The sequence below is a fragment of the Capricornis sumatraensis genome, chromosome 4 (genome assembly GCF_032405125.1).
Source record: "Capricornis sumatraensis isolate serow.1 chromosome 4, serow.2, whole genome shotgun sequence".
Taxonomy (NCBI): Eukaryota; Metazoa; Chordata; class Mammalia; order Artiodactyla; family Bovidae; genus Capricornis; species Capricornis sumatraensis.
The window spans coordinates 59479016-59539963 of record NC_091072.1 but is presented as its reverse complement, the minus strand read 5'-3'; the positions used below and the strand labels follow the sequence as shown (position 1 = coordinate 59539963).

The window sequence follows — 60948 nt, the reverse complement described above, 5'->3', positions numbered from 1 at the left end:
CGCGGGGCCCCCCTTCGCCCTCAAGGCTGGCCTTGGCGGAGAGGGGCCCGGCTCCACTTGCGCTCCCGCAGTTTTGCGGCACCTCCCGCTCCATCAACCCGGGTCTTGAGGGGTGCTCGCTCACCCAGCAGCGGCTGAATCCCCCAGCAAGGTTGGAAAACAGTGCCCGCCTTCCAAACAAAGAGTAACCACGGCAACCGCCAATCCCAAGGAAGACGGGCTTTACAGGTGCCCCAGCAGGACAAACTATCTCTATTCCAAACGAAAACGAACGCTTCATCTCAGGAGCTCGGTGAGGAACTTACACTTTATTCCAGGTAGATTTTAATATTTAATTAATTTTGGAAAGTATTAATAAAGAAACGACACTTTGTTACAGCTACCCAATTAGAGGTAGCCTGACTTTTAAATTGTCTCTTACCTATCTGTTTTTATTATGTGCATCTAGTGAATGTTGAGTTGCTCGTGTATAAACTGTACATTCCACAAAATCTTAGTCCAGAATAGTGATTTGTGGGGCCCGGAAGTATGGAAGAAAAGCCAATAAATTGTTTGCCTTGCGTGACACCAGTTTCTTTTAAAATAGAAAATCAATCAGGAATGACTATCAAAATTTTTTAAGTGAATGGATGTGTGGGGTGAGAAATTAAAAAATTATATTCTGGAATATGTTTTACTGTAAAACATTTACAGTGACACACATTGTTTTAATATGAAATTTGAATTTTAAGTTTATATCATAACATTTAATTTTAACTTAAAAATTCATTAAGTTCCTATTATTGGTGAAGAAAATATATTGTATACAACTGATTTTCCTTTTTTTTGAAGTTTGCAAATGAAGCATTAAATTCCAAGAGGAAGTAGTTAAGCGTAGTGGCAGAAGCTGTCTGATATACCCTAAGCTAAAAACAAACAATATCTTTGAGCCTTTGAAAGAAAATAGACCATGTTTCCTGGTAACAATTGAATAATAAAATACATTGTGTCAACTTAAGAATTAATAATACAGAGTGAGAAATAAGTAGATTTTTAATATTTAAAAAACACATTATCTCTTCATTCAAGAAAGAAAATGATTTTCAAAATAAACTACTCCTGGTTTTAGAATTGAATTTTGGATATTTTCATTATTAAAGACCATACTCAAGTAACAGTTTTCCTTTTTTTTTAGTTTAGTTTTGTTGCTGATTTACAAACTTTTAAACTCTTTATTTAAAATGTTTGAACTAACATATTTTGTTGCAATTCACATTAAACTTAAAATTTTATTTATAATTATGAAACTATTCATGCTTTTCCTAAAGAATATAAAATCCATTAGTAATCAATTTAAACTAATTTGAAGATGTTGTTTAAATTTCTTTCCGTATTAATGCTTACCTTGTCAAACAAATTAATCGCAAAAAAGAATAATCCTAGAAGTTCTTCTGAAGATTAATTTGTGGTGCGTGTTTCTACAACTCATACTTTCAAGTTACTTATAAAAACCAAACAAACCACACACACACACAAACCTACTCAGGTTAAGGATTATGGAAAAAAATAATATAATCCACTTAGGGTATAATTTCTAGAAAGAGTGCAATTAAATAGATTTTTGCTAAATGCTGCATAGTTAAACAATAGTTTCAAGTTGAATTGATTCATAGTCTATGACTGTTTGCAAATTGTTAGCAAAGCACTCAGGATCCCTCACAATCCTTACTGGGTCTACTTCTCCAGCCTTATCTGTCATCTCTTGCCACTCTACTCAAGCCCTGATGCACTTCACTCCAAAGCCTGGGAACAGTGTTCCATCTCTATTGAAAACTTCCTCTTCTAACCTGTTTTTATCTATGTGTCTTTGTGCTCAATGGTATACGACTCTTTGTGACTCTATAGACTGTAGCCTGCCAGGTTCCTCTGCCCTTGGGATTTTCCCAGCAATAAGTGATATGTAGTTAGTTAGGAAGTTGTTGTTTAGTCACTAAGTCTTGTCCAGACTCTATTGCAATCCCATGGACTGAGCCTACCAGGCTCCTCTGTCCCTGGGATTCTCCAGGCAAGAATACTGGAACGGGTTGCCATTCTTTTTTCCAGGGGACCTTCCTGACCCAGGGATTGAACCTGCATCTCATATGTCTCCTATGTTGCAACCAGATTCTTTCCTACTGAGCCACTGGGGAAGCCCCTTTAGTCTGACTGGAATGCTCTTAATTATTCTTCAAGGATTACCTCAAATTCACCTCCTTGCTGAAACTTCCCAGTTCTATTTATTCCCAGACTCTGAACCCCCAACACACAATTCAAAGTTGGCCACAGATTTGGTTCCCTAATGGTTTGTCTTATTTATTCATTTGTGTGTGTGTGTGCATGTGTGTGTGTGTGTTCCCATCTTCTGGCACTTAGAAGGAACTTAAAAACAGTTATTACAGTATTATTTAACTAATGAAAAATGACACTTATGAATAGGTGAGTTACTGTAAATTGTCCTTCCCTATAGCGTTTGTACTCTTAAAAATATCTCTGCTGTTGGACCATTTATTAATGAATCAGGAAATAAACCAAAGAAATACCATACCAGGACTTTATTTAAGTTAAAAACAAATTCTTTGCCTAAAGCAAAATAAAATATGTCTACCACATTACAAATATTTACATAGGAACTGCACTAACCTGTGTAACTTTGTGTAAGCAAATCATTTTCACTGACAACCTTTTTAGTATGTGAGGCTTATAACAGAAAAGATCAGCACATAACCTTCTCTTACCATTCTGTGCAAACATGGCTTAGGGCTTCCTCGCTTGTCGCTAAGACACCTGGTTTGATGTGTTCTCTTTAACCTGAACTGTTTGCTGTGGTCTGAATGTTTGTGTCCCCTCAAAACTCACATGTTGAAATCCTTTCACGCAATGTGATGGTGTTGGAAGATGGGATCTTTAAGAGGAGGTGATTAGTTCATGAGGGTGGGGGCCTCATGAATGGGATTAGTGATCTTATGGAAGAGATCCCAAAGAGGTCCCTATGCCATATGAGGATAAAAGAAGTCTGAAACTTTGCACCTTTATCTCAGACTTCCAGCTTCCACAATTGTGAGAAATAAATTTCTGTTGACTACTTAATCTTTGGTATTTTGTTATAGCAGCCCAACTGGACTAAAGTAAAGTGAAGTCACTCAGTTGTGTCCTACTTTTAGCGAACCCACTGACAGTAGCCTGCCAGGCTCCCATGTCCACGGGGTTTTCCCAGGCAAAAATACTGGAGTGGGTTGCCACTTCCCTCTGCAGGGGATCTTCCAGACCTAGGGATCAAACTCGAGTCTCCCACACTGCAGGCAGACCCTTTACCATCTGTAAAAGCAAAACTAAAAAACAACAAAAAAATCTCTACCACACTAAAACAAAACCACCAACTTATTTATGTTATGTAAAGCAAAGGACTGGCATTAAGATACGTGACAATGCACACAGGCAGCGTGTCCTCTGTGGGTGATTTCAGCAGCAATGGGAAATATGGCACAATTCAGTTCCAGCTTTTAAAACACAAGAGCAAAAAACTGCCTGCCTCCCTACAAGATGCAGGGCCAGGAGATAGTTCTGGGTTGCTACCGGTGAAGCATTCAGTTTGCTACTTCGCCTCACACTTCTCATTCTTTTTTTCATAATTAATTACTATCTGCATATAATGTAAGTCTGCTAGACCATAAATTAGCAGCTTTCAGGAGAGATACCTTGAACAGTTCTTAGGGAGGTTAAACAAATATTGTAGCCTAACACCCTGCTCTCTAACAAACATGCACACAGCAGAAGTGAAGTCTCAAGTGATGGATGGCACAGGCAGGGAGAGGGGCTTAGTCTCAATCGTAAAAGCAAAAAAATCTAAAGGATAACTTAGTGTGATCATGGGCTTTTGTCCATTCTGGAAACAAAGAAAAAAATAACTATCAAATGCCATAATCTCTTTTCTCACTTTTCAAATATCAACAGGATTTACGATCTTACCACAATTGTTTCTCTATCTTCATGTGGTATCTACACAATTTTTTTTCCCTAAAATGAAGAAAGCAAAGAACAGGCTGGTCTGAGTAATTAATCATCTTCCTCTCTATACTATCAAACCTCTGTGAACAAAAGCTTTCCAAACTTTGTGATTACTTTTAGAAGTGGTTCATTTATTATTGAGAAAGAACTACCAAAAGAAAAAAATCTAAATTTTTATCACATCCCCAAACCAATATTTTATTTTTCTAATGTAGAATTGAACAAAAAAAATTATTCTGCAAAGAGAACTTTCAAACCTTCATCAGTCAATAGTATAACTCTGCAACTGATCAGATTGACTCACTGTCTAAAAAGGGGGAATTTTTTAAAATTTCTGATCCAATTTTGTGATTTACCATCACTCCCTACCACATTCTTTTCTATCTATTCTCTTTAAAGAGAGACAAAACTTTCAGAGTCCAGTTATTCAACGAGATTTTTACTTCAGCATAAGGGAAGGGAAAAAAAATAGTTTGACTGACATAGGTGGTGAAACATACACAATTAATAGAAAATAGTCTAAGTGGACTAAAGCTCTACTGTTTTGAATTACTTCAAAACATGACCATCCTCCTAAACAAGTCAGCTGACTTTGAGAGTTCAGAATTCTCTCCCTCTTTGACATCTGTCTCAAGTAACACTATTTTGGAAATGATTGTTTTCTCATTTCATAAAGTCTGATTTTTTAAAAATCTAGGTATTTCCCTGGCTGTCCAGTGGTTGAAACTGTATACTTCCAATGTGTGGAGCATGGGTTTGATCCCTGGGTGGGGAAATAAGAGCCCACATGCTATACAGGCATGGCCAAAAAACAAAACTAAATAAGAAAATACGTACATACATAAAAATATAAACTCCAAATTCCTAATTATGTCATTTTCTATCATCAAACCTCTGCTTATTGTAAGCTATAGTTAGTCCCTCATCTCCTTCATTTAGTCCCAAGATATCAGCTCCCTATGGATGACCCCAATTCTATATTGTCTATGCTCTCCACATGCCTGCCCTAAATTTCCAGTGCTTAACCACCAGGTTTTCTTTTATCAATTCAACCTGAATTTTTAAATATTAATAGAATTTATGAATTTTTTCAAACAATTCCAGTGATTATCATTATTCTTTTTTTTCCCCATTGTAAAAAATCTTTCTGATCATCTTTGATTCTTTTCTTATTCATAGTAAAGCACACTGAAATATGTCAAAGCCATCTTTTTCTCTCTCTGATTATCTTTCATATCACAGTTTCCTGTTGGGCATTTTGTTTGGCTTTTCCCACCCTAATTCACTTCTTTCCTTCATCGTAGGCATATAAGTACCTCCACTTCCAGCTGAGAATTGCCATGTGACTAACTGCTGTGTGTCAAAGGAAGATAAGCAGAAGAGAAGTATGCAACTTCTACCTTACGTGTTTAAAAGATGCTCACCTAAGTTTACTCATCCTCTTCCTTTCTGCTGACTGTAGAGGACTGCACCTCCAGTAAATTTCAGTTCAGTTCAGTTCAGTCGCTCAGTCGTGTCTGACTCTTTGCAAGCCCATGAACCGCAGCATGCCAGGCCTCACTGTCCATCACCAACTCCCAGAGTCCACCCAAACCCATGTCCATCGAGTCAATGATGCTATCCAACCATTTCATCCTCTGTCGTCCCCTTCTCCTCCTGCCCTCAATCTTTCCTAGCATCAGTGTCTTTTCCAATGGGTCAGCTCTTCACATCAGGTGGCCAAGTATTGGAGTTTCAGCCTCAACACCAGTCCTTCCGATGAACACCCAGGACTGATCTCCTTTAGGATGGACTGGTTGGATCTCCTTGCAGTCCAAGGGACTCTCAAGAGTCTTCTCCAACACCACAGTTCAAAAGCATCAATTATTTGGTGCTAAGCTTTCTTTATAGTCCAACTCTCACATCCATACATGACCACTGAAAAAACCATAGCCTTGACTAGACGAACCTTTGTTAGCAAAGTAATGTCTCTGCTTTTTATTAAGTTGGTCATAACTTTCCTTCCATAGAGTAAGCGTCTTTTAATTTCTTGGCTGCAATCACCATCTGCAGTGATTTTGGAGCCCAGGAAAATAAAGTCAGCCACTGTTTCCACTGGGAGCCATATATTTTAACAGGCTGGAGCAAAACCCCACATTTCTAGGATGATTTCCCAGTAGAGAACCAATTACATACCATGGACTGAGAGAGAATAAACTTCAGTTTATTTTTGTATTTGGGTCCTTTGAAACATTTTATCCTTGACTCTAACCTGCTAACTACTATCAAATCAATAGTCAAGCCTCTTGTTCAACATTCCACACCAGAGTCTCTGTAGAGAGTTCTCACTTATTAGTCTTCTTTCTCTTTCTCATGTGTAGAGAAACAGAAGCCAGGACTTAGGGCTTAAGTAGCTTCCCTCATAGCTCAGTTGGTAAAGAATCCGCCTGCAATGCAGGAGACTCTGGTTCGATTCCTCAGTCTGGAAGATCCACTGGAGAAGGGATAGGCTACCCACTACCCACTCCAGTATTCTTGTGCTTCCCTTGTGGCTCAGCCAGTAAAGAATCCGCCTGCAATGTGGGAGACCTGGGTTTTGATCCCTGGGTTGGGAAGATCCCCTGGAGAAGGGAAAGGCTACCCACTCCAGTATTCTGGCTTGGAGAATTCCATGGACTAAGTGGATGGGGTCGCAAAGTCAGACGCGACAGCAACTTTCACTTTCTTGTTCAGAAGAGGATCACAGCTTTCTCATGTACTGTGGTAAATAAAACTGAAGCCAAAATGTAGATCTAAAGCATCTTGGAAATAACAAACAAAAAACAGGCTGTCTTTCCCACTGAGTGTCCCACCCAGAAAGTCCAGGCACTGGAGGAATCCATGAATAAGCCTAGAGGACAGAAAGTGGAGAAGCCAAGCAGCAGCAGAGTTTGAGGCAGAGGGTGGAGGATAAAGCCTGGAGACACTCCTGAAGTTGGGGAGAAATACCTTGGGGTTTTTTTAGGAGGAATATGGCCTTAGAATGAAGTAAAGAGGAAAGTGCATGGGTGCTGTCCTACACGTGTCTTACTTACTGCTTTCTAAGGCATCTTTCAGTTCAACAAATGAATTGGTTTCTTCCTAACTAGGGACAGACAGCTTCAAAGTAGTCTTACTAAACCTGCTTTTGTTACTGAATCAAACTTGGGTCCACTCGCTCACATGCAGTAGAGCCAATCCACTGACACTGGGTTGTGCTAGAGGAAAGCGCAATGTTTATTGCAGGGCATCAAGCAAGGAGAACAGGCCACTCATGCTTGAAAGATCCAAGCTCCCAGGTGGCTTTCAGGGAAGGGTTTAAAGGCAGCGTGAGGGAGGCGGTTTCGGGGGTATGTGATCAGCTCATACACAGTTCTTGGATTGGTTGGCATCAAGGTGAAGTCTTCAGCATCATCAGTCCTTGGGTTTCAACCACTCTAGGGTCTGTGTTCTTATGGTCAGCAGTTTTCATCTGGTGGGGGTCTGTTTCTTATAAAAATAACTTAGGAATGTGTCAGGCCTTTATTTGTATCTTTCAGGGAACTGTGAGTTCAGTGGTTCTGCTGTATGGCAGATTTCTAATCTAAATTGTTACCAGTTCCCTAGCCCAACAGCTATTCTTTGTTTCTATATCTTCACATTTCCTAATCATTACCTCTTGAGTCAGGCTTTTGAGAGTCAAAGGAAGCCTGGGAGACTAAAGCAAAAGCCTTTTCCTTCAAAGGACAGGGCCTTATATTGCTGTTTCACTTTGAAGGTGTCACTGTGTCAATTATCAACTGCATGTGTTGAAACATTGTAAACCACAGTACTTTTTAAAATATGGAGCTAGCTAGAATTGAAAAAGTGAAATAAAAAAGAAAACCCAGGAACATACCCAAGAAAAGGTAAAACCTACATATCTAATAAACCAAGCACTCAAAACCAGTAGGATAAGTGTTGACTTTTCCATACATATTTTAGGAAAATAGGGTATCTGGAAAACAATTTTTTTAAAAAAAAAACCACATTAAGTTCTTTCCCCTGTACTGTATAACAAAGTAAATTGTAAACTAGTTAAATAATATAATTCACCTTTTGATTGATTGATTCAACAAATCTGTGTTTGTAACACATGGTTCCCACTATATGTTAGACTTGGGGTTAGTATATATAAGATCTAGTCTCTGCGTAAAGGCCCTAAAATCTACATGGGAAGAGAGACAAGTAAAGATGAACCCAGGCAACAAACTGAGATTAGGGAAAGGCTTCTGAGATAACATTATTCTGGGAAAGAGGAAGGCAGTCAGATGTAAAGGAAAGATTTCTGGCAAGGAGAACAAGGTGTGTTATGACTGGAAACAAAATAAAATATTTGCTTTCTGAAAACTGCAGGAAATTCAGTACGACAGCTCTTGACATGTTATACAAATGCCCTTTGATCTCAAATTCCTGGACAAAATATGCAGATAAAGACAGACACAGTTTCAAGACACTCTTCAATATTTTCTTATATTCGGGAGAACAAAGAGGAATGTTATACTGACTGCTGGTGTGAGGAAAAAATATGCAAATAAAAGATATGAGTAGGCAGAATTATTTCAAGTTATTACTGTGATGTTTATAGTAAAAAGTGTGCTTATCTTTTCAGAATCATCAGTATATGCGAAGGAAAAAATGTTAAGGAAAAACAAAGGGTTGATTTTTAAATACTTTCTTAATCTCATTAATGGAGCTTTCTTGGTAAGTTTCTTCATAATTATTTAGTAAAGAAAATGAACATTTTTATTAGCAGTTAGTTAAAAAATAAGTATTGGCTATTTTTTGTAGGTTCTGGGACTTTTACTCATGGGATTTGGTACCTGGCTTTTATTAGATGGAAATAATTTTTTCACAGCTTTGGGTATGTATCTATTTTGCTTTCTCTAAATCAAATTAGGCATTCAATATTAAGCAACTGAGTACAGTGACTTAATCAGCAGGTGGCAGTGTTTCCCTAAAATTCATAAAGTACTGTTCAATTTTTCCTCAGAAGGTCTTCGTCAGTTGGTTCTAGAAACACCTTATTAAATAATAAGACTTAAATCCAAGACCATAAAGGAGAGAGAATTTTGAGAGAAAAGGCTAGAAATTCTGGGCAAGAGAGATGAGAGAAATAGAGGATTGCGGTTCTGCTAACTCTAGACTTTTTTACAGATTTATAAATGTTAAAAGATAATGGAGATCAATATAGTTTCACTGCCCAAGTTAAATAATCTCTCTTAAAACTCAGTTACCAGACTTCCCTTGCGGTGCAGTGGATAAGAATCTGCCTGCCAATGCAGGAGACTCAGGTTTGATCCCTGATCCGGGAAGATCCCACATACTGCAGGGGAACTAATCGCATTCACCACAACTACTGAGCCTGTACTCTAGATCCTGGAACCACAGCCGGCGAGCCCATGGGTCCTAGAGTCAGGGAGTTGCAACTGCTGTAGCCCCAGCTTCAAGCCTGTGCTATGCAACAAGGGAAGTCATCACAGCAAGAGGCCCGCACGCTGCAGCGGGGAGTGGTCCCCACTCTCCACAGCTAGAGAAAGCTCGAGCAGAGTGGCAAAGACCCAGCACAGCCAAAAAAAGAAAAAAAAAAAAAAACTCAATTACCATATCGTATCACCATCACATGGTTAGAAATATAATATTCCCTATGTGGAAATAACTGAATATGAGTGCATGAATGGATCAAGAAGGATATGTATATATACATATATATATATAATGGATATATATATATCATTAGGCACTATCCCATGAGCTAAGGATACAGTAGTGTACAAGAAAGATAAAGGGCATGTCCTCATGGAGCTTAATTCCAGTGAGGAAGACTCAAAAGCACATAATTTCACTCCTGCAAACCTTCCCAGTCTCACCTGCCTGAAACTGGTAATTGCCAGCAAGGCTAAGTTTCCTATACACATTGCAATGTTCCGTGCCTCAGAATGTTTCCACCATTCCAACGCAGAGATTTTCAATTATAATTCAGAGCCTAAACTCAAGTGTTACCTTCTCCAGTAATCTTGCCTACTTTCACCTTCTCCTCCTACTGGATTAGCGGTTTTTCTACCCAGTGCTGTGCCAGTAAGTATTCTGCAATGGAGTATTGTTTGTTTGTTGGGTTTTTATGTGCTGATTTCTGTGGTTTAAAGAATCCCAGGATGGCCAGTTTTAAGGTGCCAGTGTGGACTGAGTTAGCTTACAGATTTTGTGAAATTTTAACCCTTGGCTTTATGTGTCAGAACAATCTTGTTCCAGCACACCACTGCCCACTGCCTCTACTCTTCTCCCATAAAGCCTAGGGCATATTTAATGTATTCATTCACCCTTTAAAAATGTATTTGTTAAGCACTACGTCTGTGCCATAGCACTAAGCATTTAACAGTAACTCTATTGACTATAGAAATATATATAGAGTCTCTAGCCCAGAGAGCTCAGTCTAGATGGGGAGAGAATAAAATATACTTTTAATGGGGCCATATTAGCAATAAACTCAGGGTCTCATACAAGGGAAACTTAACCCACATGTTAGGCTGTTGGTTAGTTGCTAATTCATATCCGACTTTTTTGTGACCTCCATGGACTGTAGCCTGCCAGCCTCTTTCTGTCCATAGGATTTCCCAGGCAAGAACACTGAGGTGGGTTGCCATTTTCTTCTCCAGGGGATCTTCCCGATCCAGGGATTCAACCCACATCTCCTGCATTGGCAGGCAGATTCTTTATCACTGTGCCACCAAGGAAGCCCACATATGTTAGGTACTCAAACTATTTTTGATGAATGAATGAATGAATACATAAATGTTTGGACATATGTTATACATAGAAGAATTCACTCAAGAAAAAGTTGTCTTCTTTCATAGAAGACATTAAAGACAAGGTTAACTTAAAGAGATCTTCCAAGATTGAAGAAATTCTCTATCATGTCATTAAAGGAAGAAAACTCCTTAAGAATAAGTAAGAGGTGCTAGAATGAGATTTAAAAGAGAGAAAGAGAATCCTAGTGATTGGAAGCAACTTAGCAGCAGCAGCAGCAGCTTAGGGAAACCTTGGGTTGCTGCATTTATTATTAAATAGAAAACACATATCACTTAATAATAGCTATTTTGTGGTTCCCACAGATGAAAATAATCACTTGACAGTGTATATTTTTCGAATTTTGATTGGAACTGGATCTGCTATTCTTCTTCTTTGTCTCTTGGGTTATTTGGGAATTCACAATGAGATCAGGTGGCTCCTAATTCTGGTACGTATTTCATTTCAATAGTCTGAATTTGTAGCTTTGATTTTCAGAGTTCAAATTACCCAAGTGGGAAAAAAGGATTTATGTCACTGGAACACAGCCGTATAATGGGCTCTTGGGAGCAAGGCAATGAAGTGCCCCCTCCCAAGAATCTTTGCTTAGACAAAACTTTCTTGCTGAGTTTTCAGTGGACCAAATCTGAACCTCAACACTTAACACATTGATATTAATTTTGAAGACAGGGTCAGTATGTATCCATTGCCTAAGGTGAACTACAGCTAACTAGACTTAAACATGAAGACTAAAATCAGAATAAAATGTGTTAAAGTCAATGAACATTGAAGCTTAGGGGGGAAAAGGAAACAATGGCCTGTAGTTGGCACATTTTCTCCCTGTGGGTGTACCATGTGAGATGCTAACTTATAATTGAGATCACAATATATAATTTAACAAAGAGAAACATAACTGCTGGGGGGGCCAGACTCTGGCATCTGGTTAGCACACTCTCTCCCCCCAGGCATATACATGAAAAGATAACTCATGATAAGGAAGACAAATCTGAACTTGAGCCATTTACCATACAGGAGAACGTTATGGATCACATGCCAATCCACAGATTCAGGTGAATTATGTTGTTGTTCAGTCACTCGGTCGTGTCCAACTCTTCTCGACCCCAGGCACTGCAGCACACCAGGCTTCCCTGTCCTTCACCATCTCCTGGAGTTCACTCAAACTCATGTCCATTGAGTCAGTGATGCCATCCAACCATCTCATCCTCTGTCATCCCCTTCTCCTCCTGCCCTCAATCTTTCCCAGCATCACGGTCTTTGCTAATGAGTAGGCTCTCTTCTCATCAGGTGACTAAAGTATTGGAGTTTCAGCTTCAGCATCATTCCTTCCAATGAATATTCAAGACTGATTTGATTAACTGGTTTGATCTTGCAATCCAAGGGACTCTCAAGAGCCTTCTCCAACACCACAGCTCAAAAGCATCAATTCTTTGGCATTCAGCCTTCTTTATGGTCCAATTTCCACATTCATACATGACTACTGGAAAAATCATAGCTTTGACTAGATGCACCTTTGTTGGCAAAGTAATGTCTTTGCTTTTTAATATGCTGTCTAGGTTGGTTATAAAGTTTCTTCCAAGGAGCAAGTGCCTTTTAATTTCATGGCTGCAGTCACCATGTTCAGTGATTCTGGAGCCCCAAAAAAGTAGTCTGTCACTGTTTCCACTGTTTCCCCATCTATTTGGCATGAGTGATGGGACTGGATGCCATGATCTTAGTTTTCTGAATGTTGAGTTTTAAACCAGCCTTTTCACTCTCCTCTTTCACCTTCCTCAAGGGGCTCTTTAGTTCCTTTTCACTTTCTGCCATAAGGGTGGTGCCATCTACATATCTGAGGTTACTAATATTTCTCCTGGAAATCTTGATTCTGGCTTGTGCTTCATCCAGTCCAGCATTTTGCATGATGCAGTCTGCATAGAAGTTAGATAAACAGGGTGACAATATACAGCCTTAATGTGCTCCTTTCCCAATTTGGAACCAGTCTGTTGTTCCATGTCTGGTTCTAACTGTTGCTTCTTGAGCTGCATGCAGGATTCTCAGGAGGCAGGTAAGGTGGTCTAGTATTCCCATCTCTTTAAGAATTTTTCACAGTTTGTTGTGATCCACACAGTCAAGGACTTTAGAGTAATCAATGAGGCAGAAGTAGATGTTTTTCCTAAATTTTCGTTTTCTCTATGATGCAACAGATGTTGGCAATTTGATCCCTGTTTCCTCTGTCTTTTCTAAATCCAGCTTGAACATCTGGAAGTTCACAGGTCACATACTCTTGAAGCCTGGTTTGGAGAATTTTGAGCATTACTTTGCTAGCATGTGAAATTAGTGCCACTGTATGGTAGTTTGAACAGTCTTTGGCATTGACTTTTTTTGGGGGATTGGAATGAAAACTGACCTTTTCCAGTCTTGTGGCCACTGCTGAGTTTTCCATATTTGCTGGCATATTGAGCGCAGCACTTTTAACAGCATCATCTTTTAGGATTTGAAATAGCTCAGCTGGAATTCCATCACCTCCACTAGCTTTGTTCATAGTGATGCTTCCCAAGGCCCACTTGACTATGTACTCCAAGATGTCTGGCTTTATGTGAATGATCACACCATTGTGGTTATCTGGGACATTAAGATCGTTTTTGTATAGCTCTTCTGTTCTTTCCACCTCTTCTTAATATCTTCAGATGAAATATAGCTTTTTTTAAACATTTTTTAACATATTTAACATTTTCTTTAAAACACATTGGAGAAGGAAATGGCAACCCACTCCAGTATTCTTGCCCTGGGAAATCCCATGGACAGAGAGAGGTGGGCTACAGCCCAAGGGGTCGCAAAAGAGTCAGAAGCGACTGCAGCTGTTTGACTGCATCAGGTCTTAGTTGCAGCCTATGGGCTCTTCAGTTGTTTCATGCGGGATCTAGTTCCCTGACCAGGGATCAAAACCAGGACCCCTGCATTGGGAACTCGGAGTCTTAGCCACTGGATCACCAGGAAGTCCTCAAATCAGTTTTAATTCACAGGCACTTTCCTGTGATGCAGATAAGAAATTCAGATGTAGCAAACTGTGCCTCTTGCCAAGAATCCCTAACTCTTACGTAGCACAGAAAGTCCTGGTAATCTGGATTTTGTTATCAGTCTACACCAGTTACCATGAAAGCACTCCTCTTCCCAGCTGGTGTGGTTCCTTCAGGACTATGCACTTGCTGTTTGAATGGCCTAGGGCAGCAAACCAGGGTTGCTCTTCATCCAGTGTATACCAGTACAGGCATATCGGTAAAATTCTTCTGTGAAGGACTGGTAAGGAACAGTTACCTCAGTTCCTTTCCTGCAGTTTACCTCCCGTGAGACCCGAGACATTCAACCCTGCCGATGACACAGCAATTAAAGGAGTCATGCCTGGCAGAGGAATTAGTTGCTGCCTATTGTTAGTAATTGCTACTTGTTATTTGAATATTACCCCGGGGCAGAAGCATTTTAGGCAGATTTGGAAACCACACCTTCATTTCCCTCTGAGGTCTTGCCACCTTATCCTGGCAATACCTGGAAAAAAAGACCTCACTCTCTCTTTTTATTCTCCTCAAAGGCACACCTTCAACTCTCAAATTTTATCTTTCTCTTATTCTAGGGCCTTTAGCATAATTTTCTCATGGGACTTCTGATTTTGAATATGGAAACTGGGACAGAAATGGCTTGAAGGAAGGTTTTAATCTTATTTCTGTAGACATCTAACTGAGGTTAAAAGATAATTTTCAAGGATAAAATCATGAATAACCTGTATGAAAATGAACATGTGTCAGAGAATTTATTTAAATAATTAATTAATAGGGGAACCACCAGTCAGAAGTAACAACTAGTTTAAATGAGAATTAGACTTGTGGAGATTTATATTCCCTATGAACTGTATTAATTTGTATTTTCATGAATAGTAATCATTTGCATTATGATGGGACTTTTGTATTATTGATACTATCAAGAGTTCTGTAAACTAACTCTCTACAGAGTTGAATAATAGCTTAGGCAAATGTAACATTTCATACTGCCATTGAATCAGAAACCCGGGAGAGTCCAGTAGACCTCAGCCAGCTTGCCATTGAAAAGGAATCCAGTAACTTAAAAAAAAAAAATTGTTTTGCACATTTTCTCTGTCTCTACCTGTCTTCACCACTACTTCTTGATAGTGAAGATTAAGTGAGGTATTGTGTTTAGAAGTATTAAAAACCTAAACTTCTAAACAGTGCTAAAGACAAAAACCTATTTTTGTCCCTGAAGATAGGAAACACAATGTATGTCGAGTAAGCAATGTTAATGGACTATCTTAAAGTATTAAATGTTTAAAATATGTAAAACTAATAATACTAATGAAATCATTCTTGTATTTTATTTAGTAAAATTTTCAGACAAGTTACTTTAGAAGTTATTTTGAATTCTAGATAATATGTAACACTGTGGTGCTATAGTGAAGAAGACGGCAGTGGCCATTAAGTTTTGAAACAAGAAAATAGTCAAATAATGCAAAAATCATTTTGAAGTAGTTTTAGTTCTCAAAGCAATAGTCCAAATATGCATATAGACTCTACTATCTCTATTGCCTTTGTTACTTCCTCATTTTTTTTTTTTTTTGTTGTTGTTGTTAATGCTGTCGTTGCTCTGTGCATGATGGAATAGTTTATGTCTGGCCACAATTTAGTGAGTTCTCTAGTGTTAGCGGAATGGTATTAAACAGAAGTCAAGATATTTAAATCCCCCTTTGAAGCGACTTAGCAGCAGCAGCAGCAGCTATGAGTTTTAGATCCGAATGAGGAGGGTATCATCATCAACTCCAGTAGACCAAGTAGTCTGTTAGAGTTCTCATGAAATGTTATCACTTCTTTCTATCTTGCTCTTATCCAAATGTTCATTGATTTTTTTTTTTTTTTGCCTTTTGATGTAAGGATTTCACTCATGTATATGAGAACAGGAAACTTCAGTAATACCTATGTATATTTTAAGACTGCATATTTCATATGATGTGCATTTTCCATCACTGTAGTATCTAAAAAATACATTAGGAGCATAGTTCTCATCTCTATGTCTCTTTTCTCGTAGTATGCAGTACTGTTAATGTGGGCTGTTGGTGTTCAGGTTGTACTTTCAACACTCATCTTTGCAAAGAAGGAAGAGGTATGGAAACACCATCTTTTTATTTGAAAAATAGGAAAATCAGATGTTGTAGATTATTGAGACCTGAACCTATATTAAACCTATATTAAAAGCTAAAGGTAAGTAAATATCTTTAGGGGAAAAGGGATGAAATGGAAGTACTAGAATCATGTAATGGAAAGGAGACAAGAGTCAGATTGGAATGGAGGACAGAGTTCATGTCTTAACTCTGTCTGCAGAAGACTGAGAATGTTGTTGTAAATGACAAAAAATGTGGAGGAAAAGGAGATAATACTTAGAGTGGGGAATCCAAAACTGGCCCCCTCAGCCAACCCTCGCTATCACTAGTAACCACATCACCATACTATATTCTATTTTTGTAAAGAAATATCTTTAGACTTTCTAAAGATACTAATTGGTACTAATTTTAAATTTAGCAATTTCATTTAAATAAGATATACTGAATAATTCATCTCTTTGTATAGTTATGGCCATAAGTGACACAATTAAATTAACAGGTGATTTATATTTTTTAAGTTCAAAAAAGCACATAATAAATTTCCTGAAAACTTTTTGGTAACACAACTTACTTCTTTACTGCCTATAGTTACTTTTAATTCTTTAAGAAACTTGAGTATTTCAGTGCAGTCAAGGTCTGTTTTTGTATCCTGGGAGATTGTCTTATAGCACTAAGAGCATGGACTTGAAGTCAATCCTTAAACTTATGTCTTCATCTACTACCTTATAGAATTATCATTAACTGACAGTTGTAAAGTCCCTGTAACAGGGTAGCTATTTGAAAGCTCTCTATCTTCCCTTATTTGACTTAAAAAAAAATTTGTATTTCTGTATTTTTCGGGTGTGCTGGGTCTTTGTTGCTGCCTGCAGGCGTTCTCTAGTGGCGGTGAGCGCAGGCAACTCTTCCCTGTGTTGCACAGGTTCCTTGTGGCAATGGCTTCTGTTGTTGCAGAGCACGTGCTCTAGGCATGCAAGGTCAGTAGTCACAGAGCACAGGCTTAGTTTCCCCGAAGCATGTGGGGTTTCCCCGGACCAGGGACTGAACCCATGTGCCCCGCACTGGCAGGTGGATTCTTAACCCCTAGGCGACCAGGAAAGTCCTTCCCTTATTTAATTTTGAAGGAGACCCTGAGCAATTCCTATGGTTCCTAGCCTTCAAACTCTCTCTCACTTGCACTTGCCTTCTCTCTCTCTGTCTCTCTCTCTCTCTCTCTCTCTCTCTCTATATATATATATATATATATATGATCAAAGCAAATGATATATATATGTGAGATATATATATATATATATATATCTAAACTCTTAATTAATGGCCAAACCTCAACAAAATCTTTTCTATATAGCACCATTGCTTTCCAACTTCATTTCCTCTCTTGTGCTTGGCATCTGTCCTGGGTATCTAATTACCTAGGGCCTATTGTTAATGACTTGGCATTTATATCTAAAATTTCTTCTCTCCACATGAAAAAATGTGTGTACATGTGTGTGTGTGCACGCACACACAGTCAAGTGAGTCCTGTAAAGCTGTCTTGATCCCAACACATCATCCTCTAACTTTTGGACCTGGTGATAGAACCTGAATATCAGACTTAAGAGTCTTTAACACATGGATATAGTTAATCAATGTCACCCATATTTATTTAAGTATTATTCAGATACTCCTCTCCACCTATTTTAAGAATAATCTATCATTTAATAATAACCACCATGTGCCAAAGAATGTAATAGGCACTTTATTGGCACTATATTATTGATCTCATAACAAATCCTAGAGATGCATTGTAAGTCTTGCTTTCTAGAACAGAAACTGAGGTTTTGAGCAGAGAAATACAAGTAAAATATATCATGGCCAAATGACAGAATCTGAATTAACACTTTTTAGCCAGTCCTAGAGATAGTGGCTTAGTTTATATCACCTTGACTTCTACAGTTCAAACTGGATTGAGCCTCTCACAAGCTTTTAAATATTTTATGTCATTTACAACACTGACTCAATATGTGAACCGTGAACTTCCTGATGTTCAAGCTGGTTTTCGAAAAGGCAGAGGAACCAGAGATCAAATTGCAACATCCTCTGGATCATGGAAAAAGCAAGAGAGGTCCAGAAAAACATCTATCTCTGCTTTATTGACTATGCCAAAGCCTTTGACTCTGTGGATCACAATAAACTGTGGAAAATTCTGAGAGAGATTGGAATACCAGACCACCTGATGTGCCTCTTGAGAAATCTGTATGCAGGTCAGGAAGCAACAGTTAGAACTGGACATGGAACAACAGCATGGTTCCAAATAGGAAAAGGACTACGTCAAGGCTGTATATCGTCACCCTGCTTATTTAACTTCTATGCAGAGTACATCATGAGAAACACTGGACTGGAAGAAACACAAGCTGGAATCAAGATTGCCGGGAGAAATATCAATAACCTCAGATATGCAGATGACACCACCCTTATGGCAGAAAGTGAAGAGGAACTCAAAAGCATCTTGATGAAAGTGAAAGAGGAGAGTGAAAAAGTTGGCTTAAAACTCAACATTCAGAAAACGAAGATCATGGCATCTGGTCCCATCATTTCATGGGAAATAGATGGGGAAATTGTGGAAACAGTGTCAGACGTTATTTTAGGGGGCTCCAAAATCACTGCAGATGGTGACTGCAGCCATGAAATTAAAAGATGCTTACTCCTTGGAAGAAAAGTTATGTTCAACCTAGATAGCATATTCAAAAGCAGAGACATTACTTTGCCGACTAAGGTCCATCTAGTCAAGGCTATGGTTTTTCCTGTGGTCATGTATGGATGTGAGAGTTGGACTGTGAAGAAGGCTGAGCGCCGAAGACTTGATGCTTTTGAACTGTGGTGTTGCAGAAGACTCTTGAGAGTCCCTTGGATGGCAAAGATATCCAACCAGTCCATTCTGAAGGAGATCAGCCCTGGGATTTCTTTGGAAAGAATGATGCTAAAGCTGAAGCTCCAGTACTTTGGCCACCTCATGCGAAGAGCTGACTCATTGGAAAAGACTCTGATGCTGGGAGGGATTGGGGGCAGGAGGAGAAGGGGACAACAGAGGATGAGATGGTTGGATGGCATCACTGACTCAATGGACATGAGTCTGAGTGAACTCCGCCAGGGAGGCCTGGCGTGCTGCGATTCATGGGGTCGCAAAGAGTCGGACACGACTGAGCAACTGAACTGAACTGAACTGAACTGAATGCTGACTCAGAGTTGGAGATGCACTAGGGCTTCACTGGATATTTTTCAAATTGAATATTTGAGGGAATTTTATTTTTATAGTAGTAACCTAGATTATATATGAAAATCATTTTTACTCTTATATACTAAAGTGTGATTCATAGTCACTCTCAATCTCCCAAATTAAGCTTTAAAAGGTAAATGAGGATATATCTCCCTGTTATCACAACAGTATAAAATAGAAAAGCATCATTTTCTATTCTGAATAAAAATTAACTCAGAGAATATGTGAAATAGATTATATGAATAACACATTATATCATTCTAATCTTCTTAGATGTAAGTGTGTAAGAGTTTAACTTGTACAGATGTCTTAATTATTATAGTATTCCAACCAGTTATTTAGTTTTCATTATTCAAAGATTGGGTATGATAATGAGAAAGTATTAGGCTAGATTTCAAATGAATTAAGTTTAGAATTCACACCTCTTCTTCATTCATGTAAACAAAGGAAATGATCATATTCTCTGAGTATCTATATCATGGTTCATAAAATGAAAATACTGTCTGGAATTTCTACCTTTTACTATTTTTAGGACTTAGTTATGAAAGTCATATAAACTTTTAAATGCTTATATAAGTTCCTATTAAAAATTACCCATGCAATATCTAGATTACAAAATAGCAATTTCACCCAAACTTTCAGATATGATTATTTTTGCTTTAGCATTATGAAAAGATAGTTTTTAAATTGAAAATGTATTTCTTGTAAAATATACAGTAGATTCAGGTCAATAATTTTATTTAACACCTTGATTAATGTGGGAACTAGTTTAGATATAAAAACCAATTAGAAGGAGAGTACAAAGAGAAAAACTGACATAAAAACTGACTTCGAAAGGAAAGGGATCAATTTTATCCCCACCAGGAAAAATTCATCAGCAATTCTCTCCAACAAAGAATCATTTGAATTGGGACATTGAGAGCAACAAATACACAACTTACAAAGTTGTAAAATAAATTAAAAACTGTGAAAAGTACAGACTCATAGAATCAGAGAACCCTGAACGTATACTAGAGAAAACCTAGTTTTCATTGAAAAGATCCTCAGTCATCTTTTCCATTTATAAGTCTTTCACAATTTTTCCTGGGATTATGAGAAGAAATGTTAGAACCTTTCAGCACTGAGGAGAGCAGCACATAACTTTCTTCCTAATCATAAAGAAGTCTAATGTAGCCTTCCTATAGATCACAGTGTAAAATACCATAGGGATTCACATTTGCTCATTGCTAAAAATAATGATAGGAAGAAAAAAAACACTTAGAAATAAGTTGAAAACAACAAACTGAGTCTGAATACATTTTATGAGGAACCATAAGGGAAGTTTCTATCAAATTTTCATTTGTAATAAAATTTTCAACAGGTTCACCAAGCATGGCATGATAAAATTGATTCCATCATTTCTGAGTATGGATCTGAGGATTTACCTCAAGATGTACCCAAATGGGTGATTCTGAATGCTCTGCAGAAAATGGTAAGATGAAATTATCATAAAAGTAAAAAATTATAGACACCAAAGGTGACAGCTGAAAAGTGGGAATACAAGGAAGGACAGGGGATGAGAGGTTCTTGTATTTCTCACACGAATGAGAGGTTCTTGTATTTCTTCTAAACAAATGAGGTGGGATAGGATTGTCCAAACTTACAGATCTTGAGTTTTACTCTTCTTTTGTAAGGTGTATCTGCTTTTCTGGGTCAATTGATGTCTGGTCATTTTAACCTGGATTCATCTATAAAAGTGTTGGGAGTCTTCTGCCAAGTATAACAGTAATCTACTCGGTTGCATCCAAGGGGAGGTAAATTCTAAGCCCAGTCCCTGCTGGGCAGCAGAGTATCCTGATGGTTCCCATTTGAGCCTGAACATCAGGTTTGCCATGTGGTAACTTTATGATCCTGGATAAGAAATCTTCTTAACCTCAGGTACCATATTAACAAAATAGGCAGAATAACCCCTACCTCTGGTTGTCAAGAATAAAGGAAGTAATATATATATAATACATAGAAAGCCTTGCATCTGGGACACAGTAAGCAACTAATATTTGTCAGCTAATGTTGTCAGGATTATTATTTCACTGTTCAGATGTTTCTTGGCAAGGTAAGGGAATGTGTGTAGTCAGGCAAATGGTTACAAGAATAGACCGGCACAGGAACATAATAAATGCTTCATTAGAAAAACAAAAAAAGCAAACATTTTCATAGGCCTAGGTCCCTTTTTAGGCACTTTGCATATATTAACTCATTTAGTCCCCTCAATCCAATGATATAAGAACTATTATCTTCATTTTGTAGATGAAAGTAGAGAAATTCATAACTTAGCCAGTGCCACATGGCTAATAGATGGCACAGCCAAAATTCAATCCCTGACAATCTACACTAGATTTTGTGCTCAGGTGCTATACCAGAGTTTCATATAAATAGTTACTATCTTTAGTATATTTAATAACAGAAAAGCTTATTAGGAGAATTTAAATGTATTATAAATGATTTTATTCCCCTTATTTTTGCTGTGGTGTATGTGATCTGAAAAGGTATTGCATTTTCAGATAGCATTATGACAGATAGCAGTGTATCAAACCATCCTATGGTCATTAACTGATAAATCAGGATAACAATTGAGAAACTTCACTTTCACTTTTCACTTTCATGCATTGGAGAAGGAAATGGTAACTCATTCCAGTGTTCTTGCCTGGAGAATCCCAGGGACAGGGGAGCCTGGGGGGCTGCCGTCTATGGGGTCGCACAGAGTTGGACACTACTGAAGCGAATTAGCAGCAGCAGCAGCACAAAAACATGTCTATATGTATGACATCACTGTCATTAATGAGAATCCAACTTATGTCTCCTAGCCATGAATATCATTGAGCGAGATAGTATATGTAGATTTGACTGTTTAACTAACTTTCAGTACCCAGTATCTAAAGTACTATGTTAGTCATTCAACGTTTGCAGGACTGTGGCAAGATTGTTGGCACATACTGAAACATAGTTGGTTGAGTTTAGACCAGTTCAATTCAGTCACTCAGTTGTATCCAACTCTATGCGACCTGATGAATTGCAACACACCAGGCCTCCCTGTCCATCACCTACTTCCAGAGTTCAATCAAACTCATATCCATCGAGTTGGTGATGCCATCCAGCCATCTCATCCTCTGTCGTCCCCTTCTCCTCCTGCCCCGAATCCCTCCCAGCATCAGAGTCTTTTCCAATGAGTCAACTCTTCGCATGAGGTGGCCAAAGTATTGGAGTTTCAGCTTTAGCATCAGTCCTTCCAAAGAACACCCAGGACAGATCTCCTTTAGAATGGACTAGTTGGATCTCCTTGCAGTACAAGGGACTCTCAAGAGTCTTCTGCAACACCACAGTTCAAAAGCATCAATTCTTCGGCACTCAGCTTTCTTCACAGTCCAACTCTCACATCCATATATGACCACTGGAAAAACCATAGCCTTGACTAGATGGACCTTTGTTGGCAAAGTAATGTCTCTGCTTTTCAATATGCTGTCTAGGTTGGTCATAATTTTCCTTCCAAGAAGTAAGCGTCTTTTAATTTCATGGCTACAATCACCATCTGCAGTGACTTTGGAGCCCCACAAAGTAAAGTCTGACACTGTTTCCACTGTTTCCCCATCTATTTCCCGTGAAGTGATGGGACCAGATGCTATGATCTTCGTTTTCTGAATGTTGAGCTTTAAGCCAACTTTTTCACTCTCCTCTTTCACTTTCATCAAGACGCTTTTGAGTTCCTCTTCACTTTCTGCCATAAGGGTGGTGTCATCTGCATATCTGAGGTTATTGATATTTCTCCCAGCAATCTTGATTCCAGCTTGTGTTTCTTCCAGCCCAGCGTTTCTCATGATGTATTCTCCATATAAGTTTAATAAGCAGGGTGACAATATACAGCCTTGACGTAGTCCTTTTCCTATTTGGAACCATGCTGTTGTTCCATGTCCAGTTCTAACTGTTGCTTCCTGACCTGCATACAGGTTTCTCAAGAGGCAGGTCAGGTGGTCTGGTATTCCAATCTCTTTCAGAATTTTCCACAGTTTATTGTGATCCACAGAGTCAAAGGCTTTGGCGTAGTCAATAAAGCAGAAATAGATGTTTTTCTGGAACTCTCTTGCTTTTTCCATGATCCAGCGGATGTTGGCAATTTGATCTCTGGTTCCTCTGCCTGTTCTAAAATCAGCTTGAACACCTGGAAGTTCACAGTTCACGTATTGCTGAAGCCTGGCTTGGAGAAATTTGAGCATTATTTTACTAGCATGTGAGATGAGTGCAATTGTGCAGTAGTTGGAGCATTCTTTGGCATTGCCTTTCTTTGGAATTGGAATGAAAACTGACCTTTTCCAGTCTTGTGGCCACTGCGGAGTTTTCCAAATTTGCTGGCATATTGACTGCAGCACTTTCACAGCATCATCTTTCAGGATTTGAAATAGCTCCACTGGAATTCCATCACCTCCACTAGCTTTGTTCATAGTGATGCTTTCTAAGGCCCACTTGACTTCACATTCCAGGATGTCTGGCTCTAGGTAAGTGATCACACCATCATGATTATCTAGATCGTGAATATCTTTTTTGTACAGTTCTTCTGTGTATTCTTGCCACTTCTTCTTAATATCTTCTGCTTCTGTTAGGTCCATACCATTTCTGTCCTTTATCAAGCCCATGTTTGCATGAAATGTTCCCTTGGTATATCTAATTTTCTTGAAGAGATCTCTAGTCTTTCCCATTCTATTGTTTCCCTCTATTTCTTTGCATTGATCGCTGAGAAAGGCTTTCTTACTCTCCTTGCTGTTCTTTGGAACTCTGCATTCAGATGCTTATATCTTTCCTTTTCTCCTTTGATTTTTGCGTCTCTTCTTTTCACAGCTATTTGTAAGGCCTCCTCAGACAGCCATTTTGCTTTTTTGCATTTCTTTTCCATGGGGATGGTCTTGGTCCCTGTCTCCTGTACAATGTCACGAACCTCGTTCCATAGTTCATCAGGCACTCTATCTATCAGATGTAGGCCATTAAATCTATTTCTCACTTCACTGTATAGTCATAAAGGATTTTATTTAGGTCATACCTGCATGGTCTAGTGGTTTTCCCTACTTTCTTCAATATAATTCTGAACTTGGCAATAAGGAGTTCATGATCTGAGCCACAGTCAGCTCCCAGTCTTGTTTTTGCTAACTGTATAGAGCTTCTCCTGGAGAAGGCAATGGTACCCCACTCCAGTACTCTTGCCTGGAAAATCCCATGGGTGGAGGAGCCTGGTAGGCTGCAGTCCATGGGGTCACTAAGAGCCAGACATGGCTGAGCGAGTTCACTTTCACTTTTCACTTTCATGCATTGGAGAAGGAAATGGCAACCCACTCCAGTGTTCTTGCCTAGAGAATCCCAGGGATGGGGGAACCTGGTGGGCTGCCGTCTATGGAGTCGCACAGAGTCAGAAACGACTGAAGCGACTTAGCAGCAGCAGCAGCAGAGCTTCTCCATCTTTGGCTGCAATAGTCAATCTGATTTCGGTGTTGACCATCTGGTGATGTCCATGTGTAGAGTGTTGTTGGAAGAGGGTGTTTGCTATGACCAGTGCATTCTCTTGGCAAAACTCTATTAGCATTTGCCTTGCTTCATTCCGTACTCCAAGGCCAAATTTGCCTGTTACTCCAGGTGTTTCTTGACTTCCTACTTTTGCATTCCAGTCCCCTATAATGAAAAGGACATCTTTTTTGGGTGTTAGTTCTAAAAGGTCTTGTAGGTCTTCATAGAACCATTCAACTTCAGCTTCTTCAGTGTTACTGGTTGGGCATAGACTTGGATTACTGTGATATTGAATGGTTTGCCTTGGAGATGAACAGAGATCATTCTGTCATTTTTGAGATTGCATCCAAGTACTGCATTTTGGACTCCTGTTGACTATGATGGCTACTCCATTTCTTCTAAGGGATTCTTTCCCGCAGTAGTAGATATAATGGTCATCTGAGTTAAATTCACCCCTTCCAGTCCATTTTAGTTCGCTGATTCCTAGAATGTCGACATTCACTCTTGCCATCTCCTGTTTGACCACTTCCAATTTGCTTTGATTCATGGACCTGACATTCCAGGTTCCTATGCAGTATTGCTCTTTACTGCATCGGACCTTGCTTTTATCACCAGTCATATCCACGCGGGGTATTGTTTTTGCTTTGGCTCCATCCCTTCATTCTTTCTGGAGTTATTTCTCCACTGATCTGCAGTAGCATGTTGGGCACCTACTGACCTGGGAAGTTCCTCTTTCAGTATCCCATCATTTTGCCTTTTCATACTGTTCATGCGGTTCTCAAGGCAAGAATACTGAAGTGGTTTGCCATTCCCTTCTCCAGTGAACCATATTCTGTCAGGCCTCTCCACCATGGCCCGCCCATCTTGGGTGGCCCCACGGGCATGGCTTAATTTCATTGAGTTAGACAAAGCTGTGGTCCATGTGATTAGATTGACTAGTTTTCTGTGACTATGGTGGTACTGATACATAGGTGGTACTGATGCTATAACTTTCAATAACAAGTTTAGAAAATAATGATCTACTCACTTTAACTTTCTCTTATTTTCTAGGTGACAAATATATAAGCTGATTCTTTCACATCCTTTCAACTCAACTTGATAGGATTGGAAATGAGACATTTCACAGATGATTGATCACTTCTATGATTCTTTTCCTTATTACCTTTGGGTTTTGTGTGTGTGTGTGTGTCAGCTTTTCACAGCATACAAAATATAAGGTTAACATCTTACATTAACCCTAAGAATGTAGAAATAACCTGAGCCTCTCTATATATTAAACATATATGGCAGCATATTTTGGATAAATCATAAAGAAAACTGTTATAGTTAGGAGAGGGTATGGCTCAAGGGATTCTCCCTCCTATGTTCTGCCTCTAAACATGATTTAGTAAATCCAGTATATCTTTCATCCTGAACTCTATAAGGTAAATCCAGATATAACAATTTCATTCAAACATAGCTCACTTATATGAGTAGAGATCTTTAATTCTGATTAATATCAACCATAGCAGCAATAGCAACGAAAAATATTTTTGTTTAAACAAACAAAAATATATTTGTTTAATCTGTTATATTTCAATGAAGAATAAATTAATTTATCATAAAACCACTTTGAGAAGCATAGGAGTCATATAATTAACTGCATTTTGAATATTCTATAGTAAAACTTACAGAATCATTTTTCTAGTTTCAGTGTTGTGGCCTAAAAAATTATACAGACTGGACCAAGAACAAGAATAAAGAAAATTCAGAACAGGTGCCATGTTCTTGCACAAATTCTACATTAAGAAAGTGGTTTTGTGATGAGCCACTGAATGCAACATACCTACAGGTAAATATGAGCCAAGGCTTCTCCAAGTGTTTACAGTACCCTGTTTTTTTTTTGTTTGTTTGTTTGTTTTGTTTTTTTGCAAGTCATTTTAGAAATTTGAGCAAATTGTTGTATTAAAAACAATGCCATTCATGGTTATTAGGTTCTTAAGCACCTTGCTAATGAAAGCACAGCGAAGTGGATTGTATCATTTACATAACAAAGTCATTAAACTTTCTGGAATATGTGATCTAAGAGTGCCTAGAACTTGGGATTCCATTAACTCTCTCCTCAACCATCTTTTGACAGAGGAGATCCTTTTGGTGAATCTCCGTTGTATAGGACTGGTAAAGGAACTGCAACAGCAGAAATAAAGAGGCATGAGGTTTGGCAAAAAACTAAGGGAGGAAATCCCAGATGTGTCAAGGGTAGTGTTCACATAAAGGTGGCAGAAATCAGAGAAGAGGTTCATCTGTAGCAACTGCTCTTTACACATATAGGACATGATAAACTAGGGATTTCCATCCAATAACTTCTAATACTTTGTGTAGTTTAGTTTCTATATTGATGTTATTCTAATTTTAAGATGTCTTTCAATAACATAATTCATTCATAGAGAAATGGAGGATTCTCCATTTAAGGATTCCATTTAATCTCCACTTAAGGAATTTCCATTTAAGGAATCTCCATTTGGAGGATTCTCCAAGAAAGGTTCTCTTTGGGAGATATCATGTTAGGCAATGTATATACCCTGCTGAATTTCAGTAGTGTTCAGAAAATCAAATCCCTCTCAAAACTTAATAAATTTCTGATTTCAACTACCTGACAACATCTTAGCAACTTAAAAAGTAGCAGCTGAGGCATCCTGCTATTGTAGGAAGCTCTCTGGGCTAACGGAGAAGGCAATGGCAACCCACTCTAGTACTCTTGTCTGGAAATTCCCATGGATGGAGGAGCCTGCTGGGCCGCAGTCCATGGGGTTGCCAGGAGTTGGACACGACTGAGCGACTTGGCTTGCACTTCTCACTTTAATGCACTGGAGAAGGAAATGGCAACCCACTCCAGTGTTCTTGCCTGGAGAATCCCAGGGATGGAAGAGCCTGCTGGGCTGCCGTCTATGCGGTCGCACAGAGTCGGACACGACTGAAGTGACTTAGCAGCAGCAGCAGCAGCTCTGGGCTAAAAGTCCAGTCTCCAGTTAGATGTTGACTTGCTTTTTAGACTTTGGTACATTACTAATCTCTTTGTCTCTTCTCTGTAATGGAATTATGTATGAAACCATTTATATCTCCAAGTCAATCTACGTAAGTTCTTTTCCTTAGGGTTGTGAAAATAAAATCAACACATGGTATCATGCTAATGCTTTGACATTAATTGGAATTAACTTTGGACTTTTGGCTTCAGAGGTAAGTTTTTGTTTATATGTTTAAAGACTTAAAAAAAATTAAGTATAAAGTATATGGGATAGACTGTAGAACAACCAGATGGAGACCTAAGGAGACTAATTAGTCCAACAGGAGCCAGGACCCTGAAGCTGTTCACACACGGGAGGTCCCAACTGAGGGCAATATCCTTAGATCAGCCTGGGTGGAGCCTGGAAATCGCTGTCATCCAGGACTTTCATGGCAGTCCAGTTGGTTAAGACACCCCACTTCCAATGCAGGGGGCTTGGGTTCGATTCCTGGTTGGGGAATCCCACAGGCTGCATGGCATGTTCAAAAATATATAAACACATTTTTTTAATGGCTTTATAAAAAAAATAAGTTGTTCTCCTGGGAGGTAGTGATTTCATTTCTTTGTGATTAAAAAAAAAAATACTTCATATCTTGGCAGTGAGTTGACCAGGATTCGCAGTGTGTACACTGGCAAATTTCTTAAATATAGGCAGATGTTTGACATTAGTAAATCTATTCAATCTTACACTCTTTCATTCATTGCTTCATTCATTCACTCAATAAATTTGTAAGGGGAAAGAACATCTACTACGTGTCAGGTGCTGTACTAGATGCAAGAGACACAATGGGAAGCAAAAATCTACATATTCCTTGACTTCCAGGGTGCCAACTGCAAAATTGAGGTTCAGAAATAGTACTTAATTCTCCAGTCCCAGTGAAGACCAATAAAAGCTAGTGAAGGGTATGGATTCAAAGAAATTGTAAGACTGTATAGATTATTATTGTGTAGAGTATAACAGAATAAATATATAACATGTGATTTGGCCAAAATAGGATAGCAAATTTAATTTACGTTGATTCACAAAGAAGTATCAACAACCTCAGATATGCAGATGATACCACTCTAAAGGCAGAATGCAAAGAGGAAATAAAGAACTTCTTGAAGAAGGTGAAAGAGGAGAGTGAAAAAGCTGGCGTAAAACTCAACATTCAAAAAACTAAGACCATGGTAGCCAGTCCCATCACTTCATGGCAAAAGATGGGGAAAAAGTGGAAGCAGTGACATATTTTCTTACCTTGGGCTCCAAAATTACTGTAGACAGTGACTGTAGCCATGAAATTAAAAAATGCTTGCTCCCTGAAAGGAAAGCTATGATAAATCTAGACGGAAAAGCAGAGACATCACTTAGCCAACAAAGTTTTGTATAGTCAAAAGTATGGCTTTTCCAGCAGTCATGTACAGATGTGAGAATTGGACCATAAAGAAGGCTGAATGCTGAAGAATTGATGCTTTTGAATTGTGATGCTGGAGAAGACTCTTGAGAGTCCCTTGGACAAGGAGATAAAACCAGTCCATTCTACAGGGAATAAGTCCTGAATATTCATTGGAAGGACTGATGCTGAAGCTCCAGTACTTTGGCCACCTGATGTGAAGAGCCAGCTTATTGTATAAGACCCTGATGCTGAAAAAGATTGAGGGCAGGTGGAGAAGAGGGTGACAGAGGATGAGATGGCTGGATGGCATCACCAAGTCAATGGACATGAGTTTGAGCAAACTCTGGGAGATGGTGAAGGGCAGGGAAACCTGGCATGCAAAGAAAGACCAGGACACAACTTAGCAACTGAACAACAACCAGGGCCCTCACCTAAAGTTCCATAAATGCTTTTCAACTGGTAAGAGTGTTTAGTCTCAGGATGGTGGTAAACAAGACAGTCTTATAAGCATTGATACTCCTTTTAAATGTTTATTCTCTATTGTATTCATCCTGAGGCAATTAAGATAAGACAGAATGGGGGATATTATTGGGGTCCAGTTTATCATCTACCCTTTCCAGACCATCTTTCATGATCCTGTAACAAAAAGAGGCAGTTTTTTGGAAGTGATGATGTTAGAAAAATGATGAACACAAAACATCAGCAGTTTATCACAGCATCTAGCCCAGTGATAGCCCATGTCATTAAAATTGAGAAGTCTATTCCTTCACCCTCTCTGTAAATGAACTTGGTGACAGCTGGGCTACCCTGCAAGACTTACTCTGCTGACTTCTTTCTTATTCATAATGATATGTACCTTACTTGGAAATGGTCTCACCCTCCTTCCTCCCTTTTCCCTTTGCAGAATACATTTTGGTGATTATGTGGCGTTAACTTTACAAATTATTCTTACTGATTACATTTTGATCTCTTATTGTTTCCCTTTTTTTCAGGTTTTGCAATTCTCATTAACTGTTTGTTTCTTCAGACACATCAAGAATAGAATATATGCAGAAAAGTGATCACTGGATTTTAATTTGTCTGGAAGAAACCAATTAACTCTTAAAATAATCATATTGAATTCTTCTAGTCCAAAATAAAAGTTTTGAATTACATTTATTGTTTAAGATTTAATCAAGTCAGTGGTTATATGTGACACAGAATTATTGAATATAATATCATTCCATGAAATTTTTATTAATATCAAATTCTACAATTCAGTACATTGTCATTTTCTGAATTTGGAGGATATCATTGAATATACTAATTTCAATATATGGTAAATTATCATGTATGTTTTGAGTGTCATATGTAGAGAAAGATACCTGTATGATGCTCAGAAAATACTGTGTAAGCAATTATAACATATACTTTACATTTACAAATTTTAGGTAAATAATACTGATTTATAGATTTCAAAGAAAGAATGAAAATCTCCATGACACTGACCTCTACACTGAGTTAATCTTTTATTTCTCTCTTCTTACAATGCTTAGAAAGTGGATAATAAATTTACAGTTTTACAAGTTTGGATATACTTAAGTGGCAATAAGAAAATATTTTAAAAAAACATGAATTTTTAAATATAGTAAAAATAATCTAGTCTAAGTACTCACTGAAGTCTCATACTCATTACCTTCTCATTTTTTCCCCTTTTTTTGTAAGTTATGCTCAGTGAATGCACATACAATTTTTTGAAGGATATAAAAATAACCTACCTGTTCTATTTTCCTAACAATGATACTGTGAGAACAGAAAAACACTTCTTTGAAAAAATAAAAATTGCTGTACAGACATGAGGTGTTATCATATCATTGTTGTTCTTTATGAGAAAAGGCTGCGTTGATCTTGAGGAAATGAAGAAAGAATAGATTAACTGAAGATCCTGCATTGCTCCTGCTGTTATAGAAGGCTCACTCTTATTTATATTTATTAACTCAATCATATCTATTTTCATCTGTCTATTCAGTACATTGCAGATTTCACAGACCTACAGGCTTTTCTTTCTTTTTTTTTTTTTTTTTAGTAAGTGAAAAAGAAAATAGAGTAAACATGTTCTCTAAAGTCATCTGTAAATAGACATGGCTTCTAAATTTAAGGGAAATTCTCTTGGGATTTAAAGCTCATTTTCAAATTCCTGTTTTCTCTAAAATATGCCACAGGACCACACTGATATAAAATATCTCTCTCCTACTTGGGAGTTGAGTACCAACTTATTTGTAATCAAATAAATATTATAGAAATATATTCTGATATATATAATTTGTATCAAGCAAATGAAAAAGATGTCTAGATACTAGATTGCCTATTTTTAGTTACTACAGTTAAATCACAAGATATATGCACCACTGATCAAATCTATCACCTTTATGATTTTAGGAAGTATTTTCTTAAAGGATGTTGCTTTACACGCCGAATAAAATAAAGATTTATTTGAAGACTTGAGTAGATCAGGATCATATCTCTGTCTTGTTGGGTTTTTAAATTTTTTTGGATTTCTGAAATAGAAAACTTAGAAAGTTCTGAAAATTAATCTGGATCAGAAAGTGAAACAGTGAATTCAAATTAAGGGTAACACACAATCTTGATTTCCCCTTGAAGTTGTCCTGTCACTTGCAAAACATATTTAGCTTACTTCAGGCTCCCCATTTTAATTATGTTTCCAAAACGATTTTGTGATGGTACTATATAAGTGAACTACTTTTAAATTCCTTTTATCTTCTTTTCTTCTTTCAGATAAAGATACATGCATTCAGTCAATAAGCATTTATGGAGACCCTACTATGTGCTAGGGGCATTGCTCTGTTTTGAGATATGAAGATGAATGGAAACATGTATAGTTCCTTTTCAGTGCTGGCTTCAGGGACATATAACCTATCTTTAGAAGAGGCCCACACTTGGCTTAATACTTGGCAGTTGCCATCTTCAGTCTTAATTTCTGAACAAGGGACTTATATTTACATTTTGCCCTGGGCTCTCTAAATTAGGGAGCCAGCTCTGCTTCTGTAGTTAAACTCAGAGTCAGTCATACATCCTGACATGTGAACAAATAAATTGCATGTTTGTTATAATTATTATGACTAAGAAAGAAAATGCCTAAGTTTGCTTTAGAAAATCAGACAGCACTTCAAAAAAGGGAGTCACTCATTCAACAGTTACTTATTGAGCAACTGCTTTCTGTTGGGCAGTCTTCCAAGTGCTAGAGAAAGAGGATCGAGTTCGAGTAAAACAAAACAAAAAACGTCATGAAAGTTACATTCAGTTCAGTAGACCCAAATAACCCATAAACAAAATTATGATGTCTGATGGTGGGAAGTGCTATAGAGAAAAAATAAGTCAGGCAGTAGAATAAGGAGTGTTTGGGAATTAGGATGATTGTAATTTGAGATGGGCTGTGCTAAAGTGGCCTCATGGAGAAAATGACGAAGGAGATGAGAAGATAAGGGGAAAGAGCCAGAATGGGGAGTGGAGTGAGTGAGGAGACTTGAAGTCTGGGAGGAATGCAGGGAGTGAAATGGGAAGTATATTGAGTGAAATGGGAAGCAACTGGCAGGTTTTGTACAAGTTAAACCATCAGACATATTTTAATTGGAGCGATCTTGTTGCCATGTTGAAAATACACTTACAAGGCCCAAAAATGGAAGCAGGGAGAACAGATTGGATTTTATTTAATAATCCAAATAAAAGATGATAGTCGGTTTGGCCAGAAAGTGGAGTTGGTGAGAGATGATCAGATTCTGTACATGTTTTGTGGTAGAGTCATCAGAATTTGCCTGTAGCCTCAATGCAGAGATATGAGAAAAAAGAGCAGTCAAAGATGACTTAACTGGAAGAATGGGGCAATCATATATAGAAATGGGAAAGACTGTGGTAGAAGCAAGTTTAACACTTAACACTTGAAAATCCTACTAAAGTGATATGTTATATCTGCAGTCCACACTAGTCTGCAAGAAACTCAAGGCTAGGGGTATTTGGAGTCTCTGCAACTCCAAAACCTTGCTCATTACTTCACAATGTAGATGGCCAACAAAGGTTAATGATCTTTAATGAGTCAGATTACTTAGTATGCCACCAGTTAAAACCCCACTACTGGGAATTCCCTGGCAGTCCAGAGGTTAGGACTCCACACTTCCATTGCAGGGGCCATGGGTTCCATCCCTGGTGTGGGGAACTAAGATCCTGCAGGTTGCATGGTGTGGCCAAAAACAATAAACCAATCGACCAAACAAACAAAAAATCCTACTGCCCTCTTGGATTGTCTGACTGTAGTCAGTGGTTTCGATTCCTTCCAGGAGGCTATCACAAGTATAATCTGTCCAAATTTGTTTGGTAAATAATAGTTGTTCATTTGGTTAGTCACTGCCACCTACACCTCCTCTCTCCAAGGCACCTGAATAAGAAATGTTGGCAGAACAAAAACTTCTTTAACAGGATTCCGCTGAAAGGAAATTTCAAAAGAACACAAACAGTTCTGTTTACTTAATGTTCGCAATATCTGTTTAATGCATGTATGTCTTTATTTTCTCTCTCTGATTTTAAGGGAGTAATTCTTCAGGGACATGAGAGCCCGGGGCAAGAAGAAAGCACAAATGTCTAACATTTTCACTGACATGATATACGACTACAAAAGAAAAAAAGGAAAACACTTTAAATCTTTACACTGCCTGTTATATTTCATTGGTTTACCTCCTTTATTTATTTATTTTTTTGTCTATTCCTTTTTCTTTTGAAGTCACCCATTAAATGAAAGAGGATAATGATATATTTCCAGTAAATTTATTAATATTCATTGAATGAAAATGGGCTTTAGTACCATATAAATGATAAAACCAGAAGCAGTAGAAGCTATTCCTTGACATATCAAATTATCTTAAGATAAAGCTTTTGCTAGTATTCTGAATATTTGGAGGAAAGTAAAAGGAAACATTTTTCACAAGAGCATTTTTAGTGTGAAAACACAAGTGTATAATAATCATTGTGGAAAATTATTAAAGCTTGTTACTAATTGCATTCAAGTACAGTGGACATTCTCCTGAATGAAAAGGTTTATGAAATTAAACATTCAGAACTGCTAAATTCTTTAATTAATAAAGTTTCACATTGTATTACAGAGAAACAGTATGAAAGATACTAGATCAGAGAATATGATTGTAAGAATACCTATAGTTTTTTTTAATTAGAAAATTGGTTTACTATGTCTGTAAGTGTATATGAATAAATAGCATTTAAATTATTGTATGCAGTAGAATTAGAAAGAAGATACTATATGAAAAAATTCAGTCATTTCATGATAATATTCTACACTATAGAAAATCTACCCACACATAGTGTGGGTAAATCAGATTTTATAATTGATATTCTAATGTAAGTTGTTTACTATAAATTCATTTATTTTATTTCACTCCAGAGGAGATGCTATTTTTTTCATTTTGAAATGTATTTCATTATTATTGAAAAATCAGAAAACACAAAGTATTGGGAAAGAGTTAAACAACAAAATCAAATTTAACAACAAAATCAGCAACTTTCACATTGTACTAAGTATATCACTGGGCTTTCCTGGTGGCTCAGATAATAAAGAATCCACCTGCAATGAGGGAGACCTGGGTTTGATCCCTGGGTTGGGAAGATCCCTGGAGGAGGAAATGGCTACATACTTCAGTATTCTTGCTTGGAGAATCCCCAGGGGCGGAGGAGCCTGGTGGGCTATGATCAATGAGGTCACAAAGAGTCGGACGCTACTGAGCAATTAAGCACACAGCATATCACTATCTTGTTGTTGTTGTTTAGTCGCTAAGTCATGTCCAGCTCTTTTTTGACTCATGGACTGTAGCCCACCAGGATCCTCTGTCTATGGGATTTCCCAGGCTAAAATACTAGAGTGGGTTGCCATTTCCTTCTCCAGGGGATCTTCCCAACCCAGGGATCACACTCGTGTCTCCTGAATTGTCAGGTGGATTCTCTACCACTGAGTCACCAGGAACGCCCATATCACTATCTAATGTGTCTAAATACCACTGAATGAAAAATGGCCAGCATGTGAAGGGGCCACAAATTTGAATCTATTGAGATGATAATAATTTCTTCTGTCTTAAAAAATACAACATGTTTTGAAAGGTCTGGAGTACTTATACAAGAAAATTTGGTAAACATTACCAACCACCTCAAAATAAGTTACAAACAAAATAGTCCCAACATTGAGAGTATTATTTTCAAGTCTCTATAAAGATATTGAGTTTTAGTGTATACTTTTATGTGTATTGATGTTTGAGTTTCTGGCGTAAAGACATTTTCTTTCAAATCCAACCTGCCTGGATTATTCCTGGATATAACTGTGTATTAGTAATACTTACTAAATAAAAGAAAGAGATAACCTTGCATCCCGTCATACTGATTTATTACTCATATTATTATATGATATTTATTGTATCACATATTCATCCATATTCATTAAAATATTGTCCACATCATTTTTCCATCTTTCAGTTTTGGCCTGTTTTAAAGCCAATCAATCCTTTTTTCTATACTATTTCTGATTTTTCCATTTAGTCTATAGACACTGTGTCAGAAGTGAACTTTTCATCAGAAAATTCAGCTCTTTCAGAAATATTACCTATCTTTATTTTCTCTAAATTAAAATCTACAAGCCCCAGCATTACAACCATAGCTAGTGGGCTTTCTCTTTCCCTAGGTTTCTATATGGAAATTCATGTGTTACCATGAGGATGAAAGCAAGAGTCCTCTCGTTTTTCTGAGCATATGGGTTTCCTTAAGCCCTCTACCATCACCGCCCCGTAAACTATTAAAGTAGGGTGTAGGGTAAGGTTTGCCCAGTTTACTTGCAATACCCTCTTTGCAAGACATGAAAAATGGCTTACTTTATACTTTTGAACATGAGGGTGTTTTGCAGCTATTTATTCTCAGCCCGAGGCCTCAACAACTGTCTACAGATAGATCCTTTTCAGTACTACGATTTAGTGTCTCCATCATATCACAAGTATATATCAAATAAATTAACTTATTGATGAGAACATGGATGCATCTTTCACTTGGGATTCCATACTAGGAATAAAAGGCAATAGCCTTTACCTTATAAATTTTCTGGAGACCTTCTGTGCAGGAAAGAGTCTGTCTAGTTACAGAAAACCCTGCTTGCAAGGTTGACTCTAGCTTGCACCTGGGAACTTGGCTGATAAATAGTTCCCAACAGTGATGTGAAACTTCCTTAAGTGACAAGAGTGTCTCATTGTACCCGAACAATTTGTACAAACAGTGTGGTTCATGCTGAAACCCTACTCTCCTCTGAGGACTCTAGAATTTGGAAATGTGCTAGACAGAGCTCCTATATAACCAGTCCTGAGAAAGACTCTTAGACACTGAACCTCTGCTGAATAAGGTATGTATTGTGTGACTCCATGGGCAAAAGATTCTCCAAACTTGGTTCCTGGTTTCCCCTACATTTTGCATATCTTCCCTTTCTGATTTTGCTTTGTAGCCTTTCACTGTAAAAAATCTTAGCCCAGAGTAAAATTACATGCTGAGTCCTGGGAGTCCTAGTGAATTGCTGAACTTGGACTGGTCTTGGAGACCCTCAACACACTCCCTGGAAAGGGGAACTTCATTTCTAGCCAAGGGCTTGAGTTTCAGGAAGGATGCTGTCAATACACAGAAATTTCTCACCTTCAGCCCAAATATTTGTTTTGCTTGTTATTAGAGTAATTTATATCATTACTCATAACTATTTTCAATTGCTACTCATCCCATTCCATCATCAAATAAACCTGAACACACTTAAATTTTCAAATAATATCTATTCCTCTCCATATGTTTGCCCATTCTGTTCTCATTTCCTTGAGTACCTCTTCCAACTCTCCCACTGGCAGAAGCCTAATATTTTTTAAGGCCACTGAGAGACTGAAAAGGGTTAGTGCATGGTTTTGGAGCCAGACGGTCTGGGCTTAAATCATGCCACTTACTAGCTATAACCTTGAGCAAGGCTCAGTTCTATAGTAAATTCTATAGTTCGATTTACTTGAAAAATGCATGTAATGAAAAGTGAACCTACAGAGTAGGTACTACTAATTTAGAATTGAATGATTCAATATTTAAAACGGTATGTAGCACACTGTAAAATAACATCATTCATAGATTTATAAAACAAATTACACTGGCTTCATAATAGATCTAAAGAATATACTATACTGCCTTCCTATTTGCTTTTTGGAATGTACATGGTGTACCCTTGGCTGAGACCATCAAGTGGGGGTGACAGAACAGACTGAGGGAGGAAAGGGTTTGCATCTCTTGCTAAGTGACTGAACTGACCTCCACTCTCCTGGAGCAACAGGTAGAATGGGATAAGTTGTTCTGTGCCTGATTTCAGGAATGCCTTGGGGAGTACTGTTTTAAAAGGTTTAGTATACTGTTACATGAGCTTTCCAGGTAGCTCAGTGGTAAAGAATCCACCTGCCAATGTAGGAGACTCAGTAGACACAGGTTCAGTCCCTGGGTCTGGAATATCATCTGGAGGAGGAAATGGCAACCCACTCCAGTATTCTTGTCTGGAAAATTCCACGGACCAAGGAGCCCTGCAGGCTGAAGTCTATGGGGTTGCAAAGAGTCTGACATGATTGAGCGTACGACATATATTGTTACATGAAAATTTGTCTAATACTACCAATAACTTCAAAATAAATTGTGAACAAAATAGTCACAGTGGTAAATAGTTTACATTTCAGTCTGTAGGATTTTAAAATACACTGAGTTTTAGTGTTTACTTCTGAGTCTACCAGTGTTTGAGTTAGAAATCTTTTCTTCTAAATCCAACCAACTAAGCTGGCTGAGCTTCTAGGCCTTTGGGATTCAGAAGACTTAAGACAAGACCAGAACAATATCTTGGCATCTGCCCACACTTCCTGCCACTTTGCCCTTATAAGTGCCCCATAAAAACATCTCTTTTCCTCTTGTAGTCCTTCTGTCCATGGACCCCTCCACACCCTCACTATTCACACCTATCACCATTCTTCTCCTTTTTAAAACTTAATTAGATTCATGATTCCTAAGTACTTCTTTACAACCACACATCTCTCACTCAGTCTCAGCATCCAAATCTGTGCTGGCTCTAGTGTGCCTGAAGTTTGCTGGAGGAAATATTATGACTGTGCAGGACACTATACATCACAATCACTGACATTAAATCAGCACTCTCTACTTTCTGGCAATGCTATTGGTTTTCTGGTAAAGTCCTTTTCTCATGGGGAATAAGATTGTTTGCAAAATATTATAGACTGGAGGAGAAATGAGGAAGTACTCTTTAAGGCACTATAAAGATGATCATAAATAATGAATATGTAAATAATTGTTCCCTGTTTATGGATTTAGCAAAAGCTCACGTTAGACCAGTATACCATGGCACAAAAAATAAGAAGTGGGAATTAAATAACCTAAAGATAAACCCTGGATCCACTTCTTACAGACTCTGGAGCCACATAATCCCTTGAGCCTCAGAAGCTCCTTCCTGTCACTAACCTCAGCTGACTGTGACAGCAAGCAAAATATCTGGAAAGCACTCTCTCCCTATTACAAAACCAGGAGCAGAAGGAAAGTCATATCTGGCTGCCTTCATGTGAAGCCAAATTTCATGTTTGTTTTCATCCTCAAATCATGAGCTGTGAACAAAGTAGCTCTAATTTAGAAGCTGTGGAAAACCCTGTTCCCAAGTCTCTCAGCAAACTGTTCCCTAACAGTTCCAGCCACTCCCTAAAACTCTTCAGGTATGCCTTAATGGAGAAACCCCAGGTATGCCTTACTGGAGAAAAAGCCAAGGAGACATTTGTATTTTTCCTTAAATACCATTGTTTACATGCATGCTAACTTACTTCAGTCATTTCTGACTTTTTGTGACCCTATGGACCCTAGCCTGCCAGGCTGTTCTGTCCATGGGATTCTCCAGGCAAGGATAATGGAGTGGGTTGCCATGATCTCCTCCAGGGAATCTTCTTGACCCAGGAGTCAAAAACAGGACTGTTACATCTCCTGAGTTGGCAAGCAGGTTCTTTACAACTAGCACCACCCTGGAAGCCCTACTACTGTATTTCCTTAAATACCCCTTGGATTTGAAGTACAATGTTTTTTCTCAGCTTTAGTAAAGGCCCAGAAGTTTCATTATGGTATTATGTCATTGTTTCATTTCAAACCCAAATTGCAGTACTGGGTGTACCGCAGTTCTATTCTAGCACAAACTACCTGAAGTTAGCAAAGATTCCATAAGTTAAAGGGCATAGTCCCGCAAAAGATTGATCACTTCAGATGCCAGCCACACTGAAGCAGTCGTTGGAGCCACGTGCACTTCTGACTGACTGGCTATAAATTTGGAGGTTCTCATGATCTTCTCAGGCTTAATAATTTTCAAGAATAACTCAGAGAACTCAGAAAAATGCTGTTCATGTGATTATGGTATTATTATGAAGACTGCAAAGAAAGAGGACCACTCACGGGAAGAGGCATAGAGGGTGAGTTCCGGGAAGAAACAGTGAGCGTTTAGGTCTTCTCCGCATGGAATCAGGGATCTCAACTTCCCATCATATCAGTGTTTTCATGAACCAGGAAGCTTCACTGAGTTTCCAATCCCAGAACTTTCACTGCACTTTCATTACACAGATACAATTGACTGACTACCTGAATGAACTCATTCTCCAACTTTGGCTGATAGCTTGAGGCTCAAAGCTCCAACCCATTAATCACATGATTGGTCTTTCTACGGTGGCTTGCAGTATCCTAAATCATCTTTTTTTTTTTAATTTAAATTTATTTATTTTAATTGGAGGCTAATTAATTTACAATATTGTATTGGCTTTGCCATACATCAACATGAATCCGCCACGGGTTTACACGTGTTCCGCATCCTGAACCCCCCTCCCACCTCCCTCCCCGTACCATCCCTCTGGGTCATCCCAGTGCACCAACCCCAAGCATCCTGTATCCTGCATCGAACCTGAACTGGTGATTCGTTTCTTATATGATATTATACATGTTTCAATGCCATTCTCCCAAATCATCCCACCCTCTCCCTCTCCCACAGAGTCTGAAAGACTGTTCTATACATCTAACCATCTTTTAGTATAAGTTCACTAGGGGTCACCATCAGTCATTAGTATAAATTATCAGGGCCCACCATCAGTAACAAGAAACTTCTATCACTGAGGAAAACCAAGGGATTTTGTTTCCTAGGAAACAGACAAAATATAATCTAATTCTTTCTTTAATTGGAGTATAACTGCTTCACAATGTTGTGTTAGTTTTCATTATGCAACATGAATCAGCTATATGTACATATTTATCCCCTCCCTCTAAGACCTCTACCCACCCCACCACCCCATCCCACCCCTCTAGGTCATCTCAGAGCTCTGAGCTGAGTTCTGTGTGCTATAAAGCAGCTTCCCATTCTCTATTTCACACATGGTAGTGTATAATACATATGTCAATCCTAATCTCTCAGTTCATCACAGCTTCCTCTTCCCCCATGTGTCCACATGTCATCCTCCATGTCTGCATCTCTATTCTTTAATGGTAACAACAGTTACACTGTTTGTATTACTAATAGACATAACAATTAACAGATGGCATATATGGCATATGAATTTAATACATACCGCACACAGTACTCAGTACTAATTATTGGGATTCCTGCTCCTTCCTGTGTCTTGCTTCACAGCTCTATCCTGCATCCCTTCTGGCACCTCTTGAGGCAGTTTCTTAGATTCAGTGCCTCAGTTTTCTCATTTGTAAATTGTGAAAGTATCTAACTCAATGCTAATTATCTGTTAGCTATCCTAGTCTCCTGCTCATTTCCGTACATTTAATGTAACAGACTTCATCTTGTTCATGTTCATGTCCTTTCTAGTGCCTTGCATATGGGAGGCTGCAAAAGCACATTCCAGGGATTGTCATGGATTCTGAACCCAAGGATACAATCGTTATTTTGTGTTTCACTTACTTCAGTTACCTTCCTTTGGCTCCGGAAAGGGGGAAGTTTTGAGAAGTAAGCAAAATTTTATCAGGATTCTTTCCCAAAACAAGAAATGGAAAACTCAACTCAAATTGTCTTATGAAAATCAAGAATATGGTTGTCCCTGCAACTAAACAGTCCATGGGCAGCTCTGCCTTCTGCTGTGATTTGCTCCGAGGCTGAAATGTCACAATTCATGTCTTGGTTCTTCTTTCTCTGGGGTATCTCTATCCCCAGTCTCAACCGATGACTTCTACTACCTTCAACCTTTTCCCTAGTGGTCCTAATACGGCTGCAGAGACCTCAAATCTTCATAGTGCCACTCCAGGAGAATATTGAAGGAGTTCTTCCTTCTTAGAAATTCCAAAGAACATGTAAGTACTGACTCAGATTGGATCATCTGCCTATCTCTTAAATTAATCAGTTTGTTCAGTGAAGAATGAGATCTATTACTAGTTTAAGCCTACTAGATACTACCCTTAGAACTAGACATCCAGTTAACCTCATCCAAAACAAAGTTTGTAAAACTACAAAGTGTGAATTCCCCAGATAAGAAAAGTTAGATTTGTCTGATGGCTTGGGGACTGATGGATATGGTGAAGGCAAACTACAAATTTTCATTTCATCCTCTGTCTTGCAAATGCCACCTTTATCCTTCATTGGGGAGACTATTACTTCCTGATATCTTTCTTTTCTCCCTCCCTCCCTTCCTTACTTCTCTTTATTTTTCTTTTTCCTTCCATCTTTCCTTTCTTTCTTCTTTTGTTATTTCTTCCTTTCATTCTTTCTAAATCTGGGATTTGACTAATTTTACTCCATCGCTTTCTTCATTTCTCACCCTTATTTTCTCCTTTCCTTTAGTTATAACTGACTTCAATTGCATTTCAGAAGTTTTGGTCATTAATGAGGGTACAGAATTGATAAGGCCCATATATTTATTGAGCATAGAGTTGATTATTCTTATCCTGGAGTAATCTATTATGAAATGAATTGCCTTCTGGGAGAATTCTTCAGTTGAATACATCTCTATTTCAAGGAATTCAGATGAAACCCATAGGAAAGAGTTTTATCATGACCCCATTTTTAAAAATGGAACTGCCAATATGCAAAGAAGAGAGTACTCCTGACCTCGAATGTCCTGTGTCTCACTGTGTAGCTTCCTCCATCACCCTGCATTTGTCTGTTTTTTAATAGCCTGAAACTAGGCCTCCCAATTCTCCTTTGGTATATGACGTGTACAAAAGAGTTTGGTTTTAATATGCAGTTGTTTTGTCAGTGTAAATGCTTCTGACCTATATCCTCTCTTGTATATAGCTTCCTCAGCTGGGAAGGAAACGCTACCACGGCAACATATCAGCTGTTGCCATCTCTTCATGGCTTCAGTTGTCTATTCAGAAGCAAACATAATTTCCAAACCAACTCACAGTGAATCTCAGCGGCAGTAGTGGTGACTTCAGCATCATGTTGCCTCAAGAAATTATTTGTAGAAACTCTTGAATTTCTTTTAAACATATTACTCACTGTAGCCTCATGTGCAAAGCTCACCACATCTTCAATTTCACTCAAGTTCTTTCTCTTGTGTGATAACTATCTTTTGTCAGAAAGGAAACCCTCTCTGAAACAGTGTCATGAATCTTTTCCAAATCTTGCCCAAGTGTCATTTGATATGTCATTCTTTAAACATATTTTTCTGGCTAAAAATACCCATTTTGTTGATCTCTTGACTTTTGTTTTATGTTTAACAGTAATCTTAGAAATCGTTTTCTTTTCCTGTCCCCCTTTTTTATTCCATAAAAAAATAAACACAGCTTTATACTTTCATGACTTTTATACATTTAGATGTGCTTGGCTTACTTGCTTACGAGTTAATAATTCATCCATACTAAAAACCCCAATGCACTTCCATTTCTATCCTATATGTCTTACAGGTTCTTTATTATTTAAAAAATATGGCAATATTGTATCTTGATGCCTTCTGAAATAATTCTTCAATCTGACATGCCAACTCACTAATACCTTCTTGAACTGTATCTAATCTCCTATTTTTCACACTGATGGTGTTTTTATTTTAATTACTGGTTCTGCTCTTCCCTGTGCCCACATGTATTACTGGGAGGAGGAAGCCCATTGTCTACACAGCATGTGACGTTACCTCTTCAGAACCCAAGAGAAAGATGTATTTGGGAGCAGCCACATAGATGCTCATTCTTCAGATAGTGCAGCCAGAACTTAGATGGACTGCAGAGGCTGTCAGGCACTAAATTTTTTTTTAATCAAATTTTAAGAAATTAAAATGTTTTTAAAAGAAATTAAAATTAAGATCAAGTATACAATTATTTATAACATCTCAATCCTAAGCAAACATGACACTTTTTGGAAAAAACATACTAGACTTTCAAAAGGTTAACTGTATTTGTTTTGTTCTATTAAGTATTAGAGCCTCAGGGTCTGGATTAATGCTAGAAACTCTATTAATCAAAAATCACATGCTTTTGAAAAGCACCACAGACTTTTATTTTTCTAAGTAGAAAAAAAAATTGGCTTGCATTTTCCTCAATAGAACAAAAAAAAATCATAAGTTATCTACTATATTCTTAACTGTCCATATTCTTTTGCATCTTATTATTTGTTTTAGTTTTTGCTGTTTAACTCTGGGGTGTTGTCTTAGTAAAGGAAAGAGAACAAGAGGTCAAAAACAACACATCGTTTGAAGCTTGTTATCAATACTGACAAGACATACAGTATTATTTCCTATGTCCTCTTCCTGAAGCCCACAGTAAATTTTGCTGTCCCTACCCAGGGAACTTCCCACCCTGAACCCTCAAACTGAGCTCTGGGGTTGGTGGTTTATTCACTAATTCATGTCCAACTCTTGCAACCCCATGGACTGCAGCACACCAGGCTTCCCTGTCCATCACCAACTCCCGGAGCTTACTTAAACTCATGTCCATTGAGTCAGTGATGCCATCCAACCATCTCATCCTCTGTCGTCCCCTTCTCCTCCTGCATACAATCTTTCCAAGAAAAAGGGTCTTTGCATATAGGTTAGCTCTTCACATCATGTGGCCAAAGTATTGGAGTTTCAGCTTCAACATCAGTCCTTCCAATGAACATTCAGGACTGATTTCCTTTAGGATGGACTGGTTGGATCTTCTTGCAGTCCAAGGGACTCTCAAGAGTCTTCTGCAACACCACAGTTCAAAAGCATTAATTCTTCGGTGCTCAGCTTTCTTCACAGTCCAACTCTCACTTCCATACATGACCACTGGAAAAACCATAGCCTTGACTAGACGGACCTTTGTTGGCAAAGGAATGTCTCTGCATTTTAATATACCATCTAGGTTGGTCATAACTTTCCTTCCAAGGAGTAAGCGTCTTTTAATTTCATGGCTGCAATCACCATCTGCAGTGATTTTGGAGCCCCCAAAAATAAAGTCTGCCACTGTTTCCACTGTTTCCCCATCTATATGCCATGAAGTGATGGGACCAGTTGCCATGATCTCAGTTTTCTGAATGTTGAGCTTTAAGCCAACTTTTTCACTCTCCTCTTTCATCAAGAGGCTCTTTAGTTCTTCTTTGCTTTCTGCCATAAGGGTGGTGTCATCTGCATATCTGAGGTTATTGATATTTCTCCCGGCAATCTTGATTCCAGCCTGTGCTTCTTCCAGCCCAGTGTTTCTCACGATATACTCTGCATATAAGTTAAATAAGCAGGGTGACGATATACAGCCTTGACATACTCCTTTTCCTATTTGGAACCAGTCTGTTGTTCCATGTCCAGTTCTAACTGTTGCTTCCTGACCTGCATACAGATTTCTCAAGAGGCAGGTCAGGTGGTCTGGTATTCCCATCTCTTGAAGAATTTTCCACAGTTTGTTGTGATCCACACAGTCAAAGGCTTTGGCATAGTTAATAAAGCAGAAATAGATGTTTTTCTGGAACTCTCTTGCTTTTTCCATGATCCAGCAGATGTTGGCAATTTGATCTCTGGTTCCTCTGCCTTTTCTAAACCAGGTTGAACATCTGGAAGTTCACGGTTCACGTACTGCTGAAGTCTGGCTTGGAGAATTTTGAGCATTAATTTACTAGCTTGTGAAAGGAGTGCAATTGTGCAGTAGTATGAGCGTTCTTTGTCATTGCCTTTCTTAGGGATTGGAATGAAAACTGACCATTTCCAGTCCTGTGGCCACTGCTGAGTTTTCCAAATTTGCTGGCATATTGAGTGCAGCACTTTCATAGCATCATCTTTCAGGATTTGAAATAGCTCAACTGGAATTCCATCACCTCCACTAGCTTTGTTCGTCGTGATGCTTCCTAAGGCCCACTTGACTTCACATTCCAGGATGTCTGGCTCTAGGTGAGTGATCATACCATAGTGATTATCTGGGTGGTGAAGATCTTTTTTGTATAGTTCATCTGTGTATTGTTGCCACCTCTTTTTAATATCTTCTGCTTCTGTTAGGTCCATACCATTTCTGTCCTTTATTGAGCCCATCTTTGCATGAAATGTTCCCTTGGTATCTCTAAAATACTTGAAGTGATCCCTAGTTTTTCCCATTTAATTGTTTTCCTCTATTTCTTTGCATTGATCACTGAAGAAGGCTTTCTTATCTCTCCTTGCTATTCTTTGGAACTCTGCATTCAGATGCTTATATCTTTCCTTTTCTCCTTTGCTTTTCACTTCTCTTCTTTTCACAGCTATTTGTAAGGCCTCCTCAGACAGCCATTTTGCTTTTTGGCATTTCTTTCTCTTGGGGATGGTCTTGATCCCTTGTCTCCTGTACAGTGTCATGAACCTCCGTCCATAGTTCATCAGGCACTCTATCAGATCTCTACTTCTATATAAGTCTTAACTGGACTCACTCATGTCTACCCAGCTAAGATGAAATTTTCTCATCTCTCTTGCCTCTAAGGTGGTGATGTAACTAGTTTCTGGTCAATGAAAATGAATGCAAGTGACATTTCCAACAACTAGGCAGTGCTCATAAAGCTGAAAAGTTCATGCCTTCCCAATCTCTCATTTCCCCTTTCCAGGAATGGAGCATAGACGAAGGGGTGAACTACCTTTTTCTCTGTGCATGTTCGTCCATGCTAAGTCACTTCAGTCCTGTCCGGCTCTTGGAGACCCTATGGACTGTAGCCCACTGGGTTCCTCTGTCCTTGGGATTCTGCAGGCAAGAATATTGGAGTGGGTTGTCATGCCCTCCTCCAGGGGATCATCCTGACCCAGGGATCAAACCTGCATCTCTTATGTCTCCTGCACTGACAGGTAGGTTCTTAACCACCAGTGCCACCGAGGAAGCCCTTTGCTCTGTGGATAAGGGCACTATTCTAGCAGTGGGTGGAGAAGCCAATGGCACCCCTCTCCAGTACTCTTGCCTGGAAAATCCCATGGACGGAGGAGCCTGGTGGGTTGCAGTCCATGGGGTCGCTAAGAGTCGGACACGACTCAGCGTCTTCACTTTCACTTTCCACGTTCATGCATTGGAGAAGGAAATAGCAACCCACTCCAGTATTCTTGCCTGGAGAATCCCAGGGATGGGGGAGCCTGGTGGGCTGCCATCTATGGGATCGCACAGATCGGACATGACTAAAGCGACTTAGCAGCAGCAGCAGTTAGCAGTGGGAGAGGAACAAGATGGAAAACATCTGTCTCTAACACAGTGGAGATGGCACAGCAGCTCTGCAACAGAAACAGACTGCCAATTAAAAGAGAAGTAAAGAACTTTTTAAAGATACTGTGTTTTAGTCCCTTATTACAGAGTTTAGTCTTTATTCTAACCATCACCCATAACTTAGCCCCAAATTTGAAGTAAAATTCTAATTTCACACAGTCTGTGTGTGTGCACATATCAGCATATGTGTATGTGTATTTATAGTTTTTAGAATTATTATTTTAAAAGTTTAAGCTAAGACAAAGATAAATATAGTGCTAAAGTTTAGTATAGAAATATAATTTTATATGTGAGCTTTCAACTTTCTACAGATTTTAAAATCAGTTCCTAGGACTTTAGGAATGTATTCCACATTTACAAATGTGTCTTTAACAGTGCTTCCTAATTTTGTTAATAACTGTGTAGTGTGAGTAAATACTTGTTCTTAAAGGAAAAATAAATGTCTAATTGAATGATTGTGTGAGAATAAGGTTCAAACAGTTCTGGGTATTTTACCAATCTATATCCTGAATATTCTTCAACTGTAATTACATAAATTATCTCCTTTATCCTTCACAACAAAATTTATTTTAGCAAAAACTAAAATAAATAAGAAGATGCAAAAGAATATGGACAAATAAGAATATAGTAGATAACTTGTGATTTTTTTTTGTTCTGTTGAGGAAAATGCAAGCCATTTTTTTTTTCTACTTAGAAAAAAAAAGTCTGTGGTGCTTTTCAAAAGCATGTGACTTTTGATTAATAGAGTTTCTAGCATTGATCCAGACCCTGAGGCTCTAATACTTGATACCCAGTACCTCTAATACTTGGTACCCTGTGCACCGATGAGAAAACTGAGGCAGAGGGCCATGAAATAACTTACAAAACAGCCTGAATTTAGGAAATAAAATGATCTGGGATTTAAACAAGCAATCTTGCTACAGAGTAAGCCTTGCTTCTTCTACCATCTGAGGGTTGATTCCAACAAGCCATTTGTCATGGGACTTTTCGCCAAATAAGATTTGAGGAACATGAGAGTGAATCATGAAATGTACAAATATCCTCTTCTTATGAACAAAGCAAATTATGAAAGGCTAAATCTAAACTGTATATGCTTATATATAAATGTATACCTATATTTTATATGCTTATAATGCCATAGCAACACTATACTAGTAAATGTTAGTGCCACTTCCTGGGGACAGGCAGAGGTGAACACACCTTTTTTCTGAAAAATCTGTTCAAATCTAGGAAAGTCTGCAAGTTGGAGAAGTTTGTATCAGGAGACATAATCAGGACGCTCTGATTAAGTATATTAAATATTTGAGTTGGATAGATATTTAAGTAGATATATATTTAAATTAGAAGTCAAATGATTTAATCAAGATAATAATAAAATGTGCAAAGAATTACAAATTGGACACTTCATCTTTGGATCTCAAATAAGTCATTTAATAGGTGTGAGAACAGACAAAAATAAAGACCTTTTCCTCTCTCTGCTTCTAAAACCTTGATTTAATAATACTTACCCTTTAGGATCATGATCAATATTAAATGAGATAAAATTATGTAAAAATGATACAGATAGAGTACAGTTACACAGGTAGTTTTAAAAATTCAACTAGGGGATTATAAATGGAGAGGGAGCTTTAGAGAACTTCAGGAGATCACTATAAGTTAATGATTACTCAGGAAAACTATCAGAACTTTAGGAAATGAAGCAGGCTTGCTTAACAATGGCCATAAATAAAAGCACAAGATTTGCCCCAAGCCATTAAGTGAAAAAATGAGGCTTGCATCCTGGTGGTGGAGATCAGCAATGCAATGATCCTTTGGTCATGCACTTCTACATGTATCAAGGATAGGAATATAAGGAAAAGTCACCTTTTCAAAGTAGCAAGTAATTCCTCAGTCATGTCCAGCTCTTTGAAACTCCATGGACTGTCACCTACCGGGCTCTCTATCTATGGGATTTTCTAGGCAAGAATACTGGAGTGGGTAGCCATTCCCTTCTCCAGGGGATCTTTCTGACCCAGGGATGGAACCCTTCTTTAGCTTCTGAGACACCAGGGAAGCCTTTCCAAAGTAGAAGATCCACGTTAAATGGAAACCTGAGATGATTAATTAACATATTTGAGTAAATGTTCCCACCTTTCTACTGATTTGAAAAGTTTGTGACAGTCCTGTTTGCCCATATAGGGTCAAGCATTCCTTCACCCAATGTGATGGAGAAGCTCGTGACGTGAGCCTGATGTCTGCTTGGAGAATGAGGAGAAGGTGGTGTTCTCTCCCTGTGTACTTTTCCTTTGATTATAAAAACGTAGCCCAATTAGTTCTCAGGGCAGAGCCCTCTTGCTTGCCCACTCATGTTCTTCACAGACACCCTATATTAACAAATCTACTTCTTGTTGCTGTTGTTCAATCACCCAGTTGTGTCTGCCTAATTGCGACCCCGTGGACTGCAGCACGCCAGGCCTCCCTGTCCCTCACCATCTCCAGAAGCTTGCCCCAGTTCACGTCCTTTGCATTGGTGATGCCATCCAGCCATCTCATCCTCTGGTGCCCTCTTCTCCTTCTACCTTCAATCTTTCCCAGCATCAGGGACTTTTCCAGTGAGTCGTCTGTTTGCATCAGATGACCAAAATACTAGAGCTTCAGCTTCAGCATCAATCCTACCAATGAATATTCAGGGTTGATTTCCCCTAAGACTGACTGGTTTGATCTCCTTGCAGTCCAAGGGACCTTCAGGAGTCTTCTCCAGCACCACAGTTGAAAGGCATCAATTCTTTGGTGTTCTGCCTTCTTTATGGTCCAGCGCTCACAACAGTATGTAACCTCTGGGAAGACCATAGCCTTGACTATATGGACCTTTGTGGGCAGAATAATGTCTCTGCTTTTCAACACTCTGTTTCAGCTGGTTTGTCACAGCTTTCCTGCCAAGAAGCAATCATCTTCTGATTTCATAGCTGCAGTCACCTTTCAGAGTGATTTTAGAGCCCAGGAAGAGGAAATCTCTTCCTACTTCCACCTTTTCCCCTTCTATTTGCCATGAAGTAATGGGGCTGGGTGTCATGATCTTAGGTTTTTTTTAAAAATATTTAGTTTCAAGCCGGCTCTTTCATTCTCCCCCTTACCCTCATCAAGAGGCTCTTCAGTTCCTCTTAGACTTCTTGCCTATCCCTTTACCTCTCACTAAATTCCTTCTGTGAGGAGACATAAAGAACCTGAACTTCATTAAATCTTTCGACAAGTTGTGCAATTTCAATTGGAAGATTGTGGGTTCAAGTTTCACATGAGGTGCGGTTTCAAAAGCACCTCATACTTTGTGAGATCCATAATAATACTTAAGAAATCTTCACCCTTGCAACCTCCTGCATTATCATTTTGGTTGATTACATATATATATATATATATATATATATTCTTAATTCTAAATTCTTAATTCCTACAGCTTCTAATGAATCTTACCTATTTCTTTTTACTGTGGTAAAGTTGAATTATCTGGTCAGTGTAAAATTCATGTAGTTCTTCTTTTCTATGATAGTAAACATAAACTAGTAAAAGTGAAGACATTTTTCCTTTTGAGATTTGTTCTCTTCACAATAGACTATCATATACATTGCAATTTGCATGGAACAACGATATGACCCAGAAGCATATTTGTCTATGTGATACAGTTCTAACATCGGTTCTTATGCTGTTACAGCTGCATTTTTTCTTTCTGATTGAGGATACATGGATAGCCAGAGTTCTTAGTGTGTTTTTTTGACGCGTGTGTGGTCAGTCATGTCCGATTCTTTTGCCACCCCGTGGACTGTAGCCCACCAGACTCATTTGTCCATGGAGTTTTTCAGGCAAGAATATTGGAGTGGGTTGCCATTTCCTACTCCAGGGGATCTTTCTGACCCAAGGGTTTGAACCTGCATCTTCTTCGTATCCTGCATGGGCAGGTGATTCTTTACCACTGTGTCACCTGGGAAGCCCAGAGTTCTTAATACAGTGATTAAACTGGGTTTGTTTCTAATAGGAATCACAGAATCTTCACTCTCCTAGTTTTATTGTTTCCCAAACTCAAATAAAAACATTATATGTAAAAAAAATAGATGGTTTCTAGTAGACATGATTATGTCATGTTATTTCATAGAAGTCCAATGGTTAGGAATCCTGGTCAGGGAAGACCCCACGTGCTATGGAGCAACTAAGCCTGTGCGCCACAACTACTCAGCCCGTGTGTTCTAGGGCCTGTGCTCCGCATCTGGGGAAGAGCTCCTGCTCACCTCAGCCAGAGAAAGCCCATGCACAGCAACAACCCCAGCACAGCCAAAAATAAACAAATAAAACCTTAAAGAAAAGAATCTCGGAAAGTGTATTATTTAAGCTGTCTTTAAATGGACTTGGTGATATCTAACTAAATTCTCAATCTTGTTCGTAACTGTGATGGTGACAGAGGAAGGTGTTTGTGATTCTAGAATTACCCCTTTCCTTTTCACATCACATGGCAGAACAGGAGTTAGCCATAAACTATAAAATGACAGAGACAGAGGAATAGAATGATCGTGTCTGTTCTACACGTACCTTTTAAAATTCAATTTCACAGTAATCTCTGGAAAACATACTCCTCTGTGATACTGCGTACCCCTCTTTGTTACTCTCACTCTAGTTTTCTCTGTTTTCTTTGCTTCTTTCTTTTCTTCCCTTAACAATCTGCAGGATCATTACAATATACTTGAAAACTGCAGTTGCCTGGATCAATATTTCTGTCTGTTTCATTTTGCTTAAATCCTTCTACACACTGTTGCAGGCCAGCAGAGTCACATAAGCACGGTCACATGTTTTTCTGTTGCTAAGGGCAACACTACAGATGGCAAAAACTGGCTATTGTACATCACATGTTACACACACAGACGCATGATGGTTTGAAACAGCTTAAACCATTCAAGGGCAGTTTGCCTCTAATAAGTGTTAGGATTTTATATTCCATGTGATCACACGACCTTTAAATACTATGTGGAATCCAGTTAACTAAAATGACTTTCTCTCTGTTATTGTGACAGCAATTAATTGCATTTGTGACTTGGCTAAACTTCATTTCAAAGACAATAAGAAACAGAGAATATGTAATATACAAGCTTATGTGTAAAAAGTTTATATTGTCAAGTTTATATTACATTTGAATTTCTAATGTCCGTATCTCTGCTAAGTCCATTGTATTGTGTATGTTGTCTTCTGATTTTACTTCGAATAAAATGATTCAGATTTGAGGATCCCATATTCTTCTAAAAATACTTACTACTGGAGATCCATATATATATGTGTGTGTGTATAAGTAGATGACATTTATTACAAATATATATACATATATAAAATCATATAAACATTATTAAATTATAAGCCCTTTTTTTTGAAAGAGTGAAAAACTATTCCTTCGTGGATCAGAGTTTCTCAGTGCTTGGCTTTGTCTAGATTTTGTTCTTTCTGAACAGTGGTCAATCATTTTGGTGAACAAAATTGAACAGATTTTCTTGGAAAAATTTGAATGTGATTTTCATGCAATGAAAGTTGAATCTCAAGTTAAGTCTCTATGGATAAAGACAATTGCAAAGCAGAAGCAATTATTCAGCTAATTCAAAACAGAAGATGAATCACATCACCTAATCTAACTCACAGAGACATTACCTGGTTTCACATCACTACTGCAAATATGAATTCTTAATATTACTAAAGAACAGAATCATCTGAAACCTCTAATTATCTGGGAACACAAAATGATTTTGGCTAGGGTACCATTTATCTCTATCTGTATCCGGTCTGTCTTCTCCATTTTTTTTTTTTTTTGTGAACTCAAAAGAAGATGAATTTAAATCAGAAATCCAGGTTTGAATTTCTCCTCTCCCACTGATTGCGACTCTAAAATGATATTGCAGTTTGTTTAACTGCTCTGAGTCTCAGTTTCCTCATATGCTAACAACATAAAACAATAACACAGGGGTTTGGAACATTTACATGTAAATATAATTTTAAATGATACATTTTTATATAAATATGTTGTTGTTCGGTGCTGGTTTATTGTTTTAGGACTTCACCAAATGTAGTAACCATTAAAAAAAAATCAGATCAGAGCAAAACGGGAAAAAAACAAAAAACAAAGAAAGAGCCACAAATGAATAACATTTGAGTTTTGAAATGAAAATATTGCCTAACAGCATAATTTGAAATTTTATCTAAAAGATAAATATTCACATTTGTTTTTACACATAGTTGAAGAATCCATCTCATAATGTAACAAATAAAAGTATATAAAATAAAGACAATAAATTTTTCAATTATTGATTTATGGGAAATAATCATATCATTCAGAACTCAGAGTCCATGCTTTTATTTTACCTGGTCTACTCATACATCATTTTCCATAAGAGTCCTTAATTAAAATTGGGAAAATTGAACTATTTAGTAACATTCATTTTGCTAATTAGTATGTCCTTGTTTTAGCTAATTGAATTGCAAATAATGGGAACAAATTATATATTTAAATATTCGATTCAGTTATTCAGAGAATCATATTTTTGAGAGATATAACATCTCAGAAGATCATCCAGCCCTGTCATACACTGCAAATATTATCCATCACATTTATAAATGAGATAGGTTGAATAAGATTATGAAATGACTTGGAAGAAATAGGATTATAATTCATATTTCTGCAATTTTCATAATTTTTCAGTGGAGCATGAACATGCTTCATAGAAAAATTTCCTTTGAAAATAATTTAGATGATTCTATTTTGCTTCTCTTATATAGCCCCTTTGTAAATGCTCTAACTTTCTCTCAGAGGAGATGAGACACAGATTTTAGTTGGGAATGTTAATTTTAGATACCTGGTCCCTGTGCAGCCACCTAAACTTAGTGTAAATTTCAGAAATTCAAAGATCTTACAACACTCTATTCTTTGGGAAGCACTCTTTAGAGTCTTGCCTCTAGCAGGGTTCCTGTCTCTTTTGCCTTCCCTGTCTGATCTCAGGTTACTTTAGACATGAGTCTTGGCCCCTTCAATAGTTTGCACAAGCAGTCCATTTGGCCTGCAGATTTTATGGGCTGCAGGGCATTTAACGGGAGACTTGTGAGAAAAAGTCATTGTTGGAACAGGTCAATCTTCCAAGCTGCTCCACCAAACCCCACTCTCTTTCCTCTCTTCCTTGCTTGGTTCTACCTCTTATCCCTAAAGTTACCTCCTAAAATGTGTGATTCCTTTTCAAGCTCAAAGAGCAGAATTTGGTTCCCTTTGGCCCTAAACTCAAATTTGCATTTCAAAACTTGCCAAGAAACTCAGTGCCCCTATGCAGGTGTACAACTACATTGTTTCAAAAGAATTCGCATTGTATCCATATATTAAAAATATAAAATAAAAACTTTTGCTCATGTCTAGATGTGGAGAGCAAGAGGAAAGGATGAGCTACAATCTGAGCCACAGCAGACCCTGGGAGAAGCACATCTCCAGAGACACTGACTAATGCATCTGTGGTTAACTGATGCTGATGGCTCCCCTCATGGTCTGAGGAGAGGAGGCTAGCCCCTGGCATTTCTGCTCTAGATGAAGCTTAAGCTCCATATCTCGGGATTCCTTTCACTAGTCACATCTCCACTTGACTCCCAAAGCGAGATGTTATTCTCCAGTCTGGGTTGTTCAGCATTGTCCATCAACACTCATCAGCTGTTGCCTATTCTTAATTATGGCAGTCAGATAGTACTTGATCTTTCCTGTGTCCTAACTAGGTTTAGCTGCCACTAAATAATCAAGATTTAACTAATTTTTGTTTTTAAATTTTATTTTTTTTTAAACTGAGGTACAACTGGCATATATTTGTTTAGATGTACAGCATAATGCTTCCCTGGTGGCTCAGATGGTAAAGAATCTGCCCAAACTGCAGGAGACTTGGCTTCCATCTGCGGATTGGGAAGATCCCCTGGAGAAGGGAATGACAACCCACTTCAGTATTCTTGCCTGGAGAATTCCATGGACAGAGGAGCCTGGCAGGCTGTAGTCCATGGGGTCACCAAGAGTCAGACAAAACTGAATGACTAACACTTTCACAGCATAATGACTGAATATTCATAAACACTGTGAAATGATCACCATAAGTCTAGTTATCATCCATTACCATATAAAGTCATCAGTTCTTTTTCTTTTCAAGAGAACTTTTAAGATTTATTCTCTTAGCAAGTTTCAAACATGCAATATAATATTATTATTTCTTTGACCTTATCACCCACTTGCTTAATGGAGTTGAGTGAACTGATTTACCAGACTGAATTGATCCTTAAAAGAATCATCTGATAGGATAATACTGTAAAAAAAAATTAAAAAAGCTACTAATACTTATTACTATGTATAAGAAAAAGGCAATTTTTAAAATGGATTCAATCTCTTATTTGAATTGCATTCAAGAAAATTTAATTTTTCTGTATTAATAGATTTCCTCGTGTCAGTGAAGAGTAAAACAAGCATACAATAACTTGAGAACTAAGAACATCCTCAATTTAAAAATTTGATTATTAATCAACCTTCAGTGATGATGTTTTATGTCCCTCTTCTGTTTTCTCTCAGTACCAAATTTTGTTTTGACCATCTGTCCCTCAATTTCTTTTCAAAAGGTCAGTATTGTAACTATTCAACTGCACATTTATCTCAATTTGTGTATATTTAATGTCTGCTATTTTCCAGACCTGTTCTTTGCTATTGGAATTACAGAGAAGTATACAGTAGGCTTTTCACTTGAAACAGATAAAATATGCTTAGGGAAATAAAATTTAACCACAAGAACAATTTTGAGGGACTTCCCTTGTGGTCCAGTAGTTAAGACTCTGAGCTCCCAATGTGGGAGGAGGGTATGGGTTCAGTTACCGGTTGGGGAAATAAGATCTCACATGCTTCAGCCAAAAAAAAAAAAAAAAAAAAATCCCAAAATACAAACAAACAAACAAAAAGGAACAGTTTGAAGAACAACAAATAAGCACTGTATGCATAAGATCAATCAGACTTTCTTTTTTTTTTTTCCAGGCCACAAAACATGATTGAGTCTATTGTTTTTGCAAAGGATGGCACTTGATGCTTGGCATATAATTCTGGAACATACAGACATGGTACTTGCCCTTGTGAAAAGGAACAAATATTAAACAAATAACTGCAAGAATTAGTAATTAAAATGATCACAAGTGCTGCAAAGTGCCATATGCTGTGAGCCTCAGCAATAAAGTAACCTAGTTTGGAAAAGATGAGAAAGTTACATATAAGTTGGTAGGTACAGAAGAGAAGAGAAAAGTAAATGAAACAAAGAAGAACATGGGAAAGCACTGTCTAAAGGAGAAGGCAGTGGCACCCCACTCCAGTACTCTTGACTGGAAAATCCCATGGACGGAGGAGCCTGGTAGGCTGCAGTCCACGGGGTCGCTGAGAGTTGGACACGACTCAGTGACTTCACTTTCACTTTTCACTTTCACGCATTGGGGAAGGAAATGGCAACCCACTCCAGTGTTCTTGCCTGGAGAATCCCAGGGCCGGCGGAGCCTGATAGGCTGCCGTCTAAGGGGTCGCACAGAGTCGGACACGACTGAAGCGACTTAGCAGCAGCAGCAGCAAAGAAGATTAGGGGGCTTCCCTGGGAGAAGGGCATGGCAACCCACTCCGGTACTCTTGCCTGGAAAATCCCATGGATGGAGAAGCCTGGTTGGCTACAGTCCATAGGGTTGCAAAGAGTCGGACACGACTGAGCGACTTCACTTTTCACTTCACTTTCACTGGTAGCTCACATGGTAAAGCGTCTGCCTGCAACGCGGGAGATCTGGGTTTGATCCCTGGGTCGGGACGATCCTGGGAGAAGGCAATGGCAAACCACTCCAGTATTCTTGTCTGGAACATTCCATGGACAGAGGAGCCTGGTAGGCTACAGTCCATGAGATTGCAGAGTCGGACACGACTGAGCAAGTTCACTCACTCAAGAAGATCAGGGCATTTGAGGAGGCTAGTGATGCTGGGTGAGGGTGCAGAGAGGAGCAAGAGGTGATTATGAAGAGTGGCCAGATTCCGCAGGACGCTGTAAGCCACAGCGTTTTGGACTCCAGCCTAAGTGCAGTTAAAATGTACTAACAGAGCTTTAACCAGGGGAGTAAGTACTGTGGTCAAATTTGCCTTTTCAATGCCATTTTGACTCCTAAGAATAAACTATAGGTAGTGAAGAAGGATATTCATACTCTGTGTACTACAGAATGAGGACACGATCAGAATAGCGGCAGTGTCAGCAGAGATAAGTAAGGGAATTTCAACAGAAGTAAGAGTCCTTGGTTATGGCCTGCATATGTCAGGTGAAGAGGAGGAAAGTACGAGGAAAGGCCCCCAGATTTCTGGCAGGAGCACAATGGAAGAGTAACCTAGAAAAGGAAAGATTCCTGTGAATAGGTTTATAGAGGAAGAGTCAGGAGAGAGAGGGTTCAGGTGGAGAGCTATTAGGGAAGAGAAACAGTGAACACGTCCTTGGTGTCGGGCACATTATTGGCGATACTTATGGACAGGCTGAGTATTCAGAGAAACTAGAATTCTTGAATGTTAAAGTCTTGATTCTATAGGAAATGGAGAGCAATTCACCAGCTGGATAAACAAATGACATACTAGCTATATATATATATATATATTTTTAATAAAGCACATAGTATTTAGAATTTTAAGACACTGAGGACATAGTTTCACTGAAGATTATGAAACTATTGTGAAATGAATAGGCCAAAGGCAAAATGTCTAATAAGAAATGGGCTAAATAATATGGTAAATTAACTATACTTCAATATAAAAAGAGAGGAAAAGAAAGAAAATGGACTAACAACATGAATCAGTAATTCACAAGGAGAAGTATCAATGGCCAGTAAATATTTAAAAATGACTATGAGTATTCAAATGGCTGAGAATTAAAACAAGCTTTGAGGAAATATAAAGTGGGTAAATTCACAGAAGAATAAAGAGAAAGAAGACTGAAGACTGAACTTAAGGTCTTGCTGGCCCAAAACTGGCTTTTCGCATTCTCTATAATAGAGATAATAGGATTTGTATTTAAAGTCAGTAACTAGAAAGCTAATGTTTTTTAACAGCTGCATATACACTCACTAGATGAGATTATAAATTAACTTGTTTAAAGCTATTTACTTGAGTTATTTCTGGGCATTGTGCCTTTAGTGAGGAGACATGCCAGATATAATTTATATTATGTAGGTATTAAGGACAAATCTTGTGATGCTGTTGGCCTGTGTTTCAAAAAAATTTTTTTTATTTAAAAAATAATTCCTAAATTATGCTTTTTAATGATTACTTGGTCAACTGGGTTTTACATTGGATTAATTAATTTCAGAACCTAGTATCTTATGACTCTACATGAAGACTGTTAATTGGAGATAATTTGCTAACTATTGGTTCAGTAAGGGAGGTACCATAAAACCTATTCTAGAATTTGTCTTCTAGGAATTCATAATTCTTTTTTGAAAATATTTCAAATAAAAATACATAATCAGTGTTTGGAATTTTAAAGGAAAATTATTTTGCTTAAAATTATTGTTACCATATATATGTGTTAGTATACTGTATTGGTGTTTTTCTTTCTGGCTTACTTCACTGATGCTGAGAAGTGGATGACAGAAGATGAGATGGTTGGATGGCAACATCAACTCAATGGACATGAGTTTGAGCAAACTCCAGGAGTCGGTGATGGACAGGGAGGCCTGGCGTGCTGCAGTCCATGGGGTCACAGAGTCAGAAAAAACTGAGCTGAACAATAATATATGTGTCATATATATTCACATATCACTGACCTACTAGACCAGCCTCATAGTGTGATTTGGTTAATATGTGCTATAAAGTGATCCTCTTTCAAAAGCAATTAAAAACTCTGAAATTCTAACAAGAATTGCATTCTTAATAGATTAAATATAACCAAATCAGCATTCATGATAAGTTTCCACATCCAACAATTTATGTATTTCATTTATTAAGAACTTTTTTACACTTTTCAATACAATTATTCATTTTATTTAAATCTATTTCTATGTAGTTTTTAAAATGTATGACTGTGTTGCTATCATAAATAAAACATTACCCCATAAAAAATTATTATTACCAGTGTAAGTGACATATTATTTGTTAGCATAAAACTTATAAATATCTTACCTTCCTCCATTAGAATATAAGAGTGGGAACAGACTATTGGGCCTGATTTTACTAAAGACTAACAATGAGTTGCTTATTAAGCAATAATTGAGTGCATGAGGCATATTTTATCATCTGTTATCTCAGAAAGAGGTCCATAACAAAGATATGTGATACTAATTTTTTTTTAATTTACAGTATGTAAACCATAATAACAGATCATATTTCCATCTCAAACTAGGCTGCTTTCCCTGAAACTTTATTTTGAAAATTATCAAACTTACATTAAAGTATTGTATAGTAAGTAAACATGTACCCACCACCCAGATTCTATAACTTTTTACTGTTCTTGCTTGATCACATAATTATCTAACCATCCCACTAGCCATCTCTTCAGCATCTTATTTTTTGATGGTTTTTCAAACAAATTGCATACATCAGTATGTTTCCCAAATATTTAAGCATGCATGGTTCACATAGTAAAGAATCTGCCTACAATACAGGAGACCTGGGTTTGATCCCTGGGTTGGGAAGATCCCCTGGAGGAAGGCATGGCAACCCACTCCAATATTCTTGTCTGGAGAATCCTTATGGACAGAGGAGCCTGGCGGGCTACAGTCCATGGGGTTGCACAGAGTCCGACTTGACCGAGCAAGTAAGCACATCACAGCATTAAGTAAAGTTTTATAGAGTAATTTTTTTTTTCCCTTTTGAGGTAAAATTTATATACAATGAAATGCAAAAACCTTAAATGGACAGTTCAGTAAACTCATGTACCATTCACAGTACATACTCTTGTGCAGTCCCAAGTTCCTCTCAAAATACAGAGGATAACCACAACCTCAGAAAGTTCTCTCATTTTCCTCAGACAATCCTTGCTCCCACCATCCCGGAAATGATCATTATTCTTTCATTGCTCATAGATTAGTTTTTCTTCTTCCATAAATTCATATAGATCATAAAGTATGTACTCTTTTGTGTATGATTTCTTTCACGTGGCAGTATGTGTTTGAGATTCCTTCCTGTTACTCATGCATTTTTTTACTGCTGAGTAGTATTCCACTCATAGATAAGCCCCAGCTTATTTATTTATTGTACCATTGGTGGGCATTTGGGCTGCTTCTAGTTCTGTGCGATTACAAATAAGTTGCTGTAAATATTCTTGTATATTTTTCTCTGTGTGTGAACATATGTTTTCATTTCTCTTGAGTTAATTCAGGGCCACAGGGTAGGTATACACTTAATTTTATAAATATTACCAGAGCTTTTTGAATGTGATTGTACCACTCTCCAGTACCACCAATAATGTATGAGGGCCGAGTTCGGTCTACATTCTCACCTGCATTTGATTTTGCCAGCCTTTTTTTTTTTTTTTTTTTAATAAATGTTAGACATTCTGATAGTTGTAATATATTAAAAATGACTCCTGTATTTCTAAGTTATTCTTTTACAGGTCACAGAAAGTGTTTCATTCTAGTTAAAATAAATTCCAAGACACAAACAATCCTATGAAACCAATTATTCTTTTCCCTCTTCTTTTATGTCCCCATCTGCAGGATACCACAGTCTTAGAGGTTTTTTGCACTAAAAATTACAAAGGAATAAGGGGATAAAGAATTTTAAGTAAGACTGTCCCCCTTAGCCTCTAGACTCCATCAGAATTCAAGAGGGAGCCCAGAAGAACATGTGCTCCATGTGAGACCACCCCTTGCTGACCTCAGCGAACTTTTTAGCTGACCCAATGTTATGCGTCCTTCTGTCACAACAAGGAGGTGGGGCCATCTTGTCTACTCTCCTTCTCTCATCTCAAGTTCCCCTGTGGTTGTAAGGGTATCGGGACAACTCTAACATATAACAAATAGTTTGTATGTTTTTTTTTTGATCTTG

At 38.1% G+C, this 60948-nt stretch overlaps 1 protein-coding gene across 1 annotated transcript; it reads left to right on the top strand.

The window, feature by feature from the left end:
- Positions 1-281: 281 nt before the first annotated feature.
- On the top strand, positions 282-30241 carry TSPAN19 (tetraspanin 19). The gene is made up of 9 exons (XM_068972160.1): positions 282-317; positions 8651-8742; positions 8830-8902; positions 11151-11275; positions 15913-15987; positions 20599-20709; positions 26449-26592; positions 27894-27977; positions 30173-30241. Exons 2-9 carry the CDS (start codon positions 8677-8679, stop codon positions 30239-30241), a joined length of 747 nt encoding a protein of 248 aa, XP_068828261.1. The 5' UTR covers positions 282-317; positions 8651-8676.
- Positions 30242-60948: the final 30707 nt, after the last annotated feature.

What these genes read in the sequence shown, in the direction of transcription:
- TSPAN19 (XM_068972160.1), top strand. Translation starts at nt 8,677, where the DNA reads ATGTTAAGGAAAAACAAAGGGTTGATTTTTAAATACTTTCTTAATCTC. An exon ending in TCTTTGCAAAGAAGGAAGAG is followed by an intron (nt 15,988 to 20,598) that starts GTATGGAAACAC and finishes AATTTTCAACAG; the next exon opens with GTTCACCAAGCATGGCATGA. An exon ending in TTGGACTTTTGGCTTCAGAG is followed by an intron (nt 27,978 to 30,172) that starts GTAAGTTTTTGT and finishes CCTTTTTTTCAG; the next exon opens with GTTTTGCAATTCTCATTAAC.